At 44.3% G+C, this 72,089-nt stretch overlaps 1 protein-coding gene across 1 annotated transcript; it reads left to right on the forward strand.

Moving 5' to 3' along the window:
* The first annotated feature begins 15,680 nt into the window (after positions 1 to 15,680).
* LOC119907676 (mucin-2-like) lies at positions 15,681 to 44,477 on the forward strand. Its single transcript, XM_038725391.1, has 10 exons — positions 15,681 to 15,857; positions 15,970 to 16,119; positions 16,216 to 16,308; positions 32,862 to 32,999; positions 34,873 to 36,984; positions 40,963 to 41,139; positions 41,350 to 42,046; positions 42,494 to 43,725; positions 43,826 to 43,869; positions 43,967 to 44,477. Exons 1-10 carry the CDS (start codon positions 15,681 to 15,683, stop codon positions 44,475 to 44,477), a joined length of 5,331 nt encoding a protein of 1,776 aa, XP_038581319.1.
* The last annotated feature ends 27,612 nt before the right edge of the window (positions 44,478 to 72,089 follow it).

Raw genomic sequence — 72,089 nt, forward strand, 5'->3', positions numbered from 1 at the left:
CTTTTGTTTCCAGGATGCAGAGTACATACTTGGCCTGTACATAGAAAAGTACTGAGGGGTGAGCCTTTCAGGAGACTCGATAACGCTGTCTTTCTGGTAAGTACATTCAGGGGGGGCGCCTATATAAAAAACATAGAGGCTGAGTTGTGACAGATGTGTCAGCAGGGCAGGACTACTGTAGAGTCACCGAAGCTTCAGGTTAAAAAGCTATGGCCAGAGACCACTGTTGGACAGTTTGAGTCCAGTGGCCTGTACCACGAAGCAGGATTTGAGCTTGTCCAGGTAACTTCAGGAGTAACTTTGTGACGTCGGGTGTAACTTCCCGGTTAACCCGTACTACGAAAGGTGGACAGGTGTTAACCGAGGTCTGTTGCCATGGTAATTCACGCTGCATCTTTAACTGCTCTGGAGCAGGTTATGTTCCAGATGAGAGATCAACTCTATGAAAACGACCAATGACTAATCAGCCTTCGTGGAAAATGACATCACCATCTGTAGGAAATCTCACGAGATGAGAACGGGCTCAAATCCCACAGACTGTTTTAGCCCATAGGCTGCTTTCTGCTGCGGTGATGTGGAGAAACTCTTTGTCTATAGCGATATAGAGACTGATTAAAAGCCTTAGGCTATTGTTGCCTACAGGTTTTTACAGCAGCAATGTGTTTTTATTTGCTCCCAGTCCGTTTCACACACCCAGCCGTTAAAATAAATGGGTTTCATTTGTCTTATGTGAGGCTGAATAGTATTATGAGCAGTTTGGTAGAGATATTGAAATACTAAATTTTAATATGAACGTAGGCTATTTGTTTTAGGTTAGCAGCCTATAGCTTTCTTATAGGCCTACTACAGAGACTGTGGTCATGTTCCGCCCCACCTTTTGCGATGTGGGCTCAAAAGTTTTCAGTGGCCTGAATGTTGACATTCAGTCTTTCAGACAGTATTTGAGCACATTTCATGGCATGATTGTCTTCGTTTCATTGCTTTATGAAGTTAATTTAGAACAATGTTTGATGACTTGTTCATGTCTGTGATTGGTCATCTGCTGCTGACACCGTCTCTTTTATGTGAACGCGCTCCCGGCTGGATCGGGAAACCCTGGGTTGTCTTACCGAGTTGATAACCAGCTTCGTGGTTCCGCTTATTCCGATCGCGATTGTTCGGGTTAGTGAAGCCAGATAACGAAAACATATCCTGGGTAGGTTGAACTCGCTTCGTGGTGCAGGCCCCAGGACTCGTCTAGAGAGAAAGAAGTAAGATCCCGTTTAGAAAAAGAAGTGTGACTGTTTATAAAGTAAACTTAGGCCTATGTGTGTAAGATGCAGATGTGTGACTACGGAACAATCTTGTGAGAAGGAAAAATGGCATCAAGCCAAAGTCAGGGACATGGTGGAGACCATAGAGAGACAACTGACTGATGCTCTGATGCTTACAAACTTGTTAAAGAGATTATAAATGATGTGGGATGATTTATGTGGCCACTCCCTATTCTGAATCTTGCCAGAAACCTCCAGTTTGCCACCAAGTGAACAAAGAGGTTGTTATTTTTGTTTTGTTTTTGATGAAGGGAAGACAAAAGTATAATTCCCTTTTTATTTCTACATTTTTACAATTTACTCCTGACTGTACGTAAAGTGATTCCCTGCAGATTTCAGGGCATACATCAGAAATATTACAATGACCCAATGATTAAAAGTACTGACAAAGAAATGTCAGTAAAGCAAAATAGTGAACCCGGAGTAACAGAGTTACACAGAGTCTGTAACAGTCACAGAGTTAAAATGTAAAATTACATGTCAAAATGTCACAGCCCATGTTTGACATACTGGTTGCGTTGGTTGTACCAGTGGAACAAAAGCCAAGAAAAAGGAGTCATTTATGACGACAGTTAACATTTCTCTAGCATACCTGCACATATTTCTCATACATGCTTATAAAAAGGAGCTGAAGTCAAAGAGATCACAACTTCATTCCCACCCGTGGACGACATTCAAGAAGAGAATATTCACCTGTAAGTACATATTTTTTAAAATATATTTCTCCACTAAGAACGCAATTTGCTTTAGATTTATTTATTTTTTAATATATATATATATATATATATATATATATATATATATATGATAATACTTAAAAAAAAAATTTGTGCATGTAAGTTTTTATTGCCATTGATCCTATTATCCTAATTAGAGTTTTTAATTGGTTATAAAATATATGCTGTATTTTATACAGTATACCTGCAATATATTATTCTACCCTGTTTCATTGTATTCCAGTTGCATTAAATAATATAAAAGTTTTACCACAGTGTATTCAGTCAATACAAAGCCCACAGTTCAACCACCAATGGATGTGTCCTTATCTCAGTTCAAATCTCCACAAGAAAAGACTGAGTTTCAATACAAAGGTTGGCCAACGAAATAAAACCGAGTGACGCCCTCGCGTCTGATGGACACACTTAGAAAAAGAGTTATCTCCCGTGGTCGGGCCGGTGGTGCTGGTACGCAGCGCACTGGCTGTCACTCAGGACGGACTGGCTGTCATGTAATGGGCCTCTTCCGGACTGGAGAGTTTAGTTTCAGACGCCGCCACAGATCATCCCCGAGCAGACTGGGCTGTGTGCGTGTGTTGCGCGTGTGACGCAGGCGCGTGTGCCGATCGCCACAATACTCTAAGTTTTTTCTCTTGTGCATTTTCCCTGTCCGCCAAAGCGACGGATAGCCCTACGAATTCACTCACCACTGCCAAAGTTTACCTTTATTTGGCGGGTGCTAATTTAATTCCCTGGATGTATGGAAAGTGCTGTACAAATAGCCTACAATTTGCCACAACACAACAGTATTGTTGTTTAAACATTAGGCTACTTTTTAATTACAAAGTTGCAAAGTTGTCTGAATGTTGACCGTCTGTAATGACATTTAGCAATAAAATAAATGGTCAATAGTCATTCCTCAGGTATTAAAACAGGGCGGAAGCAGGAGAGGGTGGAGGTATTTCTCCCGTTCCTTTAATTGACCTGTTAAGAAGCTTTAAGTTTTTTATAATTTTTTTTTATTGTATTTGTTCAGTGGCAGACAGATGTGCTGAAAATATGAGCAAACTATTGAAGTTGAGTCAGATGTAATTCCTCTGTTTAAAATGCAAATAAACATTTTCATCTTTTCATTTACTTGTTGAAAATAAACTAATTTATGTTTCAGAGAAGACAAACTATAACTGCATCACCATGATCGCAAAGATTTGTGTTGTCCTTCTTCTGTTTGTTGGTAAGAGAAACCTTTATCCAAATAAAGTTTTATAATCAGTTTCAAAGTTGGGACCAAATGTCAAACTTGTCTGACATTTTCTGCTTTAAACAGCCTCTGGCAACACACAGACCACCACAGTTCCACCCACAACCACAACCACGGCTGCACCAACTACCACGACCACGGCTGCACCAACTACCACGACCACGGCTGCACCAACTACCACGACCACAGCTGCACCAACTACCACAACTACAGCTGCACCAACTACCACAACCACGGCTGCACCAACTACCACGACCACAGCTGCACCAACTACCACAACCACGGCTGCACCAACTACCACAACTACAGCTGCACCAACTACCACAACCACAGCTGCACCAACTACCACAACTACAGCTAAACCCACAACCACAACTACGGCTGCACCAACTACCACAACTACGGCTGCACCAACTACCACAACTACGGCTGCACCAACTACCACAACTACGGCTGCACCAACTACCACAACTACAGCTGCACCAACTACCACAACTACGGCTGCACCAACTACCACAACTACAGCTAAACCCACAACCACAAAAACCACGGCTGCCTCAACCACTGCCACCTCCTCCGCCCTCATCAACAAAATCAGTCTCATTGCAGTTGTTGTGGCTGTGATGACACACGTACTTCACTCAAAGTGTTAAGTGATAAAAAATAAAGGATTTATATAAGTATATACAAAAGTTAAAATTCTAACTTGTAATCATGTTTGTGTATGGATGTTGGGTGGTTTGGTTTTGTACTGTTAATCGCTGACATGCCATGTCCCTCCAGGAGATGTCTTATAATATACATCTGTGATGGGAGGACTCTGTAATGTTCTGGCCAGTGAGTGAATCTGCTTTTTGTCTGTAATTGTGTTAAACATTAAAGGTTTTGCAAAGTCATTCTCTAATGTTTTCACTAATGACTAATATTTGTTAAAGACCTTAGTTAAAACATTGTAAAATCGATACAATTACAATTTAACTTTATTTTTTTATATCATTTACAGTTAATGAACATTTCTTATTAATATTCTAAACCTTAGCTAATCTGCTTCATCCGGGCGTTGTGGGTGTGGCATGATCAATTATCCTTCACTAACATTAGCCACTAGAAATACTGGTCATACAAGGAAAAGAAGCAAAAGTTCAACTTTTTAAATGCAAGTGGACAAAAAAGTTTTTTCTTTTTTCAAGAAGGAAATGGTCTTACTTTAATCATCAATGCTTGACCTTGGAAATAGTTTAACAAAGACTGTGAGCTTCAGTTAGGTAGATTGTCAGTAACTCCCAAAAGTACATATATGACTGTTTGAAAGCACCAGGCAACAGGCGTATCAGACCTTCACGGTGCATTCATGTGGTGTTTGGAAGGTCCTGTTTCCCAAGTTGTGGAGTCGTTCTTCTGACTTCAGTGTGTGTTCAAGTGCTCTTAAGTCGGAATGTGGAATCAACATGGACACTACAAAGATGTGTTGGATTTGCTGAGCATATAAACAACATGCAGACATCTAGTTCACTCTACATTGACAGCAAACTGACCGTTATAACCATATTACAAATTACATGTTTGCAAAATATGTTATGCAATACGTGATTTTGCACAAAAAGTTCTGTAGTTCTGTCCCATCTACACTTAATTTCCCTTTTTGCAATAACGAGTTAAGGAGAGTTATTCTGACACCACATTATGTTTTTCCAAGCATGCAGGAGAAGTGACAGTGGTCGACACACACTGTTGGCTCTTGTGCCAAATAATACATGTGATGCTTCATATGTTCAAATTTCTCTTCTTTTCTTACTTATAATAAACCAGACGACTACTACTACTAATGTTACTTTTTCTTGTTCTTCCTCTTCATATGTATTCAACGTAGTGAAGAAACGCGCACTGCGTTGTCTGTTTTGGCTACTGTAGAAACATGGCAACGTCCATGTAAGAGGACTCGCGGTCTATGTAGTTCGAAATGGCTCATTCTAAGATAATAAAAACATAACGCTTCATGTAAGGTCTTTATACACCACTGAAAACATAGTTATGGATATTTTATTACATTTCTGTCAATAGATCCTCATAAATATTACACACTGAACCTTTAAAGGGAATCTGTGTCTCTAGAGTGTGACTTTGGGTGGGGTCCGTCTTTGTGATCTTGTTGTGGTCATCTACCCTGCTGCTTGATACAAACCTGAAAAGAACAACAGGGTGTGAGAGGGAAGGACTCACAAACACACTGAGTGGAAATTGTCTTAGTCGCCCATGGCAAATCCAACTCACAGGAAGCTTGGAGAATTTATTCCTGGCTGAACCTAGATTCTTCTTTGACCTTTGTGCTCGCACCATTCTTTGAGTCAGATGTTTTGCATGTTTTGCAGAGCATTGACTCCAAGGAGGCAGCGGGGCCAGATGGACTTGATCCTGTTTTGTTAAAAATGGCAGCAGAAACCATAGTGAAGCCAATCACTTACATCTTTCCATTTACACAGATACAGTGCCTATTTCATGGAAACAAGCATACGTCACGCCATTACTGAAAGCTGGGGATCCATTTGACACAAATAATTATAGACCTATCTCAAATCTTTCGGTTTTAGGATTTGAAGATCAATTAAAAACTTTTCTGGCAAAATATCCTTAACGACATGCAATCTGGTTTCAGATCTGGCCACAGTAGTGTTTCTGCCTCTTTAAAAGTGATTGATGACATAAAAGCGGCAATTGAAAAAAAGTTATTCTTTATGGCTGTGTTTGTTGACCTTACAAAGGCATTTGATAGACCATTTCATGTAAATCAAAACCTTGTTGAATATTGGTGTTGGGAATAGAGCTGTAAATTGGTTTCACTACTATCTCTCTGAACGGACGCAAATTGTAAGGCATGGGAATGTAACATCTGACCCTGTTGTCCTAAAAAAGGGTGTCCAACAAGGATCAGTTCTTGGTCCTTTGATTTTTATCATCTATATATACAATGTCAGCAGTAGTTTAAACACTCACGGTATCATTTGTATGCGGATGATACAATTATGTATTCTTGTGCCCCTACACCTGAGACTGCCTGCGCAAATTAGCAGTCAGACTTTGCCTCATTACAATCTGCCCTGTTTGATTTGAAGCTACTTTTAAACGCAAAAAAGACAAAGGCGATGATATTTGCACCTATAAATACTAAAGTCCCAGCTCTTGCTTTTAACATATTGCAAGATGAAGCCATTGAACTTGTTGATACTTATAAATACTTGGGTATTATTATTGGGTATACTGCCTGGACAAAGGTTTTAACTTTAAAAAACATATTGAAGCTCTTGCTACAAAACTTAAATTTGCTCTGGCATTCTTAGATTAAAACACAAATCTGTCAAAATCTGTTAGTGAGCACTTCTCCTTTGCTGAGATAGTCTCTCCACCTTACAGGTGTGGCATATCACAATGCCGATAAGACAGCATGCGTATTGCCAACACATTCTCATCTCAATGCGTCAGAACTTGCGCTTTCAGACAGCGTGACAAAGCGTAAGGATTTTACGCTAAAGGTACCCTTCAGCGTCCATATGAAATGCCCCCATTTGCTATGTTGCAGCAACCCACGGGCGGTTAACCCTACCTGTTAGCACATCGGCCGTGAGGCAACCACCACAGCTGCAACAACAACCACAAACACCACGGCGGCAACCACAACCACTGCGTCGGCACCCACAACAACCACCACAGCTGCACCAACAATAACAACCACAGCTATACCAACAACCACCACTGTTGCAACCACAACAGTTTCACTAACTACAACCACAGCTCCACCAGCAATCACAACCACCACGGCAGCATCCACAACCACAACTACAGCTACACCAGCAACAACAACCACCAAGGCTGCACCCACAACCACAGTAACAACCACCACGGCTGCAAGAACAATCAAAACCACCATGGCTGCACCAACAACCACAACCACCACGGTGGCACCCACAACAACAACCACAGCTGTGCCAACAACCACCACGGTGGCACCCACAACCACAATCACCGCTTCGGCACTCACAACCACGACTAACAGCTGCACCCACAACAACCACGGTGGCACCCACAACAACAACTACCACGGCTGCACAAACAACCACAACCACCACAGCTGCACCCACAACCACAACCAAAATGGCTGTACCCACAACCAGCACAACTGCACCGACAACCACAACTACAGTGGCACCCACAACAAGTACTACCACGGCTGCATCAACAACCACAACAACTACGGCTGGACCAACAACCACCTTGACTGCACCCATAACCACAACTAATTTAAGACTTAAGACTTTCCTCTTTGATAAAGATACTGTATATTTACTTTGTATTCACCTAGAATAGCAACCTTAAGCAAAATAATAAATTTAAATTTTATTGTTTTTATTTTTTTATTTTATAGTGAGTCCTATGACTATGACTATTTTACTACAGGTCCCAGATCCAAAAGAACTGTGCAACAGTAGATCCCAGACCTATAAGAAATCCACCGTCTAAAAGTGATTTCTTGACTATAGTACTTTAACACAAAGCTTTGCTGATTACTTACGCATGTGATCCTGCCGACAACGGCAAATTGCGGTGGGAAAAGCGTGTTCAAATAAACAGCTCAGGCAAACACTTGTCTTTCTGTGAATTTTATTCAAGTCTTCTGCAGAAGGAACTCACTGGGACACATACTCATCAGAGTAGTAGTGAGCTGCAGTGTCTCAGCACATGCAGCTTTTATCTTAGTCTCAGGGTCGGGGGAGCTATCTCATCAAAGGAATATGGTGTCTTTCAGTGTTCCTTAGGGGACACTCAATCTGGATCCATAGAAAGACACCCATGTCCAAGGTACATGTGGTGAACCACTTACAGTCCTGAGCCCTCTGGACGTATGCTAAAGCATCACACACATTTACCTTCCATTTACCCCATACCCAAGAGGCTGAAGGCCCTTAGTGGGATTAGTTACATGGCAGTGTTTTAAAGATGGTTCTCATGAAATTCCCATTAAAATATACAATCACAACCGCTGACTTACATTAGCAGTTCTCCCCATATCCAGTCCAAAAATAGCTTATGCGGTGACAAAAATAATCATGGCCGCCATTTTGGATATTGCCTAATACCTGGGAGCTATGTGCCTGCATTCTCTTGTCTTTTTCTGCAGAGAGGAGAAGTCTTGCTTTTTCACACTATGTTTTTTGTGGTTTAGTAGGCGACTCGTGGGAGCTACATACTAGACACCCATTGTATCAAATGAAAGGTTTGCCCAAACCGATCGATTGAGGTCCCCATCACTGCAGGATGTTCCATTCTCACGCTACATGCCTGTAAAGCATGCAATGTTGATCAATATTCACTGTTTTTATCAATATTTCAATGTTATGTTATTTGGAATAGTGTTTTAAAGATAACGCCCAAAAAAGATAACATTTAAACAGTAAATATTGCATATTGCAATATTTGCATGGTGGGGTTACAACAACGCTTCATGTCCATTCTGTATTATATAAAGACAAAAAAATACAATAAACGAAATTTCAGGCAACATGTTCTCATACCTAAACATCAAAATATGTGCATTGTCAGCGACTCTCAAAACAACATGTGACCTCTGGAAAGCACCAGACGACAGGCGTATCAGACCTCAAGGTCTGGTGCTAAGTACTAAGTCATGTGTCGTGACACGGTTGCCTCATGTTTTAGGATTCTGAATCTCAAACGTGTGACTCTGGGTGGGGTCAGTCTTTGTGATCTTGTTGTGCTCATCTGTCCTTCTGCTTGTTACAAACTTGAAAATAACAACAGGGTGTGAGAGGCATATGCACCCTACTTGTTATGACAGGAGCAAGGGAGGAAGTAAAGTGATTATAAAAAACAAGAAAGTCTGTGTTAGATAGGATGGATAGACAAATACAGGAGATCAAGGTTTTTGTCCCATGTGAAACCAAGCCAACGTTGACTTATTTGAAGTTTTAAATATACTGTATATTCCTCAACCTAATCGAATAGGTTGCCTACACCTATTATAACTGTGACCATTTCACAAAGTTGACTGTAATCTATCATAAACAGGATGTGTTGGGGTTAAATCACTGGATTGCAGAAATTGATGTGAAAAAGCTTCTTAAAAAAGTAAAATGACGAGACCTGAGAAATCACACAACACTGGGATGTGGACTTTTTTTTTTCCAATCTGTCCTCACCCAGAAAATGACAACATAGGTTCATAGTTGGAGGGCTTAAAATGACAGAATTTTACATTATGAAGATTGTAAGTGCATGTGAAAAAACACCAAGTATGGGATGTAAATAACCATTCAATTCAATTCAATTCAATTCAATTTTATTCATATGGCGCCAAATCACAACAACAGTTATCTCACAGCGCTTTTCATAAAAGAGCAGGTCTAGACCGTACTCTGTGATGCTATTTACAGAAGCCCAACAGTTCCCACCAAGAGCAGCACTAGGAGACAGAGGCAAGGAAAAACTTCCTTTAAGAGGCAGAAACCTAGAGCAGAACCATGGCTCAGGGTGGGCGGCCATCTGCCTCGACCGGTTGGGGTGAAGGAGAGAGAGGGAGAGAGAGAGAGAGAGAGAGAGAGAGGGAGAGGGAGGGGTAACCTACACAATATACACACAGAGGTACAGACAGTAAAGGTGATGTTGCTATAGACTGAATGAAAAAATGGTGTAGATATTTGTAGTAGTGTTAATGATAACAATCGTAATGTTAATGATTATATATATAATATATATAATAACAATAATAACAATAGGACTAGTAACAATAGTCGTTGCAGCAGAGGGTGTCGAGCAGGAACACGGGGGCAGCAGGTGACCCGCAGCCACAGATCCAGACTCCACAGCTCCAGAGCCAGAAAACCTGCAGGAAGTGATAGGAGACAGGAGAGGGACGAGAAAGCACAAGACTACCAGAAAGGGGAGAAGTCGAGTTATTAACATGCAATAATGGGATGAGGTTGCGTACAGAGGGAGAGAAAGAAGAGGAGAGAGGAGCTCAGTGCATCATGGGAAGTGCCCCGGTTGTCTAGGCCTATAGCAGCATAACTAAGGGATGGTTCAGGACTCACCTGAGCCGCTGTATCTGATAGTCAATATCAACTGCATTTAAAAAAAGAGATCGCCAAAGCTTCAAATGATAGAAAGGTTAAAAAGAAAATGCACAATTAATGTTTGTAATATCTAGAAAATAGTAAGAAATTGTCAATATTTGCCTTGTTTATATTTGTGAAAGGTGGTGAAAGTGCGTGTTGAAGTTGTGGTGTAAACCTCTCCTAAATGGGAGTACCTTTTTGGTATAACTTTGTACAGATTATGTCTTTGTCATGTTTTCAGTTCAAATGGCTATGGCTTTAATGCTTTATTCAGTTAATGTACTGTATGTATGGAGTTGTAAGTTTTGCAATGTTGCCACTTACAATGAAAAAACAGTGAGTCACTACAAAGACAGTTATGGACGTGAAAGACAGGGCTTGAGCTGCATTTACCCAAACTGACTAACAGTCCTCCAATCCCATGTGGATTTTGCAAAACATATAAAGGAGCACAAAAAAGGATCAAACCCTGTTGCTAAAATACACTGTGAACTTTGTACTTTTTCAGCTCCAACCAACATCAAGCAATATTTTCTTCATCTAAAGAAACATTTGAGAAATCGAGAGACTGTGAATTGCCCATTTGTAGGGTGCTCTTCTAAGTTTAGGATATTCTCAACTTTTACTGCCCATAAAAGTCGGTCTCATCATGCTGCTACTTTTGTCAATTTCAGACCTGAACTTATGGTGAAGTGTCACAGTCAGGCCTTTGTAGACGATGAAGGGGATGATTAAGTGTAACCAGATTTACTGTCGCCAGAACCTGTTTTTCAGCCTGTACATAATACTTAGGCTGCAAGCAGTCCTTCATGTTTCAAAGTCAGCAGTTCAAGAAATTGTGGATGACTTATTTGATATTGGTGAAGGTGCTGTACAAATAACTAGGCAGGCAATTAAAAACTATTCTGACGGTGCATAATTGCACATCTGAGGAATTGACATCACCGTTGACTGAAGCATTACAGAGTTCAAACCCACTCACTTTGCTTGCAAGAGAGGGACCTCTAGGCACAGAATATAAAAGGCAATCATTTTAATAGAAAAAACTTTTCTGTTATTGAACCTGTTGAATATGTTTTGAGTGTAGTAATTAAAGATCTACATGCAGAGAAACTATTTATAAATAACAGTCATGAGGTAGGGGAAAGATAATTAAACAATTTAAGAGAAAAACTGTGCTGATACGGATGTTTCCTGTCGTCCATAGCTAAGGGAGCTACTGCCAAAAAGATATTTTCATTGGTTGTTGTTACCAAAAACCGTGAGCTGTATGGAGATGCAGCTGTGAAAGTGATTACTGAAAAAAGTTTTGTGTATGCATGACGGGAAATGGAAGGTCATTTGACATTATAAACCATAAAACAAGATACAAATAACTTTCGGGAACACTCAGCACATGAGAGAGACAAACTTGAGAGAGGAGTTGGGAAAAATGTACAAAAAAATGTATATCTAAATGAATGTGAAGGTCATTTAGAAATGTTTAAGATAGCCTGTAGAATGAGAAGTCGACCTGTCAACCTACGTTCACACGGGAATGCCTCAGTTGACGCCTTCCTGGAAGTGAGAAAACATTGGGTGTGGAAACTTGAAAGTTTAGAGTGTTTCCTGTAATCACAGTCGTCATAGGATGTTATAGAAATGTATATGTAGAATATTCATGTTAAGAGAACAAACAAATGATACCGCTTTGCCTAAATTTCTGTTTTATCTTTGAATTCTTGTGAAAACCGTGATCAAGAGTTTAAAAAGGTTTGTGTGCTTTAGAGGAATGAAAGTGTTTCTGAGAAACGAGAAGAAAGTGCAGAAAGGGGGATGTCAGATTAATGACTTGTTTTGTTGAACTTTAATAACACGGGAAAGGACCTAGGATACCAGGAGAGAGATGACGCAGTTAGGAATCAACGTGGCTGTAGTTTTGGGGGGTTTATATTGGAGGCAACAAGGAGTGGCCGATAGACTTTTATTCCAGAGAGTGGGAGGGAATGGGTCTCCGACAAAATTGGGTCAGTAATCTCTCTTTAAGAATTAGGAAATTAAGACTTGAATTATTTAATGTTAATAGAATATAAAGTTTAATGTCCAATGATTCTAGTAGGCTAATCTGAATGAAATTGAGGGTCTTTGAGTAATCTTCAGGATTTTTATCTAGGTTCTGAATAGGAGGATAAAACTCCCTAAATTGTCCAAGTAACAAAGTAGATCTTAGCTACAATTCAATTTTTTTCCATTATTTTTATTATTTTATTTTAATTATAACTTTATCTAATCTGTATTATATCATATTCATATATTTTGTACCTTTTTGTATATAAATAAATTATTGAATAATCTAAGATACAGACTAATGATTTTTGGGCCTCTTGTTTATTACACGAGGGAAACCCAGCAAAGAAAAAGATGAGTACACAAAAAAGGTCTCATACTGTCGTTTATGTCCCTATTCTAAAATTACTTTCTGGTCTACTCAAAAGAGAAGAAATACTGCATGTACTGAGAGTAAACAAACCAGTTGGACAGTCTGGTCACTACAGGTCATGTCTTGATGTTGACTACTTAAAAAGTAATCCTGTTCTCTCATGTCAAGATTTTAGTTTATGCATAACCTTGTACATTGATGATTTTGAAATTTGTAATCCCTTGGGGACCTCCGGGAAAAACACAAAGTCTGTGGTGTGTACTGGACTCTTGCCAATTTGCCAAGAAGATACAAGTCATACAAGTCAGACTGAACATATCAAGATTTATGGTTGTAGTAGTGTTTTGAAGCCATAATGATAAAAGACATTGAACATCTAAAAACAGTTGGTGTGTTTGTTGAGAAACTTGTTGTTAATGTTAAAGGGACAATCTTGTATGTGGCTGCAGACAACTTGGCTGCACACGCCTTAGGTGGATTCCAAGAGTCCTTTAATGTGGACAAGTTTTGTAGGTTTTGTCTGAGTAGTCGTGAAGAAATACAGACTTATGATGTCAGAAGTGGAAACTTTGTTTTTTTTACGAACACCCGAGTTATATAGTGAAGCTGTGATTGTGTTGAAGCAGAGTGAACTTGTGTCTGTTGATGGTGTAAAACGAGAATGTCCTCTTAACAGATTGACAGGTTTTCACACAGTTATTGTTGACATATTTCGCTCCAGACTCACTTTGTAATTTACAATCAAAAATATCGGACCACAGACAGTTGCTGCTGACAGTTTTCCCGAATAACAGGTTGCGTTCCAAACATCACTTTATTGAGCTTTACCCATATTTCATTCAGAAGTTTGGACCTCCAGTTGAGTGTTGGACAATCCGGTTTGAAGGCTAAACATTCTTTCTTTTAAAAGGTTGTGCGTGATGCCAACAGTTTTCAAAAACATTCAGCTTACCCTGGCTTCAAGACATCAACTTATATTGGCACATTATCTTGAAATGCCTTTTCAAGCCTGAGACTGAGACTGCAAAGGTGTCTTATGTGTGCCCGGATGTCTTAGACACTGCTGTCAGACAAGCTATCTTGAGTAGATTCATTGATGTTGACAGAGTTGGACTGACCCCTTACATCTTTCTAAATGGAACAAAGTATTCAAAGGCAATGATTCTTTCTGGAGCTCGTGCTGCCTGCTTCATGCTTCATTATTGAACCTTTTACATCGTAAAAGTTTCCATCTTGTGAGGAAAAGTCTTACTACATGTCTGTCAGTGAAACCGGAGGATCTCAATGACTACGTGCCACTCATACTTCATTCAAGGCTGCCTTTTGGTCACTCCCAAGACATTCTTGCTGAAATAAACCCGCTGTAAGTAATTATCCTGTTATTAGGACTGAGCAATATTGAAAAATGTGCAATTGTGATCATTTTGACTGATACAACTGTTACAACTAATTGAATTTGTCTCATTTTCATTGTAAAAAATATAAACTGTCATGTGATTTTTGAGTGGAACTGCAAAAGAATAACAACAACACCTCAATATAATGCAGCTCAGTACAACACTTTCACTCAACTATGACCTAAAACATAATTGAATTAACACCTTTAGTACAAGCTAGCAACAACCCACACGCGCTAAAGACCAATAACAAAAATATCACACATGGTTTATTATTTGTACATAATTAAACATAGAGGCCACTAAAGTCAGTGTTGAAAGTTTCCTTTTTACAAGGATCTGCAGTTGAGCCAGATCATTTGTGAGCACATAATAAAACGGCTAAGGATAAAGAGAGAAAGACAGCAAATTTTTAGTTGAGTTGTGTCTTGTTGTCGAACAATGGCTACTACATATTGTGCGGATTTGGAGTTGTTACCACAGTGATGAGCTTGTGACCTGAATGGCTTTGTAGAAACAAATTGCCTGAAAATGTCTACATATTGAAAGCTACTTTTAACTACAACTGTTAGTGTCTCATGGCAACAGTTTCAGTTCAGGTGACCCATCTCTTTGACTTCAGATTGACTGTTTAGACTGAGGTTGCATTGTGAAAAATCTTGTCAGTATCAGATTTAAGACCAAATATGGAAGTGGCCAAACTCAGAATAGAAAATATCAGATTCCATGTTCTGTTCACTGATACTTAAAAAATGTGGAACAACTTGTTTGAGGATAGATGTGTGTGACTGATATGAAGAGGTTATTGTAAACATTTAAAACTGTATTTTTCTCTTTGTCTTTTCAGGTAAAAGTAGTCTACAATGCTACTGCGTGTCATATCAGAAAAAGAAATTTCTGATTTCTGATTTCAATAATCAGTTGTGCAACCTAATGTGGGACGGGCAACTGTGAAAGTGAGATTCTCACTTGACACTTGCAGCCTCCCTTCTCTTAGTAGTGGAGATTGTGTTGAATGGCCTGACCCCTTCCCGACTCCACAGTTCTCACATGATGTGGAGCTCCAGCTGAAAGAAGCCAGTTGTAGGTATGCTAAGGATGGATCTGTAATGGTGATTCCTAAAGGTTTAAAGACTGATATCCTTGAGACACTGGCCGACAGTATGTCAAAGATTAGTGCTTATCCTGAGAGGCATCATTATGAGAATGTAGCCAAAGCACTTGCAGAGAAGCATCCTAGTCTGAAGGGTCTGAAAATGGATGGTACTCATGGTTTGACAGCCTGAAATTTAAGCTTGGAAACTATTGGCAAAAGTTAAGTGCAGCAGGATGCCCTGAGGTGGTGGTAAACAAAAGAAAAGGAGGAGGTTTAAAGGGAAAAAGTGTGAGGAAGTCAAAGAAGGGTGAGGTCAACTGTCCAGATCCACCTGAAGGACAGAGTCCTGAAAACATGGGGGAGAAGCGCAATATGATGGAGGCTGAAATGCTGAAAAGAGACCCTGATCACCAGCTGGTAGAAGACCTGATGGTTGCTACGTTTTCCCAGCGCAGAAAAGAGATTAGTGGACATCAGCCACTCATCACAGAAGTCATTTCCAGATGGCCAGCTCTGTTCCATGAGAGACAGGTACTCAGTCGAGAGATTGAAGCATGTTTTGTCTGATACTGTATACTGTGTCCAGTTCAGAATTGTGTTGGACTTATATTTTCTATCTGTCTCTTCTCAGATCAGGGCGTAGTTCAAGAGATTCCTCACCAAAGACCTTCTGGAATCTTATCTCGACGGACTTGATGGCCTGGTCCCAAGACTGCTGGAGGTGTACAAAGCAGCAACCAAGACTGGAAAGAAGCAATCACTCAAAGACATTTTGGACTGCCTTCAGAAAGATGTAAGTGGAGAGCAGATGATCATAACATTAGGCAAAATGTATCATCTTTGCTAAAACATTTATTTTCATCTTACTGCATGTTTCTTTGTCTTGTAGGATGCAAATGAGAGGAGAAGGACGGCTGCCTTGCTTGGTCTGCCACACTACATATCAGGCGAAGCTCCATCACCTGTCGTCAGGATGTGTGATGTAAGACCATTGGGATTTCTGTAATGCAAAACTTTCAGTGTGTATGGGTGAGTCTTTTATTTTGGGACTTTCTCTATTCCTAGGGTAGATTTTCAAGAAAAAAAATTACTTCATAAAAAACCACAGTGTCTGTTTGCTAAATTGTCTCAGTGATGACATTTTAATACATTTTTAAAAGTCTGTTGAAAACTCAAATGTGCCAGAATTTTTTGGTGGGGTGTCCCCAACCCAGACTTATTAACATTGCCCGTCTAACAAAGTCATAAAAACAAATTCAATTCATTCAAACTTTACTTTGCATTTTCTCATATTAACTTAAAGGACAGACAGTTTATTAGACGTTCATGTGGTTTATGATTTGTAATTTACACTTTTTTTGTAAAATATGGTTGTTCCTGTCACTCATCTTTTAGTAACATTTGCTAAAGTGCTTCAGTGTCTGAAATTTTAGGCTCACTTCCAAGGGCTGAAATTTTGAATATGAATTAATAGTTGGTGTTACTGATCAGGTCCAGACTATTTTGGGAACCACTAAAGGGTGTGACTTCCCTGCTCTGTATTCGAGGATTATGAGCCTTTTAAAGCCTATATAATTGTAGACTAAAACAGTCACACACTGTCTCTGCTTTTTAATAATAATAATCTTTATTTGTAGAGCACTTTTCAAAAACAAGTTACAAAGAGCTTTAACAAGTGTAAAGACAATAATACCCAAGAGACAATAATACAAAAACAATACAAGATAAAAGCATGAAAACATTGAAAATACTAAAATACAGATTAATATAAAATTAGTAAAATAAAAGGGATAAAATAAAGTCAGGAAAGGCTCTCCTATAAAAGTATGTTTTAAGAAGGGACTTAAAAGAGTTCACTGACTCAGCAGACCTGATTTCCTCGGGCAGGCTGTTCCAGAGCCTCGGGGCCCTGACAGCAAACGCTCTGTCCCCTTTAGTTTTCAGTCGAGACTCTGGAACAGACAACAGACCCCTGCCCGAGGATCTCAAGGTACGTGCTGGTGCGTATGGGACTCAAAGGTCAGAAATATAACAAGGCGAGAGGCCATGAAGAGCTTTAAAAGTGATCAATAGAATTTTAAAGTCAATTCTAAAAGATACTGGGAGCCAGTGTAATGAAGCTAAAATAGGAGTAATGTGGTCATATTTCTTTGTTCTGGTTAAAAGCCTGGCAGCTGAGTTCTGGACAGTCTGGAGTCGATCAATAGATTTTTGGGTTAAACAGGTGAAAAGGCTGTTGCAATAATCCAGGCGTGATGAAATGAAGGCGTGTAAAATGGTCTCGGTGTCCTTAAAAGTTAACATAGATCGAATTTTTGCTATATTTCTAAGTTGATAAAAACATGATTGAAATTTAAATTACTATCAAACCAAACACCAAGGTTCTTTGCAACAGGCTTAATATGATTTACTAGGGAACCAGCAGATGGCAAATCAAATACTGCCATCTGCTGGTTCCCTAGTAAATCATATTAAGCCAGGATTACTGTTTTGTCTGAGTTCAGTTGGAGGAAATTATTTGACATCCATTTTTTAACTTCACAAAGGCAGTTGTTAAGTGAACTCAGCATTCCAGGGTCTGTGGATCTGACGGGCAAGTATATTTGTGTGTCATCAGCATAAATATGAAAAGAAATGCCATGTTTATGGATAATATGTCCAAGGGGAAGCAGATACAAGGAAAACAAAATGGGTCCTAAGACCGACCCCTGAGGCACACCATATTTAACTGGACAGAACGAAGAGACATAGTTGTTTACAGACACGCAAAACTTCCTATTTGACAGGTAGGATGAAAACCATTCTAGGGCAGTACCAGAGATCCCCACCCAGTGCCTCAGTCTGTCTAACATGATGTTGTGATCAATGGTGTCAAAAGCAGCGCTAAGGTCCAGGAGTACAAGGACTGAGCACATGCCTTCATCAGCAGACATTAAAAGGTCATTGGTGACTTTAAGCAGGGCAGTCTCAGTGCTGTGGTACTTCCTAAAACCAGACTGAAACTTTTCAAATAATTTGTTATTTTCCAGTACAGTGAGCAGCTGTTTGGACACAATTCTTTCTAGAATCTTTGCAATAAAAGGCAGGTTTGAAATTGGTCTAAAATTATGTGGGAGGGAGGGATCTAAACCAGGTTTCTTTAAAAGTGGGTTCACGCAAGCTGTTTTAAAATAATCAGGGACACAACCAGTAGATAGGGAGCTGTTGAAAACAGAGATCAAATCGGGCCCAACAGAATCCATTACTTTCAGTAAAAACTTTGTAGGTATTACATCAAGTGGGCTGGAGGACACTCTCATTTGTGATACTGTTTTTAAAAGCTCAGACAAGTTGATGGGATAAAACTGGTTAAAACTCTGTTGTTGCTGGTGAGGAACCTCTGAGTAAGAGGCCACGGGGGTAATAGAGGCTCTGATTGACACCACCTTATTGGTAAAATAAGATAAAAACAATTCACAGTCATCATTACTTCCAGCTGAGGCACAAGGAGGGGTTGGGTTTACCAGCTGATCCACAGCCTTAAACAGAAACCTGGGATTGTGTTTATGTGTAGTAATGAGTTCAGAAAAATAGTGTGTTCTCGCATCCTTAACCATGTTATTGTAGTTAATTAATAAATCCTTCAGACTGAGATAATGGACTTGGAGACTGGATTTTTTCCATCTGCGCTCTGCTTTCCTGCATTCCCTTTTGAGGCTGCGAATGCTGTCATTTATCCAGGGTTGCTTACTAGCTTTAGACGTAGGCCTAACCTTTAGAGGAGCAGTAATATTTAGTGACGACAAGCAGATATGATTGAAGTGATCGACCAGATTGTTGGTGTTGGAATCAGACAGGTGTTGGCTTTGGCTCTGAAAGACTGCGCAAAACTTTGAAACACTTTGTTCATTAAAGATGCGACAACACACGGAGCTTGGTGAGGCGGCATGAGTAACAGGCGAATCGCAGCTAAAAACAACACATCTGTGGTCAGATATGGTCATGTCCACCAATTCCACAGAGGAAATGCTGACACCCAGGGTAAAAACCAAGTCCAGTGTATGACCACGGTTATGTGTTTGCCCTTTGACATGTTGTTTGAAGTTAAAAGAAGTGGCCATATTTAAAAAGTCAGTTGCATTAACATTGTTGGGGTCATCAACATGAATATTAAAATCGCCACAAAGAACAATTCTGTCATAATTTAAAACCAGAGTAGATAAAAATTCAGGAAGTTCTGATAAAAATCCTCCAGGCGGTTTTGGGGGGCGATAAATTATAACAAATATGATGCAGCCCTCCAACTTTAAGAGTGAGAACTTCAAAGGAGTTAAATTCATAACAGCGTACTTGATGACATTTTAAATATTTCCTATACACGCTCACTCGCCCACCACCACGACCACTGACCCTCGGTTGACTAAAACAATCATATTGAGGCGGACACAGTTCAGCTAGCTGGCTATAGTCATTCATTTGCAGCCAGGATTCAGTTAAAAACATAAAATCTAGATTTGCAGACAAGATAAAATCATTTAAGATAAAAGTCTTACTTGAAAGTGATCTCACATTGAAGAGAGCCATTTTAAATGAGTTTGTTCTGGGTGCTGGAGTTGGTGCAGTTGTCCTAATCCTTAAGAGATTACTAATATTTCTGTGTGGGATGTGCACATTTCGGTTTACTGGTCTATGCGTGATGATGACAGGAATAGAAGTCTGTGGAACAGCGCTGGGAGCAGACGGCTTTACATGCCAGCAGGTGGAGACAGTTGTTTGTGGCAGTGAGGCAGAGATCTGTTCAGTGAGCGGTGGTGTGTCCAGGTGTGCTGCATAAGGCTCACACGGAGTCTCTGGATGAAGCCATGAAGGGGATGCAACTTGGCCTGCTGATAGGCTATGAAGGTGCTGAACGGGATTTCCACAGGAGGTCTTCGAGATAGCTGTTGTGGTTGAGGAGACAACATTAAAGATGTGGCATGCCATGCTCATGGGTGTCATCTACTGTGTCAATCTCGAGTACCCAGAAGTCATGAAGTATTCCTTTGAGTTTCTTCAGAGAGTGGTGATGAAGATAAAACCAGACCACAATCTGCCCGAGTACATGGACTAAGAAACAGAATCCTGAGGTACAGACATGTGGATATGGTTCCTGTTAAGACTTCGTGTTTCTTTTTTATATGTGCTGTTCTGTACTGTGAAAAACCAGCGCTGTCTCACAATTTTAGTTCATTTGGAGAATGATAGAGGGGACAAAACACTGATCTTCCCCACTTTATGTTAATGTACGGATTGTGAGAGCTGATAGTCTGGACTTTTTGAAGTCTTGTGACATTAGAAGTGGAGAACTTAAGGCAACTCAAACCAGCCTCAAAGTTCCTTAAATAAGACAAGATAAATATTGGAGGAGACGAAGGCTGTAATTATTGTTATTTTTGAATACATGAATTGTAAGTTCATTCATTGTACCCTTTTAGGAAACTGGTGAACTTGCTATTCTGCGATGGACTGGAGACCTGTCCAGGATGTACCCCGATGTCAGCTGGGATTGGCTCCAGCCCCCAACCCTGTACGCAGGATGAGCTGTTGACGATGGATGGATGAACTTGCTATTATTAGTTGAGATAAGGGATGGAAATTAAAAACATAAGTCTACTTAATTTGAAATTATAAGTTCAATTGCTGCCTTAAAAACACGAGTTAACCTAACTTGAAAAGGCAATTGGTATGAATATAGTCACTTATATCTTAACTTAAAAATGTGAGTTGAAAGGGTGTAGACTTTGTTTGACAAGAAAAAGTAAGTTTCATTGAATAGACTAGACAATGTAATACGGATAGTTGTTTTAACTCACAGAATCAAGTTGAAACAATAAATAATCATTCATTAAACAACTTCTATAACTTAACTTGCAGAGTTGAAATAGCTTAGATTTGTATGTTTGACAAAAGAATGCAGGTTTGTTTGAATGAACAATGTAATATAGGTAGTTGTTTTAACTCACAGTATCAAGTTGAAACAATAAATGATCTTTAATTAAACAACTTGTGTAATGTAACAATGTAAAGTTGAGTTTACTCACATTTTCAAGGCAGCAATTGAACTTAAGTTTTTAAGTTAAACCAACTTGATCATTTTTACATACTGCAGTACAGTTTTTTCCATCAACAGTACCTGTCAATCATAATGTTCAAGGAAAATATCAACCGTAATGTTCAGTTTACAGGCGTGTCTAAATGTTAAAGACCATTATAATTGAGCAGAAGAGATGACCTTAGATGTGACATCTTCTGGAGCCACCCTAGCTGAAAATGTTATTGTGAAACATTTGGCTGCAGGCGATCATCAGTTCACATTCTACTCATTCTTACCATCCCTGGACCAGTTCTTTAAAAGTGTAAAGTCGAGTTATCCAGATGAGAATGTTGACAATTAAACTTGCTTCTGTTTTTTTTTGTCCGTCTCTGATTTAAAAAAAAAACAAATCGCCTGGGAATTTGTCCCTGGTCAGCCCACACCCCGAACAAAGCATTTGTCGGAGGGTTTCGGTCTGGAGAACTTCATTCCTGCAGTCTTGATCATTTTATGCAAGTGGGCTAAATTACATCACAACATTTTAAATTAATTTTCAAAACTAGAAACACCGATCTAGCTCAAGTAGTTGCCTTGTGTTGCTTTTTAGCACCATGGGTACCCTTTATCGTCGTTTTTTGGTTAAGGAAAACTTGATGGTTTGGGTTGAAATTACTATGTTACTTACACAAACAATTATGCAACTTATGAACACCAGTCTTCTGGGTGAAAAGTCCGGTTTCTTGCCCACCTGTCAACCCCAACCCCCTCCTTACTCAGACTTTTCTTTTAAATATGATTTCTTCAGTTTTCTAGCATTTTTTTTTTGTATGTACTACTGCAGTTATACTGGTGTTCCCATTGCTGCATCCACCTACAGTATATGTTAAAGCACAACGGAGGTTGTCAGTAGGCCTACCTGAAAACAAAGCCAGGGGCACAAATAGACTACAGTTTGGAAAAACACATCCAGTTTGGAAAGTCATCTTAAATTTGTTTTGAACAAATATCGTTTTACATGACTAAATCATCATGTTTGTCAAAGTTAAATGAAAGCTGGAGTGCGGAACTTTTACATAAAACTGTTACATTCAAGCCCCAAAGCCAAACAGGTTCACACAGTGCTCATTGAGCGTATATTCCCGCCATTTAAATGCATTCACAGTACAGGGGCCTGCACCACGAAGCGAGTTCAACATACCCAGGATATATTTCAGTTTTCTGGCTTTATTAATCCTAAAAATCGCGGTACCACGAAGCTGGATATTAACTCGGTAAATCAACCCAGGGTTTCCCAATCCCGCCGTGAGCGCGTTCACATAAATGACCAATCACAGACATGAACAAGTCCACAGTCAGAGTGTCATATTTTACAAACGAAAAGCAAACTGTTACACTAGAGAAATACGACATAGTCGGAGTGAGGAACACAGCTGCTGACACATGAGAGACAGGAATTCGCCGACAGTGTGATTGTCTAAATGAACAGGCGTAGTCTATAATAATTTGTAGATTTGATGTGTTCTTATGAGCTGTATGAAAAAATCCTTAGTCTTATTCGTTCAGCTCGGCTGTGTGTCGGGGGTTTCTACATTAAAAGAAACGGGCCGTTCCCCCTCAATTTAAAACAAACTTGTCGTCACTTCAAAAATGAGATTAATTTATTTAACACACTCAGAAGTTTTCCAAACATTGTTCTAAATTAACTCCACAAAGCAATGAAACGAAAAATCCCTTCATGCCGTGAAATGTGCTCAAATAAGACTGAATCTCAAGATGTAGTCTGCTGAGAACTCACTTCATTACCTGCGCCCACATCGCAAAAGGTGGGGCGGGACATGTTGCTGCAGTAGGCCTATAAGATAGCTAGCTACTAACCTAAAATAAATAGCCAGCGTTCATATTAAAATTCAATATCCATACGAAGCTACTCATAATATTCAGCTTCACATAAGAGAAATTAAACCCATTTATTTTAACGGCTGCGACAGGCTGTGTGAAACGGACTGGGCGCAAATAAAAAATAACACATTTCAAAGCAGTTACTATACTGTGAGAAACTGTAGGCAACAATTAGCCTAAGGCTTTTAATCAGTCTCTGTAGGGTGACATTGCTGTAGCCTACAAGAGTTTCTCCACATCACCGCAGCAAACATAAAGCAGCTTGTAAGAGTCTGTGGGGTTTCCTGCAGATGGTGATGTCATTTTCCAAGAGAGCTGATCAGACATTAGGCAGCGTTTTCACAGAGTTGATCTCTTATCTGGAACATAACCTGCTCCGGAGCAGGGACCTGCACTACGAAGCGCGGGAGGCCTAACTGGCTTATCCAGGTCATTTCAGGACTTCCCGGTTAACCCGTAGGCTGCTACTACAGGTGGATAGGGGTTAACCGAGGTCTGTTGCCATGGCAATTTACGCTGCATAAACAGCTCCGAGCAGGTTTTGTTCATGGTTAACTGGAGGTTACCCTGCACGTGGAATACACACCACATCTGTAGCTACTCAGTGTTGATGATGAGAAGTAGGATATTAATACACACCGCTTCATAAAATGTTTAGATTTCATCCTGATTTGTTCCACTGCGGCTGCAATGAAGGTCTGAACACAACAGCATCGTTCAGACAGCGAGCCCTGCAGCCGAGCTGTGATTTTAGAGAGGAGTCTTAATTAATTAACGGGATAGTTCCTTAGATGTAGTCTATAATTGAATTCTCCTAAGTGGTTTCACATATTTAGATAGGCTAGATTATTTTACGTGTCCAAACATGGGGAGCCAGAGAGAGGGGTTAATAACCCGAGAAAAAAATCCTAGATGAAAGTGTGAAATTTACAAGAAGAAAAATCTGAAATTCCCTGAAATTAATGTCACTAAAATCACTCTGTTTGCTTCTGAATATACCCAGTCAAAGGCAAAGTCTCTAAGGTGCATGGTAGTGACTGTGGGCTAAACTCAGGAGTATTTCCTCACTGATAAATCCGATTGCGTTTAATTCCAGTGCAGCATACTGCACGGCAGACGTGTGTGTGTGTGTGTGTGTGTGTGTTATGTTGCAGCCTCGCATTGTGAAGTTTCTCTCATAAATGTGGGACTATAATGTCAGAGAATATTCAAGTTTTTTACTTGTAGATTAATCTTGGAAATTAAATTCTGTCTCGGATTATTGGCCTGCCCCTCTCTGCTGGCTCCTGCAGTTGTACCTTTGGGCTACATCTTAATCATATTACTCATAAAAGAAGAGCCCATAAAATACATAATAGAGATCTGAACTACAATAAGAACACTGGGAAGATAATGAGGCTACAAATTTACTCCATGCGATGCCAACAAGCCGCCCTGGTTTTGTCGGCCGCCATATTAGATTTAGCGGTTAACGCATTCTTCTGGAGAAATACGGAGCATGCGCCGTTGCGAAAAACTACCCCGGTGAGAAGTGAACCACCTTCGTGGTACTGAAAACTCAGGGTTAACCCCGAAGTTGTATAAGCTTAAATCCTGCTTCGTGGTACAGGCCCCAGGTGCATCTCAAAAACTTTAGCCTATTATTTAAAACTTTCATATAGATTCATTACACAAAATCAAAAACAATCTTGATGATTACGGCGTACAGCTCATGGAAATGAAAAACCCAGTAGACTAGCCTATTACAAAATGTTGGAGTTTTAGAATAAATAATTTAGGCAGTAATATAGCCTATAGTCTAAATGTCCACCTGAGAGAAGAAGAAGAGCTCTTATCCGCTAATTAACACAAAACACGTGCAAAGGTTTCCTGAGCCTTTAATCTTAGTCTGGTTTAGTGAATATTTTCCACAATATTCAGATGTTTTAATCATAAGCAGTCTCACTGTCAGAGGGGGGACACAAAGTTTTGGAAACCAGGGGCGAGTTCAGCGCAGACAAAACGCTTTCTTCAACAGAAACGGTGGTGCCTTGAACACCCTGTTGTGTCTGCAAGTGCGATGCATTTTCCTTCCTTTTTAACACCGTTGTGTTTACAAACGTATCGCAGCTGATTGTGTAACACCTGTGACACGCCCACCAAACAGAACAAATACCTTGAAACCCGTTGCAGAACTTTGCACAGCATTGCAAGTAAACATGTCTTCAATCCGAAAAGGTTGAAAACCGCTGCAAAACGTTTCGAGATCGAACTCGCCCCACATGTCTACATACACTGACTTCTTGGGGTCAAGCTGAAAGATATTCATAGATCCTGGAATTTTGAGTGAGAGAATGAGGGCTTTACAAATCTAATTAATAATAATCATCATCTTCAAAGCAAATTACACTAAAGGGGTCCCCACTGCGTTAAAAAGGGATGCCAAGGGGTCTTGACAAAGCATCCATATGTGAAGAGTTGGGGGTGAGAACTATGTGTTTTTATGCTTCAAAGAATTACTTTCATGACCAGAGAGGCTGCTGTCAGTCCATCCTGACCGATCCTGTCAGAGTGTCGGGAGATTCAAATACTTAATGAAGTTTTGCTGCTGTACCTCGCGCGTAAATGCGCACAGACCTATTAAGAGCACAGGGCCCAAAATGCCAGGGCGGCTTGTTGGCATCGCATGGAGTAAATTTGTAGCCTCATTATCTTCCCAGTGTTCTTATTGTAGTTCAGATCTCTATTATGTATTTTATGGGCTCATCTTTTATGAGTAATATGATTAAGATGTAGCCCAAAGGTACAACTGCAGGTAAGGTCCATTGTAATAGAAAACAGGAGCCAGCAGAGAGGAGTAGGCTAATAATCCGAGACAGAATTTAATTTCCAAGATTAATCTACAAGTAAAAAACTTGAATATTCTCTGACATTATAGTCCCACATTTATGAGAGAAACTTCACAATGCGAGGCTGCAACATAACACACACACACACACACACACACACGTCTGCCGTGCAGTATGCTGCACTGGAATTAAACGCAATCGGATTTATCAGTGAGGAAATACTCCTTAGCCCACAGTCACTACCATGCACCTTAGAGACTTTGCCTTTGACCGGGTATATTCAGAAGCAAACAGAGTGATTTTAGTGACATTAATTACAGGGAATTTCTGATTATTCTTCTTGTAAATTTCACACTTTCATCTAGGATTTTTTTCTCGGTTATTAACCCCTCTCTCTGGCTCCCCATGTTTGGCACGTAAAATAATCTAGCCTATCTAAATATGTGAAACCACTTAGGAGAATTCAATTATAGACTACATCTAAGGAACTATCCCGTTAATTAATTAAGACTCCTCTCTAACATCACAGCTCGGCTGCAGGGCTCGCTGTCTGAACGTGATGCTGTTGTGTTCAGACCTTCATTGCAGCCGCAGTGGAACAAATCAGGATGAAATCTAAACATTTTATGAAGCGGTGTGTATAAATATCCTACTTCTCATCATCAACACTGAGTAGCTACAGATGTGGTGTGTAGTCCACGTGCAGGGTAACCTCCAGTTAACCATGAACAAAACCTGCTCGGAGCTGTTTATGCAGCGTAAATTGCCATGGCAACAGACCTCGGTTAACCCCTATCCAGCTTTAGTATTCGGGTTAATTAAGCAATAGCTGACGACAGGCCGTGGTAGATGCTTATTATATCACATTTAAGGGGCGTTGTTGTCTCTCCTTGAGCAATAGTCTTTTGAACAGGCGATTGAAACTTAAACTTTGTTGCAATATCGGTGACATCTGGGGCAAGTGGTGGACTGCTGTGTGTGTGTTTGTGTGTGTGAGAGAGGGAAATGTAGAATCACATAACAGCAATGATTTCTCCCTCTCTCTCTCTATTTATTTATCTGTATCAGATCGCATTTTACCATGTAGTCTGTAAAATAAATCTGTTTATGTGCAATGGATTTATAATCCTTAGCTTCTGACCTTTCAAAGGAGACCAGACCATTATGCATCTTGGCCAAATGGTTGAGGAGATATTACTGATTTATTTTGGGTATGTTATTGTAGGCATTTTTTCTGGAAATAGGTGCCAGGTACCATTTTTTTTGCTCATATGTGAATCAGATCAGATTTTGTTATGACAGTGTGAACAGCCCAAGTCACATGGCACTCTATGATGTGCATGCTAATGAGAGAGAGTTGTGGGACATATGTGTTGTGCCAGAAACACTAAGGAATGTCATGGAAAGGATAGAAAGTTGTGAACTTTTGTCATAATTTGGAAAAGTGACCCCGGGTGGAAACCGTGAGAGGGAAATGAAAAACAGGAATCTCCCATGAAAATCGGGAGGGTTAGCAAGTATGATCTAACCGGAGTTAACCTCTGGCTCCTTGCTTAATTCTGTACAACAGTGTGCTGCGCACGACATTGATGAATTCTTCTGTGCATGTGGATCACTTGCAGGCCACAGTTGACGATAGAGTCAGATATGAGCCACATATTAACTTAGTCCACATGTCTTTGCACCCGGAGAGAACCCACGCAGACACGGGGAGAACATGCAAACTTCACACTGAAAGGCCGAGACAACCGGGGTTCAAACCCATGACCTTCTTGATGTGAGGGGACAGTGATAACCACTGTATCATCGTGCCGCCCCCAATAATGTGAACAGTCAATAAAAAAAAAATTGGATCTGGGAAAACAATCAGAATTGAGCATTAAGATCCGCCGTGTGAACGTATCATAAATAACTGATTTTGCCTGCCTGTCTGCATGACTAAATTTGTCAATCTCCGTCTGCAGACCTACAAGCATACCTACCTCATGTGTGCCTGCCAGACCTGCAAAACACAAAGAAAAAACAACCCGGAGGATAAAAGGAATCTGGAGAAAGAATCTGGAGAGTATCCCCCCAAAATCCTGAGTCATTACATTGTCTTTATTCAAAATGAATAAATCAATTGTTAAAACTCACTGCCTGTTTCTGTCTGATTTTGGTTTCTGGTCTAAATCCCAGACAAATACAGTTCATATACACAGCAAAACAGACACAGACAAAAAGGAAAGCATGAATTTATTCAAAGAAACCTGAGCAACATCACTTCACTGAACTGGATCTGACTAAAACGCTGTGTCCACATCACAGGCCATGTCCTCTCTAACAAGACAGTGAGGGAAGAATTTTCTTGAATAGCAAATCCATCCTTGCACAGACTCTGTATCAACTTGGTTGCAGATCTCCTCCATGGCTTGAATGAGGAGTATCCTGACATAGGGCTGGAGATCATAAACCTACCACCGCCATGCAGACAAAAACTCCTCAAATGAGTTAAGGAAGGTAGAGTAAACTGGAGTGAAAATCATGGATGCAGATGAAGCCAGTTTTGGACCAGAGCAGATTGGTAGAATAATTATAATAATTTATATAGCACCTTTACCCAAGCTTAACAAAGAAAAGGAGAGTTATGTTCAGGGCCTGAAGGCGTTGCTGAAGAGGTGTGTTTTGAGACGCTCTTTGAACGTGCCGAAAGAAGGGGTAGTGCGCAATACATTGACGTGTTTGATCAGTTGCTTCATAGGTGTGGTATTTTGAAAGGCTGTGCCTTGAAATAGCAAATATGTGACATCATGTTAGATGTCTAATGAGATACGTGCGTACAGCAAAAAATGTGAGGCTGAGAATGTGTTCATAGTTGAGCAGATCTGAGGTTTTCCTCGAGAGTCTACTAACAATAACTGTGTTTTATTATTTTATTTATTATTTTAGTGTTTAAGCAATTGTAAAAACCTATAAAATATCCATTTTGTTACTGTTGCATGCTTCTGGTTTTAGAGCTATAACTACTGGATCTAAAAGTGATTTCAAACCTTAAAGCCAATCTTTCAGTATTAACAAAATAATTTGGGATTAGTGGTCGACCAATTTTTCAATGGCCAATGCTGATATTTATAGAGCAGGGGGCTAATGGCTGCTATATTATGCCGATATCAAAACAAAGAAAAATCATGTGTAATTTCATAATTCAATGCAGAGAACAATCTAATATTCATGGTTATTTTAGCCAATAATTTCTTGTTTTAGGTGGATCTTTTATTAATAAATTAAATAGAAAAATAAATTTGGTTACGCTGTAGATTTCAGATCGTGGCTGGTGTTTAAGGGAAAGCTGGGTGCATTTGTGTCAGAAGTGATGTCACTCAGCTGCATTATTCTCTACAGAATATCAATATATGATAGCCAGTAATGGTTTAAGATTAGATTAGCTGTAATATATGAAATGATATATTAACCTTGTGAGTGCAGGTAATCCGTCAAACTCTATCTCTATATATCATTCTCTTTCAACAAGGGTTGAAGTTCATGTATAACTTCTGTTTGGGTTTTTGACATCCAGAGACTACTGTTGGACAATGAATTAGGACTTGAGATTTCCCATAAAGCAAGTGCGTGTGAGAGATTGTGTGAGATTACTGATTGTTGGGCTGCTTGCAGTTCCCTTCACAAGACCAAAATATGTAGAAGTAGCTGTCTATGTTAAACTCCCAAAACACCTGAGATTGTCTTGCACCTTACAATCCTTTAAGTCATGTCTTAAAACATTCTTGCTCTCTGAGGCTTTTTAAACCTTTACAGTTGTATTTATCACAATTTATCTGACAAAGTTTTGTGGCTTAGTCTAATCCATTTTTCTTTTAATCTCATTGTTTTAACTGTTTAATATAACTTTATTATTATTTTATTTATTTTATTGTATTTCAATGTCTCTCTTTTTTTTGTTTTATTTGTATTCACTTTCTCACATTTTTTTAATCTTTAATTTTAATATCTATCGCTCATTAATTATCTACCTTCATACTATGAAGTACCTTTGTATCTGGTTTTGTATCATTGCGTCTGTAAAGCAATGACTCTAGTGTTTGGAAGGTGCTATATACAGTAAATAGACTTGCCTTGCCTTGTTGAATATTTATTTATACAGTGAACGGATGAAGGAATTTTGACGACAGCAAGTGGGGTGGAGGACCAATTAGGAAAAACACATGAGGCAGTGGAGCATTTAAACACAAGCAGGCAGGCTGACGCACAGGTGACCAAGATGGGGAAATCAGACAGAGAGGTCACAGGGCTTGAACTAACGCCAGAAAAGTCTGAAATAAACAGGGGTGTGTTTCCCGCACAACCACGGAAGGTAGCATTGAACTATGTTGGTACGATGCATCATAAACTAACAAACATCTGAAGTACGACAGTTCGTCAGTTGTGAATGATGTTAAGTAACATTATTATGCTAACTTATTATTTAGGCTTTTCATATTATAGTCGTACAAATCAACAATTGTATAAATGAAATCGACAATATAAATAATATATAACCTAATAATTTTATGTAGACTAAATATAGGCTATAACTTAGAAGAAAAAATGAAGAACTATTAGCGATTACAAGACAGTTAGTAAAATAGGTTTAATCTGCAAGTATCTTCATTCAACACTATTATGAATCCTTTGGCCGCAAATGCATTCAAGCTCTTGAGAATAGTCCAGTGTGATAAGTAGCTGAGCTTGTGAAAGTTCTCTGGTCAGACAGACGTGGGTTTGAATCCCATGAGTTCTATTATCTTTGTTATGATGGCAACCAAAGTTGTCAGGGATTTATTCATTACAGTAGTTTCATGAATTTTATGCTATCTTTTTTTGTATTTATGTTTGTAATGAAGACTAGAGAACACCCATCATCCTTAGGCCTAGAAATGGATAATGACTAATATTAAATTAATTTATTGTGAACAGATGGGTAATCGGTGAGAAAAACATCTGCTGTTTGTAGAGGGTCCACACTAAGATACTAAGTACTGAATTAATGCAACCTTACCCATGACCCGACAAATACATTTAAAAGTATTTTACAACTACATAAAAAAAACAACTTCACCTTAAATAGTTTGGAGAGCAGGATTATCTAACACTCCCTGCTCACATTTATTACATCCACCTCCTAACACTGCATTTTCTGCTATCTGTGACGTAGTCACCGTGAACTAGACTTCTAACCACAGGTCAGGAGCTTTAGTTCGAACTGTGCAACTTAACGACAGTACTCACAAACGTTCGTCAGAACTATGGTTTCGGGGAACACCTGTCAAATTGTGACACAAATCTTGTGAACAGGAAAAAGACATTTCTTCTCTAACCAGTAAAAGATCATAACAGAATTACGGAACAGTCTTTTCCAAGCAGGTGGCTTCAAAGTCCTTTTAATTGTGAGACAAAACAAATTCAGCAAAAATTCAAAAGATGAATCTCCACTAATGTCATCATTGTTGACCTCCACAAGATCCAATATATGATCACCAATTAGGGTTAACACTTTACTGACCAACTTGACATTTAGATTCCCAATCACCGGCCGCTTTAGCATCAGGCAATTAGGAATCCTGAAAACCAAATTAGAAGAGAACAGGATGCAAACATCAGGGACAGAGTCACTAAACACTTCATTAGCACCAGCACCACAGCTACCACCCACGCAGCCCACAGGGAGAATTCCCCCAGACCCCCAGACCCTGGGTGAAGGCATGGGAGAGGCAATGGGGGGACAACCCCATTCTCCCCCACCGTAAAGATCTTTACTGTCTTTCAAAACTGTCTTCTGTATTTTCTGGTACTTAGAAATTCTGCTTTACAAGCACAGTCAACACCGATCACAGATAGGGCAGCGGAAGTCCATTACATTCAATCAGGTTTTACAACGAAGGCTTTGTCATTTTCTGTCACAGATTTTTGAAACTCGTCATCAGTTTAAAATCTTTAAATTTAAGTCTATTAGCAAGCATGTATGTGCAAGTGATGAATTACATTTTGGCTGAGGCTGCTTTCATATAAGTTTTTTTTAATCAAACTACGATTTCTAAGGTCAACAATTAACCCTCAACTTTGCACGCACTGATCTGCGTTTGATGTTGTTCAAGAGATTATACTATACTATACTGATCTGAGATGTTTTGTGGCCACTCCCTATTCCCAAAAACTTCAAGTCAGTTTTTCAGCCAAGTGAACAGGTTGGGTTTTTATTTGATGAAGGGAAGACAAAACTAGCATTCTCTTTTTGGCTGTACATGAAGTGATTACCTGCAGATTTTAAGGCATACATCAAAAATATTACAATGACTCATGATTTGGGTCATTGTGATAGAACAGTAGTAACAAAGAAAGGTCAGTGAAGCTAATAAACCCAAACTAACAGTCACTCAGTTAAAATGTCCTGTCAGCAATGTTATGACCTGGCTCAAAAGGCCACAACAAAAGGGAGACACACTGCAGTAAATGTTTCAGAAAACATATTTACGTACCTTGAAATAAGCCGAATTAAGAATTAGGCAAATTCAAATGATTAAAGTATGGGATATGGATATCAGTGGTTTTCAGTGGTGTCCACACAGGATTATGGCTGTATGACTAAGTGTGTGTAAAGGTGTCATAATGTGCGAGAAACAAGGTAAACACAACAAACCACAAACACCACAAACCAAAACAAAGGTGAAGCCTGCGGAGAGAAACAGAGATATCAGTTTGCAGGAATGTCTGTGTCCTCAGCCCAACTACAGCTTTCTAATGAATGAGAACAAGGAGTTCCACATACGCTACAGGGCAATGGGCCAGGGGGTTAATGAAATCCGCCTCTTTACCTGCAACGAAAAGACAGAGAGCGCCACACCCACACATAACCCTGCAGTAAAATCTCACAATACATATTAAGCCATTGCTAAATTCATATTGGTTGCGTTTGTGGAATCAGTGAAACAAAAGCATAGAAAGAGGGAGGAATTAGAATGTTCACAGCAGCTACCATTACTCATGCTGTAGCATACCTGCACATATTTACTGCCTTTGTTTTCAGTCTGATGTCATTTCAGACATGCTATAAATCAGGAGCTGAAACGATAGAGATCACAACTTCATGAACAGCAGTGGATGACATTTAACAAGCAAATTTTAAACTGTAAGTACTTTTTTTATGTTATTATATTACTCTGCTATGAAGCGATGCCAATCTTGATAGAGGTTTTAATTCACAATATAGTATTTTATAAAGTATACTATGAAACAGAAAATCTATTATTCTATCATTTCATTGCATTCCAGTTACTTTTGACAGCTTTTAATCATTTAAAAAATATTTTTCATACAGTTTGATATGAAGCACTTTGATTTGCATTTACTGATCAGAAACTACCCTGAAAAGGTACCCAGTGTATTAAAAAAGATCTTGACCAAGTGTCCATATGTGACGAGTTCAGAGTGAGAATTTGTAGGCTGCAGTATTCTAGATCGCATGGAAAGGCTTAAAAGATTTATTTAAACAGCCTGACAATAAGGAACTGCAATAATCTGCTATAAGTAACACAGGTGTAAACTCTTTTTTCTGCATCATTTTGAGACGTTAGCAGGTGACAAAATGCAGTCCTTGAAGTTTATTTTATGAGGGAGTGAAGGGATGAAAGAATATTCCAAGGTTCTTTACGGTGGTGCTGGAGGCCAAGGAATCTCTGAGGTGTTTGGGGCCAAGTATAATAAATTTAGTTTAACTGTTGAAAACTTACAGCTCGTCGGGGTTATTATCTCCTTTAGGCATGCTTGAAGTTTAAATAGTTTAGAAGTTTTAATACAAATTGATATGAAGATCTTTGAGCTGTATTGGATGTATGAAAAGTGCAATACAAATACAGTTTGTTATTATACTACAGTATTATTTAAAGATTACTTTTAATTACACATGTATATTATATATATTGATATATATCAATATTGCATATATATGTATAATATGTTTATATATATATATATTAATTTATATATTTATATTTATACATTATGTTATGTATACATAATAACATGAACACATCTCAGAAATCTGTCGGGATAGTAAGAGATTAAGGAGAAGCCTGGGTTGAGAAACTTATTTTGATTAATATATATAAAGCTGATATAGAAATATTTACGAATGACATTGAGTAATAAATCAAATTAACAGTCAAAGAATTATAAGAGTCAATAGTCATTCCTAACCTATTATCTTGAAGGGCAGAACCAGGAGAGGTTGGAGGTATTTTAATTGTTGTGTTTAATTAAAAAACCGTTTCAGAAGCTTTGAGTTCTAAAGTGAAAATTGTGTGAAAGACAGATGTGCTGAAAATATGACCAAAAATGTGACAAAATTAAAGTTGAGTCAGCTTTATCTCCTCTGTTTAAAATGTAAATAACCATTTTCAGTGTTTCATTTACTTTTTGAAAATAAACTATTTTATATTTCAGTGAAGAAGAAGAAGAAGAAGAAGAAGTGAGCAGAGGAGAGAAATTATAACGGCATCACCATGTTCACAAAGATTTGTGTACTCCTTCTGCTGTTTGTTGGTAAGAGTAACTTTCGTTCAAAATAAAGTTTTTAAATTTAGGATAAAATCTGAAAGTGATCGGAAAATTTTTGCTTTAAGCAGCCTCAGGCAACGCACAGGACATAACCGCCACGACTACAGCTCCACCAACGACTACTGCTGAACCAGCCATAACAACCACCACGTCTGAAACAACAACAACAGAAACAACTACAACCACCACGGCTGCACCCATAACAACTACAACTGAAGCCACAACCACCACGGCTGCACCCACAACAACAACAACTGAAGCTACAACCACCACGGCTGAACCCACAACAACAACAACTGAACCCACAACCACCACGGCTGCACCCACAACAACAACAACTGAACCCACAACCACCACGGCTGCACCCACAACAACAACAACTGAATCCACAACCACCACGGATGCACTCACAACAACAACCACCACGGCTGCACCCACAACAACAACTGAATCCACAACCACCACGGCTGCACCCACAACAACAACAACTGAACCCACAACCACCACGGCTGCACCCACAACAACAACAACTGAACCCACAACCACCACGGCTACACCCACAACAACAACAACTGAACCCACAACCACCACGGATGCACCCACAACAACAACAACTGAACCCACAACCACCACGGCTGCACCAACAACAACAACAACTGAACCCACAACCACCACAACTGAACCCACAACCACCACGGCTGCACCAACAACAACAACAACTGAACCCACAACCACCACGGCTGCACCCACAACAACAACAACTGAACCCACAACCACCACGGCTGCACCCACAACAACAACAACTGAACCCACAACCACCACGGCTGCACCCACAACAACAACAAATGAACCCACAACCACCACGGCTGCACCAACAACAACAACAACTGAATCCACAACCACCACGGATGCACCCACAACAACAACAACTGAAGCCACAACCACCACGGCTGTACCCACAACAACAACAACTGAATCCACAACCACCACGGCTGAACCTACAACAACAACAACTGAACCCACAACCACCACGGCTGTACCCACAACAACAACAACTGAATCCACAACCACCACGGCTGCACCCACAACAACAACAACTGAACCCACAACCACCACGGCTGTACCCACAACAACAACTGAATCCACAATCACCACGGCTGCACCCACAACAACAACAACTGAACCCACAACAACTACAACTGAAGCCACAACCACCACGGCTGCACCCACAACAACAAACACTGAAGCTACAACCACCACGGCTGAACCCACAACAACAACAACTGAACCCACAACCACCACGGCTGCACCCACAACAACAACAACTGAACCCACAACCACCACGGCTGCATCCACAACAACAACAACTGAACCCACAACAACTACAACTGAAGCCACAACCACCACGGCTGCACCCACAACAACAACAACTGAAGCTACAACCACCACGGCTGAACCCACAACAACAACAACTGAACCCACAACCACCACGGCTGCACCCACAACAACAACAACTGAACCCACAACCACCACGGCTGCATCCACAACAACAACAACTGAACCCACAACCACCACGGCTGCACCCACAACAACAACAACTGAACCCACAACCACCACGGCTGCACCCACAACAACAACAACTGAACCCACAACCACCACGGCTGCACCCACAACAACAACAACTGAACCCACAACCACCACGGCTACACCCACAACAACAACAACTGAACCCACAACCACCACGGATGCACCCACAACAACAACCACCACGGATGCACCCACAACAACAACAACTGAACCCACAACCACCACGGCTGCACCAACAACAACAACAACTGAACCCACAACCACCACGGCTGCACCCACAACAACAACAACTGAAGCCACAACCACCACGGCTGCACCCACAACAACAACAACTGAAGCCACAACCACCACGGCTGCACCCACAACAACAACAACTGAAGCCACAACCACCACGGCTGCACCCACAACAACAACAACTGAACCCACAACCACCACGGCTGCACCCACAACAACAACAAATGAACCCACAACCACCACGGCTGCACCAACAACAACAACAACTGAATCCACAACCACCACGGATGCACCCACAACAACAACAACTGAAGCCACAACCACCATGGCTGTACCCACAACAACAACAACTGAATCCACAACCACCACGGCTGAACCTACAACAACAACAACTGAACCCACAACCACCACGGCTGTACCCACAACAACAACAACTGAATCCACAATCACCACGGCTGCACCCACAACAACAACAACTGAACCCACAACAACAACAGCTGAACCCACAACCACCACGTCTGCACCCACAACAACAACAACTGAACCCACAACCACCACGTCTGCACCCACAACAACAACAACTGAACCCACAACCACCACGGCTGCACCCACAACAACAACCACCACGGCTGCAACCACAACAACAACTGAACCCACAACCACCACGGATGCACCCACAACAACAACCACCACGGCTGCACCCACAACAACAACTGAACCCACAACCACCACGGCTGCACCCACAACAACAACAACTGAACCCGCAACCACCACGGATGCACTCACAACAACCACCACGGCTGCACCCACAACAACAACAACTGAACCAACAACCACGGCTGCACCCACAACAACAACAGCTGAACCCACAACCACCGCGGCTGCACCCACAACAACAACAACTGAACCCACAACCACCACGGCTGCACCAACAACAACAACAACTGAACCCACAACCACCACGGCTGCACCCACAACAACAACAACTGAACCCACAACAACAACAAGCGAACCCACAACCACCACGGCTGCACCCACAACAACAACAACTGAACCCACAACAACAACAACTGAACCCACAACCACCACGGCTGCACCCACAACAACAACAACTGAACCCACAACCACCACGGATGCACCCACAACAACAACAACTGAATCCACAACCACCACGGCTGCACCCACAACAACAACAACTGAACCCACAACCACCACTGCTGCACCAACAACAACAACAACTGAACCCACAACCACCACGGCTGTACCCACAACAACAACAACTGAATCCACAATCACCACGGCTGCACCCACAACCACCATGGCTGCACCCACAACAACAACAACTGAACCCACAACCACCACGGCTGTACCCACAACAACAACAACTGAATCCACAATCACCACGGCTGCACCCACAACAACAACAACTGAACCCACAACAACAACAACTGAACCCACAACCACCACATCTGCACCCACAACAACAACAACTGAACCCACAACCACCACGTCTGCACCCACAACAACAACAACTGAACCCACAACCACCACGGCTGCACCCACAACAACAACCACCACGGCTGCAACCACAACAACAACTGAACCCACAACCACCACGGATGCACCCACAACAACAACCACCACGGCTGCACCCACAACAACAACTGAACCCACAACCACCACGGCTGCACCCACAACAACAACAACTGAATCCACAACCACCACGGCTGCACCCACAACAACAACAACTGAACCCACAACAACAACAAGCGAACCCATAACCACCACGGCTGCACCCACAACAACAACAACTGAACCCACAACCACCACGGCTGCACCCACAACAACAACAACTGAATCCACAACCACCACGGCTGCACCCACAACAACAACAACTGAACCCACAACAACAACAAGCGAACCCATAACCACCACGGCTGCACCCACAACAACAACAACTGAACCCATAACCACCACGGCTGCACCCACAACAACAACAACTGAACCCACAACCACCACGGCTTCACCCACAACAACAACAACTGAACCCACAACCACCACGGCTGCACCCACAACAACAACAACTGAACCCACAACCACCACGGCTGCACCCACAACAACAACAACAACTGAACCCACAACCACCACGGCTGCACCAACAACAACAACAACTGAACCCACAACCACCACGGCTGTACCCACAACAACAACAACTGAATCCACAATCACCACGGCTGCACCCACAACCACCATGGCTGCACCCACAACAACAACAACTGACTCCACAATCACCACGGCTGCACCCACAACAACAACAACTGAACCCACAACAACAACAACTGAACCCACAACCACCACGTCTGCACCCACAACAACAACAACTGAACCCACAACCACCACGGCTGCACCCACAACAACAACAGCTGAACCCACAACCACCGCGGCTGCACCCACAACAACAACAACTGAACCCACAACCACCACGGCTGCACCAACAACAACAACAACTGAACCCACAACCACCACGGATGCACCCACAACAACAACAACTGAACCCACAACCACCACGGCTGCACCCACAACAACAACAACTGAACCCACAACCACCACGGCTGCATCGACAACAACTACAACTGAACCCACAACCACCACGGCTGCACCCACAACAACTGAACCCACAACCACCACGGCTGCACCCACAACAACAACAACTGAACCCACAACCACCACGGATGCACCCACAACAACAACAACTGAACGCACAACCACCACGGCTGCACCCACAACAACAACAACTGAACCCACAACCACCACGGCTGCACCCACAACAACAACCACCACAGTTGCACCAACAACAACAACAGCTGCGCCCACAACCACTACGGCTGCACCAACAACAACAACAACTGAACCCACAACCACCACGGCTGCACCCACAACCACAACGGCTGAGCCCACAACAACAACAACTGAACCCACAACCACCACGGCTGCATCCACAACAACCACAACTGAACCCACAACCACCACGGCTGCACCCACGACAACAACAACTGAACCCACAACCACCACGGCTGCACCCACAACAACAACCACCACAGTTGCACCAACAACAACAACAGCTGCGCCCACAACCACTACGGCTGCACCAACAACAACAACAACTGAACCCACAATCATCATGGCTGCACCCACAACCACAACGGCTGAGCCCACAACAACAACAACTGAACCCACAACCACCACGGCTGCATCCACAACAACCACAACTGAACCCACAACCACCACGGCTGCACCCACGACAACAACAACTGAACCCACAACCACCACGGCTGCACCCACAACAACAACCACCACAGTTGCACCAACAACAACAACAGCTGCGCCCACAACCACAACGGCTGAGCCCACAACAACAACAACTGAACCCACAACCACCACGGCTGCACCCACAACAACAACAGCTGCGCCCACAACCACTACGGCTGCACCAACAACAACAACTACTGAACCCACAACCACCAAGGCTGCACCCACAACCACAACGGCTGAGCCCACAACAACAACAACTGAACCCACAACCACCACGGCTGCATCGACAACAACAACAACTGAACCCACAACCACCACGGCTGCACCTACAACCACAACGGCTGAGCCCACAACAACAACAACTGAACCCACAACCACCACGGCTGCATCGACAACAACTACAACTGAACCCACAACCACCACGGCTGCACCCACAACAACTGAACCCACAACCACCACGGCTGCACCCACAACAACAACAACTGAACCCACAACCACCACGGCTGCACCCACAACAACAACAACAACTGAACCCACAACCACCACGGATGCACCCACAACAACAACAACTGAACGCACAACCACCACGGCTGCACCCACAACAACAACAACTGAACCCACAACCACCACTGCTGTACCCACAACCACCACAACTGAACCCACAACCACCACGGCTGCACCCACAACAACAACCACCACGGCTGCAACAACCACAACAACTGAACCCACAATCATCATGGCTGCACCCACAACCACAACGGCTGAGCCCACAACAACAACAACTGAACCCACAACCACCACGGCTGCACCCACAACAACAACTGAAGCTACAACCACCACGGCTGAACCCACAACAACAACAACTGAACCCACAACCACCACGGCTGCACCCACAACAACAACCACCACAGTTGCACCAACAACAACAACAGCTGCGCCCACAACCACTACGGCTGCACCAACAACCACAACCACCACGGTTGCACCTACATCCATGACAACTGAACCCACAACCACCACCTCTGCACCCACAACAACAACCACCACAGTTGCACCAACAACAACAACAACAACTGAACCCACAACCACCACGGATGCACTCACAACAACAACAACCACGGCTGGACCCACAACAACAACAGCTGCGCCCACAACCACTACGGCTGCACCAACAACCACAACCACCACGGTTGCACCTACATCCATGACAACTGAACCCACAACCACCACGGCTGCACCCACAACAACAACAACTGAACCCACAACCACCACGGATGCAACCACAAAAACAACCACCACGGCTGCACCCACAACAACAACAACTGAACCCACAACCACCACGGCTGCACCCACAACAACAACAACTGAACCCACAACCACTACGGCTGCACCAACAACCACAACCACCACGGCTGCACCCACAACAACAACAACTGAACCCACAACCACCACGGCTGCACCCACAACAACTGAACCCACAACCACCACGGATGCACCCACACCAACAATAACTGAATCCACAACAACCACGGCTGCACCCACAACAACAACAACTGAACCCACAACCACCACGGATGCACCCACAACAACAACCACCACATCTGCACCCACAACAACAACAACTGAAGCCACAACCACCAAGGCTGCACCAACAACAACAACAACTGAACCCACAACCACCACGGATGCACCCACAACAACAACAAGTGAACCCACAACCACCACGGCTGCACCCACAACAACAACAACTGAACCCACAACCACCACGGCTGCACCCACAACAACAACCACCACGGCTGCACCCACAACAACAACAACTGAATCCACAACCACCACGACTGCACCCACAACAACAACAACTGAACCCACAACCACCACGGCTGCACCCACAACAACAACAACTGAACCCACAACCACCACGGCTGAGCCCACAACAACAACAACTGAAGCCACAACCACCACGGCTGCATCCACAACAACTACAACTGAACCCACAACCACCACGGATGCACCCACAACAACAACAACTGAACCCACAACCACCACGGATGCACCCACAACAACAACAACTGAACCCACAACCACCACGGCTGCACCCACAACAACAACAACTGAACCCACAACCACCACTGCTGTACCCACAACAACAACAACTGAACCCACAACCACCACGGCTGCACCCACAACAACAACCACCACGGCTGCAACAACCACAACAACTGAACCCACAATCATCATGGCTGCACCCACAACCACAACGGCTGAGCCCACAACAACAACAACTGAACCCACAACCACCACGGCTGCACCCACAACAACAACAACTGAACCCACAACCACCACGGCTGCACCCACAACAACTGAACCCACAACCACCACGGATGCACCCACACCAACAATAACTGAATCCACAACAACCACGGCTGCACCCACAACAACAACAACTGAACCCACAACCACCACGGATGCACCCACAACAACAACCACCACATCTGCACCCACAACAACAACAACTGAAGCCACAACCACCAAGGCTGCACCAACAACAACAACAACTGAACCCACAACCACCACGGATGCACCCACAACAACAACAAGTGAACCCACATCCACCACGGCTGCACCCACAACAACAACAACTGAACCCACAACCACCACGGATGCACCCACAACAACAACCACCACGGCTGCACCCACAACAACAACAACTGAATCCACAACCACCACGACTGCACCCACAACAACAACAACTGAACCCACAACCACCACGGCTGCACCCACAACAACAACAACTGAACCCACAACCACCACGGCTGAGCCCACAACAACAACAACTGAAGCCACAACCACCACGGCTGCATCCACAACAACAACAACTGAACCCACAACCACCACGGATGCACCCACAACAACAACAACTGAACCCACAACCACCACGGCTGCACCCACAACAACAACAACTGAACCCACAACCACCACGGCTGTACCCACAACAACAACAACTGAACCCACAACCACCACGGCTGCACCCACAACAACAACCACCACGGCTGCAACAACCACAACAACTGAACCCACAATCATTATGGCTGCACCCACAACCACAACGGCTGAGCCCACAACAACAACAACTGAACCCACAACCACCACGGCTGCATCCACAACAACCACAACTGAACCCACAACCACCACAGTTGCACCAACAACAACAACAGCTGCGCCCACAACCACTAAGGCTGCACCAACAACCACAACCACCACGGTTGCACCTACATCCATGACAACTGAACCCACAACCACCACGGCTGAGCCCACAACAACAACAACTGAAGCCACAACCACCACGGCTGCATCCACAACAACAACAACTGAACCCACAACCACCACGGATGCACCCACAACAACAACAACTGAACCCACAACCACCACTGCTGTACCCACAACAACAACAACTGAACCCACAACCACCACGGCTGCACCCACAACAACAACCACCACGGCTGCAACAACCACAACAACTGAACCCACAATCATCATGGCTGCACCCACAACCACAACGGCTGAGCCCACAACAACAACAACTGAACCCACAACCACCACGGCTGCACCCACAACAACAACAACTGAACCCACAACCACCACGGCTGCACCCACAACAACAACCACCACAGTTGCACCAACAACAACAACAGCTGCGCCCACAACCACTACGGCTGCACCAACAACCACAACCACCACGGCTGCACCTCCATCCATGACAACTGAACCCACAACCACCACGGCTGCACCCACAACAACAACCACCACGGCTGCACCCACAACATCAATCACCACGGCAGCACCAACAACATCAACAACTGAATCCACAACCACCACGGCTGCACCCACAACAACAACCACCACAGCTGCACCACCAACAACAACAACGACATCTGAACCCACAAACACCACGGCTGCACCCACAACAACAACAACTGAATCCACAACCACCACGGCAGCACCCACAACAACAACCACCACGTCTGCACCCACAACCACTACGGTTGCACCAACAACCACAGCCACCACGGCTGCACCCACATCCATAACAACTGAACCCATAACCACCACGTCTGCACCCACAACAACAACCACCACAGCTGCACTTACAACTACCACAGCTGCACCAGCAATTACAACAACCACAGCTGCACCCATAACCACAACAACCACTACCGCACCCACAGCCACAACAACCACTTCTGCACCCACAGTCACAAAAACCGCGACGACCCCCACAGTCACAACAACCACTACTGCACCCACAGTCACAAAACCCACGGCTGCACCCACAGCCACAACTACCACTACTGCACCCACAGTCACAAAACCCATGGTTGCACCCACAGCCACAACTACCACTACTGCACCCACAGTCACAAAACCCATGGCTGCACCCACAGCCACAACTACCACTACTGCACCCACAGTCACAAAAACCACGGCGACCCCCACAGTCACAACAACCACTACTGCACCCACAGTCACAAAACCCACGGCTGCACCCACAGCTACAACTACCACTGCTGCACCCGCAGCCACCAAACCTACGGCTGCATCCACATCTACCACGACAGCACACACAGCTACCACCTCTTCCGCCCTCATTAACAATATAAGCTTCTTTTCAGTTGTTGTGGTTGTGATGACACATGTACTTCAATGATATTTTTAAGTGTGTTTCTTATCCTGTAAATTATGTTATTTAAACTAAAGTATGAAAAAATTGTATATGCCATGAAGATAACATGCTAATTTATATTCTTGTTTGTGTGTTGATGTTGGGTGGTGTGTGTTTGTACTAAACATCTGTGATGGAAGGACTCTGTAATGTTCTGGCCAATGAGTGAATCTGTTTTTTGTCTGTAATTGCATAATTAATAAATTAAAGGTTTTGCAAAGTAATTCTCTGTTTTTACTTATTACTTTAATATTTGCAAAATGCGCACAGCGTCTCTCTTAAGTGTTAGGTCACACCAATAATATGAGGCCTTAAATGTCCCCACCACTTTTCAACACAAAGTGAGGCCCCCCTGTGTAATCAGCTGCATACACATGGTCCTTAAGCCTTTATTTAAGTTTAGCTTGTTATCAATGGTTTTTATTCAAATGGGCCATGGACTAAATATAATAATACTTACAATACTAATAATATACTGTTGCTAGGTGGTTTATTAGAGGCTGGTCCTGTTTGTACACGCATTAGCAGGGCGCCCGTGATAGAGTATACAGTGGACTGTTACGAAGGGCCGGTCTGGATCCAAGTCCAGGGCCATTTTTTACTCCCAGTCCATGAGGAAATTCCAGTGTGGTAAAAGATGAATGAGCAACGCTGTATAGTAGCCTAATAATGTTAAAGTATTGATCGTTCCTGCACTCCTGTGTTTTAGAGTCTATCATGGTCAGCGTTGGCACGCATTCATATTTCTGGCTCCACCCAATTAAAATGGAGGCTCTGCCTTTATTTACCCATTGCCATGGTGAATCGTAGTATTGGAGCTCCATTGTCGCGCTTCCATCAGGCTCGACATACTCAGAGTTGATTTAACTAATTCTGATCAGCTGTTCTGAAACCAAAAACTCAGAGTTTCCCACCTCAGACTCAATCAACCCACAGCTCAGCGCTAAGCTCAGAGTTTGTTAAGCCTGCTATCTGAAACAGGGCCCTGGTTGGACTCTCCGAAACGGCACATGGCTAATGTTGTCAAATGTTGCAAACTTCGCAATTTGGTGAAGTTTGGACACCAAAACTAGCTTGTTAGCTTTAGGAAAATATGATGGTTTGCGTTGAATATAACATAACTTTTACGTATAAATGAACATCTATTATATTCAAGCCCTTGCCTGTATGCCCTGTATTAGCAGGTACATCTCAAAAGTGGAAAAGTAATTTTTATAAAATTTAATTCAAAAAGTGAAACTTTCATATATTCTAGATTTATTACACGTAAAGTTAAATATTTAAAGGCTTATTTGTATTAATCTTGAGGATTACGGCATACAGCTCATGAAAATCCGAAACTGAGTATTTATAAATATGATTTTATAGATTATAGAATTTATGATACATGAACTTCAGGTGAACTTTTCCACAGTATTGTCACAACACTGTCAGAGGGGGGAGACACAGATTTGGAAACCAGTCGTGTACAGACACTGAGACATCTTGGGGTCAAACTGAAAAATATTCATAGATTCTGGAATATTCAATGAGAGAGAATGAGTAGATCTTTCTTTTTAAATTTCTAACAAGGAAATTGAACAGTTTTGTTTTTTTTTAAACCCCAAAAAACCAAAGCAAAAAACAAAACTGTGTCATACAACAAATTGCATTCAAAGAAGATCTTAAAACATCGGAAGGGGATTTTTAACTTACAGCCACGACAACAATGTAACAATGTGAAAGGGGTCCCTCACAATGATGACCTTATAGAGCACATTATCACCGGAATCTGCACCTTGGCTTTACAGATTTTTATCCAAACGTGCTGTGTTCTAATACACTTCTAATAAAATAATGAATGAGAATTCCTGCTTGTTGTTAAAGTGATGTCATTAATGTGTTTCAATGTAAATGAAGAGTCAAAGGTCACATTCGAATTATTGATACTGCCATCAAGGATGAGGGTGGACAAATTTGATGTGTGTGCACAGGTTGTTTCTGCAAAATAAGAGGGAATAAAATCCAAGTATCACAGGATTTCTCTGAACTTGTCATGTTGCTATTTTAAGAACACACCAGTTTCAACATTCCAGTGTCCTCTCTATGTTCTGTAAAGTGATGTTAAACATGTGGTCAATGTTGTGAAATAGTCACAGTTTGGTTAGATTAAGGCAACACAAAATTACTTAGTTAGGTTTCCTTGGTCTCCTGGGTGAAATTCCTGTGTTTGTTCATCCATACCACAACTTCTAATACAGAATTTCTTGCTGTTTTCTAATCACCTGACCTCCTCCTTTGCTCCTCTCATAAAAACTATGGCAACAAGACACCTAACAATAAAGATAAAAAAGCTGCTTCCATAGTCAAACAATTAGGCACAAAAAGATCACAAAGACTGACCCCACCCAAAGTCACTCTTTAGACACAGATTCCCTAAAAATATGACTAGTATGTGCGATGCCACCACTTGATACACCACGTGACTTAGTACTTGGCACCAGACCGGTTTTGGCAGTCGCTGACTATCGACATATTTTGATGTTTAGGTATGAGAACATGTTGCCTGAAGATGAACTAATTTTATTTAATTGTAATTTGTAGTTAGACAAATTGCCCAATTAGCATTTTGTCTTCAGTGATAGAAAAAGTAATTGCAGCTGTGGTCGTTGTGCATGTAGGTGTGGCCTTGGTTGTTTTGGCTGTGGCGCCAGCCGTAGCGGTTTTGGTTGTTGGTGCAGCCATGAATGGTTTGAATGGAAGTGCGACAATGGTATTTGTGGCTATGTGTGCTATGGAGGTTGCGGCTGTGGGTGAAGCCGTGGTGTGTGTGGCTGTAGTGATGGAAGCTGTGGTGTTTTTGGTTGTGGGTGCACCTGTGGTGGTAATGGCTTTGGCTGAAGCTGTGGCTGTAGTGGCTGAAGCTGTGGGAATTTTGGTTGTGGGTGCAGCTGTGGTTGTCAGTGAAGTAGTGGTGGTTGTTATGGATGCAGATGTGGATGTTGAGGTTGTGCGTGTAGCCGTGGTTGTTAGTTCAGCTGTTGTGGTTGTAGTTGTGGATTCAGTGGTGGTGGTTGTGGTTGTTGGTGTAGCTTTTGTGGTTGTAGTTGGAGGTGTAGCTGTAGTGGTTGTAGTTTGAGCCATGGTGGTTGTTGCGGTTGCTGTTGCAGCTGTGGTAGTAGCAGTTGTTGGTGCATCTGTGGTTTCTGTGGTTGTTGGAGCAGCCTTTGGGGTTGCGCTTCTTGGTGCAGCCCTGGTGGTTGAGGCTGCAGCCGTGGTGGTTACAGTTGTAGCTGCAACTGTGGTTGTCTGTGCAGACTTTCTTGCTGATTTATAATTACCTGACTTCCTCCTGTGCTCCCCTCATAATAACTACGGCAACAAGACACCTAACAATAAAGATAAAAAAGCTGCTTCCATAGTCAAACAATTACGCACAAAAAGATCGCAAAGACTGACCCCACCCAAAGCCAATCTTAATACACAGATTCCCTTTAAAATATGACTAGTATGTGCGAAGTCACCACTTGAAACAACACGTGACTTAATACTTGGCACCAGACCAGGTGCTTTCCAACAGTCATATGTGGTTTTGGCAGTCGCTGACAATTGATCTATTTTGATGTTTAGGTATGAGAACAGAAGAAATTACCCAGTTAGCATTTTGTCTTCAATGATAGAAAAAGTACTTATAGGTTGGGGCTGTGTAGGACAGGATAAGATAGAGGAAGAGGAGTTTTTGTAACCCCCCATGCTACACTAAAAGAAACTGTATAAAAATGGCAAGCAAAATAAATTATAGAACAAATTTATAAACAGAACAATATACAATGACAACACTTGATTAATAATACAACTTGAATCAGATTCAATGTTAAAAATAGTTAATATTGGAACAGCGAATGGTCTAAAATAATAGCCACATTATGGTAGTCAGGGGTGTAAAATATGACTGATGATTTCCCTCTCTTTTTATTATCCTGGTAGTTTTTTCTTGGTTTTTTTTTACCTTCTCGCTCTGTTTACTTTCCCCTCAAATCAGTTCCTGTGTAGCACACAGTCTTTGCTAAACTAGTATTTCCAAGGTCAAGCATTGATGATTACAGCATGTCACTCCTGAAAGAACATATAAATTTCTTGTCCTCTTACAAAAGAAAAGTTGAATGAAAAGTCCTGCTCAATTCAACACACTCAGAGGCTTTGCTGCCTTACTTTGCCCTGTATGACTAGGTGCCATGACCTGTTAACAAATATTATTAGTGAAAACTTAAATAAAAAATAACTTGCAAAACCTTTAATGCAGATTTTTTTTTTTAAATAATGCAAATAACAGACAAAAAGCATATTCACTCACTTCCCAGAACATTACAGAGTCCTCCCATCACAGATGATGTTCAATTAAAGACACCTCCTATAGGGACACATGTGATTACATATAAGAGATTAACAATACATGTACACACTACCCTACATCCACACACAGCCAAGAAAATAAATATAGATAAGCAATTTACCATATTTACAACGGAACTGATAAAATCTTCAAATTTTAAATTGTATCACTTGATTTACAGGATAAGAAGTGCACTTAACACCTTCAGTGAAGTACATGTGTCATCACAGCCACAACAACTAAAATGAGACTGATATTGTTAATAAAGGCGGAGGAGGTGACAGTGGTTGTGGCTTTAGTCGGGGTGGTTTTGGTTGTTGGTGCAGCCGTGGTTATTGTGCATGTAGGTGTGGCCTTGGTTGTTGTGGCTGTGGCGCCAGCCGTAGTGGTTTTGGTTTTTGGTGCAGCCGTGGATGGTTTGAATGTAAGTACGGCAATAGTTTTTGTGGCTATGGGTGCTATGGAGGTTGCGGCTGTGGGTGCAGCCGTGGTTGTTGTGGCTGTGGGTGCAACAGTGGCGGTTGTTGTGATTGTGGGTACAGCGGTAGTGGTTGTTATGGCTGCAGCAGTAGTTGTTCTGGTTGTGGGTTTAACTGTGGTTGTTGTCGCTGTAGGTGCAACCATGGTGGTAATGGCTGCGGCTACAGCCTTGGCTGTTGAGGCTATGGGTGCTGCAATGGTGTATGTGGCTGTAGTGACAGAAGCTGTGGTGGTTTTGGTTGTGGGTGCAGTTGTGGTGGTAATGGCTGTGGCTGAAGTGGCTGTAGTGACAGAAGCTGTGGTGGTTTTGGTTGTGGGTGCAGCTGTGGTTGTTTTGGTTGCTGGTGCAGTAGTGGTGCTTGTTATGGCTGCAGCTGTGGTTGTAGTTGCTGGTGCAGCGGCGGTGGTTGTGGTTATTGGTGTAGCTTTTGTGGTTTTAGTTGGAGGTGTAGCTGTAGTGGTTGAGGTTTCAGCCTTTGCGGTTGTTGTGGTTGTTAGTGCAGTTATGGTAGTTGTTGTTGTTGAAGCAGCCATCATGGTTGTGGTTGTTAGTGCAGCCGTGGTTGTTGTGATTGATAGTGCTGCTGTGGTGCTTGGAGTTGTTGGTGCAGCCGTGAATTTTGGCGTAGCCGTGGTTGTTGGTGCAGCTATGATGGTTGTTTGTGCAACTAGGGTGGATGGAGTTGTTGGTACAGGCGTGGTGCTTGCAGTTGTTAGTGTAGCCATGGTTGATGTGGTGGTAGTTGCGTTTGTTGGTGCTGAACTAGTGGTTGTGGTTGTTGGTGGTGCTATGCTGTTTGCAGTTGTTGGCGTAGCCTTGTTTGTTGGTGCAGCCATAGTGGTTGTTTGTGCAGCTATAGAGGTAAGTGTTGTTGGTATGGGTGTGGTGCCTGCAGTTGTTGGTGCAGCCATTGTGTTTGCAGTTGTTGGCAAAGCCATGGTCGTTGTGGGTGCAGCCTTGGTGGTTGTGGATGCAGCCGCGGCCATTGGAGATTTGGTAGCAACCATGATGGTTGGAGTTGTTGGTACAGACATGGCGGATGGTGTTGTTGGTGCAGCCGTAGTCGTTTTGGTTGTCTCTGCATCCGTTTTGGTTGCAGTTGTTGGTGAAGTCATGGTTGTTGGTTCAGCCGTTGTCATTGCGGTTGTTGGTGTAGACTTAGTTTTTGAGGCTGTTGTCTCAACTGGTGTTATTGGGGTTGTGGTTGGTGCTGCCATCATAGTTGTAGTTGTCGGTGCAGTCATAGTGATTGTGGTTGTTGGTGTAGCCATGGTGGTTGAGGTTGTTGGTGCAGCCATGGTTGTTGGTACTGCTGTGGTTGTTTTGGTTGTGTGTGGATCTGTGGTAGTTGGAGTTTTTGGAGCAACTGTGGTGGTTGGAGTTGTTGGTGAAGCCGTTGTGCTTGCGCTTGTTGATGTAGCAGTGGTGCTTGTAGTTGTTGGTGAAGTCATAGTTGTTGGTGCAGCTATGGTTTTTGTGGTTGTTGGTGCAACCGTGGTGGTTGCAGCCATTCTTTTTAGTGCAGCTGTGGTTGTTAGTGCAGCCGTGCTGGTTGCACTTGTTGGTTCAGTCTTGGTTGTTTTGATCTTCTGTGCATACCTGGAACTGGTTGCAGTTGGTGGTGAAGTAGTTGTTGTGGTTTGTGGTGCTGCTGTGGTGGTTGCGATTGTTGGTGCAGCTGTAGTTGTTGTCGGTATAGCCATGGTGGTTACTGTGGTTGTTGGTGCAGCTGTAGTGATTGTAGTTGTTGGTGCATCTGTGGTGATTTTAGTTGTTGCTGCTGCCGTGGTTGTTGGTGCAACCATCATGGTTTCCTTTGTAGGTGTAGCTGTAGTGATTGTGGTTGCTGCCGTGGATGATGGAGGAGCTCTGGTTCTCGTGGTTGTTCGTGCATTGGTTGCAGATGTTGGTGCACCCATGGTATTTGCAGTTGTTGGTGCAGTCGTGGTTGCAGTGATCGGTGCAGCCATAGTTGTTTTGGTTGTCTGTGCATCCGTGGTACTTTGCGTTGTTGGTGCAGACGTGATGGTTGCAGTTATAGGTGCAGCAGAGGTTGTGTGTGAATCTGTCATAGTTGGAGTTTCTGGTACAGCCATGTTGGTTGAGGTTGTTGGTGCTGCCGTGGTGGTTGTGGTTATTGATGCCACCGTGGTGGTTGCGGTTGTGGGTTCAGCCGTCAGTGTGGTAGATGTTTGGGTACTTGTGGTGCTTGTGGTTGTTTGTGCAGTTGTGCTGGTTGCAATTGTGCTGGTTACAGTTGTTGTTGCGGCCGTTGTTGGTTCAGTAGTGGTTGTAGTTTTTAGTGCAGCCATGCTGGGTGCAGATGCTGGTACAGCTGTGGTGGTTGCAGTTGTTGGTGCAGCAGGGGTTGTGTGCGAATCTGTCATAGTTGGAGTTTCTGGTGCAGCCATGTTGGTTGAGGTTGTTGGTGCTGCCGTGGTGGTTGTGGTTGTGGGCTCACCCATGGGTGTGGTAGATTTTTGTTCCCCTGTGATGCTTGTGGTTGTAGGTGCAGCTATGCTTTTTGAAGTTGTTGTTGCAGCCACTGTTGTTGGTTCAGTAGTGGTTGTTGATGCAGCCGTATTGATTATAGTTTTTAGTGCAGCCGTGGTGGTTGCAGTTGGTCCAGCTGTGGTGGTTGAAGTTGTTGCTGATACCGTGGTTGTTGGTGAAGCCATACTGGTTGACTTTGATTGGGCTGCCGTGAATTTTGGAGAAGCTACGATAGTTGTTGTTGGTGGTGCAGCTGTGCTGGTTGCAGATGTTTGTGCAGCAGTGGTAGATTCAGTTGTTGGTGCTGCTTTGGTTGTTAGTGCAGTCGTGCTGGTTGCGGTTCTTGGTGCAGTCATAGTGGTTGACTTTATAGTTGCAGCCATGGTTGTTGTGGGTGTTGATGCAGCAGTGGTGGTTGCAGTTGTTTGTGCAACTGTAGTGGTTGTGGTTGTTGGTGCAGCCATGGTTCTTTTGGTCGTGTGTACATTTGTAGTTAGTGGAGTTGTTGGTGCAGCTTTGGCAGCTGGAGTTATTAGTGAAGCGGTGGTGATTGTGATTGATGGTGCATCCATGGTAGTTGGAGTTGTTGGTGCAGCCATAGTGGTTGCGGTTGCTGCTGCTGCTATGGTTGTCGGTGTATCCATAGTAGTTGCCATTGTTGGTATAGCTATGGTTGTTGCAGTCGTTGGCGCAGCTGTGGCGGTTGGTGCAGCTGTGGTTGTTAGTGTTGTCTGTGCATCTCTTGTGGTTGCAGTTGTTGGTGCTGCCGCGATGGTTGCAGATGTTGGTGCACTCGTGCTATCTGTGTTGGTTGGTGCTGCTGTGGTGGTTGCAGTTTTTCGTGCAGCCATAGTGATTTTAGATTTTGGTGAAGCGGTGGTAGATTCAGTTGTTGGTGCTGCTTTGGTTGTTAGTGCAGTCATGCTGGTTGCGGTTCTTGGTGCAGCTGTAGTGGTTGCGGTTGCTGCTGCTGCCATGGTTGTTGGTTCAGCCATAGTGGTTGACTTTATAGTTGCAGCCATGGTTGTTGTGGGTGGTGATGCAGCAGTGGTAGATGCAGTTGTTTGTGCAGCTGTGGTGGTTGTGGTTTTTGGTGCAGCCGTGGTTCTTTTGGTTGTGTGTGCATCTGTAGTTGTTGGACTACTTGGTGCAGCTTTGGCAGCTGGAGTTATTAGTGAAGCGGTGGTGATTGTGATTGAAGGTGCATCCATGGTTGTTTGGGTTGTTTGTGCATCCATGGTAGTTGGAGTTGTTGGTGCTGCCGCGATGGTTGCAGATGTTTGTGTAGCAGTGGTAGATTCAGTTGTTGGTGCTGCTTTGGTTCTTGATTCAATCATGCTGGTTGTGGTTATTGGTGTGTCCATAGTAGTTGCCGTTGTAGGTGCAGCCATGGTCGTTGTAGTTGTTGGTGTAGCTATGGCTTTTGCGGTTGTTGGCGCAGCCGTGGCGATTGATGCAGCAGTGGTTGTTAGTGTTGTCTGTGCATCTGTTGTGGTTGCAGTTGTTGGTGCTGCCGTGATGGTTGCAGATGTTGGTGCACTCGTGCTGTCTGTGGTTGTTGGTGCTGCTGTGGTGGTTGGAGTTGTTGCTGCTGCCATGGTTGTTGGTTCAGCCATAGTGGTTGACTTTATAGTTGCATTCATGGTTGTTGGTGCAGCCGTAGTGGTTGCGGTTGTTGGTGCAGCCATGGTTGTTGGTTCAGCCATAGTGGTTGACTTTATAGTTGCAGCCATGGTTGTTGTGGCTGTTGGTGCAGCCGTAGTGTTTGCGGTTTCTGCTGCTTCTATGGTTGTTGGTGTATCCATAGTAGTTGCCATTGTAGGTGCAGCCATGGTCGTTGTGGTTATTGGTGCAGCTATGGTTGATGCGGTCGTTGGCGCAGCCGTGGCGGTTGTTGCAGCAGTGGTTTTTAGTGTTGTCTGTGCATCTGTTGTGGTTGCAGTTGCTGGTGCTGCCGCGATGGTTGCAGATGTTTGTGCAGCAGTGGCAGATTCAGTTGTTGGTGCTTCTTTGGTTGTTGGTGAAGCTGTAGTTTTTGCGGTTGTTGCTTCTGCCATGGTTGTTGGTTCAGCCATAGTGGTTGACTTTATAGTTGCAGCCATGGTTGTTGTGGGTGTAAGTGCAGCCGTAGTGGTTGTGGTTGCTGCTGCTGACATGGTTGCTGGTGTGTCCATAGTAGTTGCCGTTGTAGGTGCAGCCATGGTCGTTGTGGTTATTGGTGCAGCTATGGTTGTTGCGGTCGTTGGCGCAGCCGTGGCGGTTGTTGCAGCAGTGGTTGTTAGTGTTGTCTGTGCATCTTTTGTGGTTGCAGTTGTTGGTGCTGCCGCGATGGTTGCAGATGTTTGTGCAGCAGTGGCAGATTCAGTTGTTGGTGCTGCCGCGATGGTTGTTGGTGCAGCTGTAGTGGTTGCGGTTGTTGCTGTTTCCATGGTTGTTGGTTCAGCCATAGTGGTTGACTTTATAGTTGCAGCCATGGTTGTGGGTGTATGTGCAGCCGTAGTGGTTACGGTTGCTGCTGCTGACATGGTTGTTGGTGTGTCCATAGTAGTTGCTGTTGTAGGTGCAGCCATGGTCGTTGTGGTTGTTGGTGTAGCTATGGCTGTTGCGGTCGTTGGCGCAGCCATGGCGGTTGGTGCAGCTGTGGTTGTTGCAGTCGTTGGCGCAGCCGTGGCGGTTGTTGCAGCAGTGGTTGTTAGTTTTCTCTGTGCATCTTTTGTGGTTGCAGTTGTTGGTGCTGCCGCGATGGTTGCAGATGTTTGTGCAGCAGTGGCAGATTCAGTTGTTGGTGCTGCCGCGATGGTTGTTGGTGCAGCTGTAGTGGTTGCGGTTGTTGCTGCTTCCATGGTTGTTGGTTCAGCCATAGTGGTTGACTTTATAGTTGCAGTCATGCTGGTTGCGGTTCTTGGTGCAGCTGTAGTGGTTGCGGTTGTTGCTGCTGACATGGTTATTGGTGTGTCCATAGTAGTTGCCGTTGTAGGTGCAGCCATGGTCGTTGTAGTTGTTGGTGTAGCTATGGCTTTTGCGGTTGTTGGCGCAGCCGTGGCGATTGATGCAGCAGTGGTTGTTAGTGTTGTCTGTGCATCTGTTGTGGTTGCAGTTGTTGGTGCTGCCGTGATGGTTGCAGATGTTGGTGCACTCGTGCTGTCTGTGGTTGTTGGTGCTGCTGTGGTGGTTGCAGTTTTTCGTGCAGCCGGCATTGTTGGTTCAGTTGTTGTTGTCGGTGCAGCCATAGTGATTTTAGATTTTGGTGAAGCGTTGGTAGATTCAGTTGTTGGTGCTGCTTTGGTTGTTAGTGCAGTCATGCTGGTTGCGGTTCTTGGTGCAGCTGTAGTGGTTGCGGTTGTTGCTGCTGCCATGGTTTTTGGTTCAGCCACAGTGGATGACTTTATAGTTGCAGCCATGGTTGTTGCGGTCGTTGGCGCAGCCATTGCGGTTGGTTCAGCAGTGGTTGTTATTGTTGTCTGTGCATCTGTTGTGGTTGCAGTTGTTGGTGCTGCCGCAATAGTTGCAGATGTTTGTGCAGCAGTGGTAGATTCAGTTGTTGGTGCTGCTTTGGTTGTTGGTTCAATCATGCTGGTTGTGGTTCTTGGTGCAGCTGAAGTGGTTACGGTTGTTGCTGCTGCCATGGTTGTTGGTTCAGCCATAGTGGTTGACTTTATAGTTGCCGCCATGGTTGTTGTGGGTGTTGGTGCAGCCATAGTGATTTTAGATTTTGGTGAAGCAGTGGTAGATTCAGTTGTTGGTGCTGCTTTGGTTGTTAGTGCAGTCATGGTTGTTGTGGTTTTTGGTGTAGCTATGGTTGTTGTGGTCGTTGGCGCAGCCATTGCGGTTGGTTCAGCAGTGGTTGTTAGTGTTGTCTGTGCATCTCTTGTGGTTGCAGTTGTTGGTGCTGCCGCGATGGTTGCAGATGTTGGTGCACTCGTGCTATCTGTGGTTGTTGGTGCAGCTGTGGTGGTTGGAGTTGTTGGTGCTGCCATGGTTGTTGGTTCAGCCATAGTGGTTGACTTTATAGTTGCATTCATGGTTGTTGGTGCAGCCGTAGTGGTTGCGGTTGTTGGTGCAGTCATGGTTGTTGGTTCAGCCATAGTGGTTGACTTTATAGTTGCAGCCATGGTTGTTGTGGCTGTTGGTGCAGCCGTAGTGTTTGCGGTTTCTGCTGCTGCTATGGTTGTTGGTGTATCCATAGTAGTTGCCATTGTAGGTGCAGCCATGGTCGTTGTGGTTATTGGTGCGGCTATGGTTGTTGCGGTCGTTGGCGCAGCCGTGGCGGTTGTTGCAGCAGTGGTTGTTAGTGTTGTCTGTGCATCTGTTGTGGTTGCAGTTGCTGGTGCTGCCGCGATGGTTGCAGATGTTTGTGCAGCAGTGGCAGATTCAGTTGTTGGTGCTTCTTTGGTTGTTGGTGAAGCTGTAGTTTTTGCGGTTGTTGCTTCTGCCATGGTTGTTGGTTCAGCCATAGTGGTTGACTTTATAGTTGCAGCCATGGTTGTTGTGGGTGTATGTGCAGCCGTAGTGGTTGTGGTTGCTGCTGCTGACATGGTTGCTGGTGTGTCCATAGTAGTTGCCGTTGTAGGTGCAGCCATGGTCGTTGTGGTTATTGGTGCAGCTATGGTTGTTGCGGTCGTTGGCGCAGCCGTGGCGGTTGTTGCAGCAGTGGTTGTTAGTGTTGTCTGTGCATCTTTTGTGGTTGCAGTTGTTGGTGCTGCCGCGATGGTTGCAGATGTTTGTGCAGCAGTGGCAGATTCAGTTGTTGGTGCTGCCGCGATTGTTGTTGGTGCAGCTGTAGTGGTTGCGGTTGTTGCTGTTTCCATGGTTGTTGGTTCAGCCATAGTGGTTGACTTTATAGTTGCAGCCATGGTTGTGGGTGTATGTGCAGCCGTAGTGGTTACGGTTGCTGCTGCTGACATGGTTGTTGGTGTGTCCATAGTAGTTGCTGTTGTAGGTGCAGCCATGGTCGTTGTGGTTGTTGGTGTAGCTATGGCTGTTGCGGTCGTTGGCGCAGCCATGGCGGTTGGTGCAGCTGTGGTTGTTGCAGTCGTTGGCGCAGCCGTGGCGGTTGTTGCAGCAGTGGTTGTTAGTTTTCTCTGTGCATCTTTTGTGGTTGCAGTTGTTGGTGCTGCCGCGATGGTTGCAGATGTTTGTGCAGCAGTGGCAGATTCAGTTGTTGGTGCTGCCGCGATGGTTGTTGGTGCAGCTGTAGTGGTTGCGGTTGTTGCTGCTTCCATGGTTGTTGGTTCAGCCATAGTGGTTGACTTTATAGTTGCAGTCATGCTGGTTGCGGTTCTTGGTGCAGCTGTAGTGGTTGCGGTTGTTGCTGCTGACATGGTTATTGGTGTGTCCATAGTAGTTGCCGTTGTAGGTGCAGCCATGGTCGTTGTAGTTGTTGGTGTAGCTATGGCTTTTGCGGTTGTTGGCGCAGCCGTGGCGATTGATGCAGCAGTGGTTGTTAGTGTTGTCTGTGCATCTGTTGTGGTTGCAGTTGTTGGTGCTGCCGTGATGGTTGCAGATGTTGGTGCACTCGTGCTGTCTGTGGTTGTTGGTGCTGCTGTGGTGGTTGCAGTTTTTCGTGCAGCCGGCATTGTTGGTTCAGTTGTTGTTGTCGGTGCAGCCATAGTGATTTTAGATTTTGGTGAAGCGTTGGTAGATTCAGTTGTTGGTCCTGCTTTGGTTGTTAGTGCAGTCATGCTGGTTGCGGTTCTTGGTGCAGCTGTAGTGGTTGCGGTTGTTGCTGCTGCCATGGTTTTTGGTTCAGCCACAGTGGATGACTTTATAGTTGCAGCCATGGTTGTTGCGGTCGTTGGCGCAGCCATTGCGGTTGGTTCAGCAGTGGTTGTTAGTGTTGTCTGTGCATCTGTTGTGGTTGCAGTTGTTGGTGCTGCCGCAATAGTTGCAGATGTTTGTGCAGCAGTGGTAGATTCAGTTGTTGGTGCTGCTTTGGTTGTTGGTTCAATCATGCTGGTTGTGGTTCTTGGTGCAGCTGAAGTGGTTACGGTTGTTGCTGCTGCCATGGTTGTTGGTTCAGCCATAGTGGTTGACTTTATAGTTGCCGCCATGGTTGTTGTGGGTGTTGGTGCAGCCATAGTGATTTTAGATTTTGGTGAAGCAGTGGTAGATTCAGTTGTTGGTGCTGCTTTGGTTGTTAGTGCAGTCATGGTTGTTGTGGTTTTTGGTGTAGCTATGGTTGTTGTGGTCGTTGGCGCAGCCATTGCGGTTGGTTCAGCAGTGGTTGTTAGTGTTGTCTGTGCATCTGTTGTGGTTGCAGTTGTTGGTGCACTCGTGCTATCTGTGGTTGTTGGTGCAGCTGTGGTGGTTGGAGTTGTTGGTGCTGCCATGGTTGTTGGTTCAGCCATAGTGGTTGACTTTATAGTTGCAGCCATGGTTGTTGTGGGTGTTGGTGCAGCCGTAATGGTTGTGGTTGTTGCTGCTGCCATGGTTGTTGGTGTATCCATAGTAGTTGCCGTTGTAGATGCAGCCATGGTCGTTGTGGTTTTTGGTGTAGCTATGGTTGTTGCGGTCGTTGGCGCAGCCATTGCGGTTGGTTCAGCAGTGGTTGTTAGTGTTGTCTGTGCATCTGTTGTGGTTGCAGTTATTGGTGCTGCCGCAATAGTTGCAGATGTTTGTGCAGCAGTGGTAGATTCATTTGTTGGTGCTGCTTTGGTTGTTGGTTCAATCATGCTGGTTGTGGTTCTTGGTGCAGCTGTAGTGGTTACGGTTGTTGCTGCTGCCATGGTTGTTGTGGGTGTTGGTGCAGCCATAGTGATTTTAGTTTTTGGTGAAGCAGTGGTAGATTCAGTTGTTGGTGCTGCTTTGGTTGTTAGTGCAGTCATGGTCATTGTGGTTTTTGGTGTAGCTATGGTTGTTGCAGTCGTTGGCGCAGCCATTGCGGTTGGTTCAGCAGTGGTTGTTAGTGTTGTCTGTGCATCTGTTGTGGTTGCAGTTGTTGGTGCTGCCGCGATGGTTGCAGATGTTGGTGCACTCGTGCTATCTGTGGTTGTTGGTGCAGCTGTGGTGGTTGGAGTTGTTGCTGCTGCCATGGTTGTTGGTTTAGCCATAGTGGTTGACTTTATAGTTGCATTCATGGTTGTTGGTGCAGCCGTAGTGGTTGCGGTTGTTGGTGCAGTCATGGTTGTTGGTTCAGCCATAGTGGTTGACTTTATAGTTGCAGCCATGGTTGTTGTGGCTGTTGGTGCAGCCGTAGTGTTTGCGGTTTCTGCTGCTGCTATGGTTGTTGGTGTATCCATAGTAGTTGCCATTGTAGGTGCAGCCATGGTCGTTGTGGTTATTGGTGCGGCTATGGTTGTTGCGGTCGTTGGCGCAGCCGTGGCGGTTGTTGCAGCAGTGGTTGTTAGTGTTGTCTGTGCATCTGTTGTGGTTGCAGTTGCTGGTGCTGCCGCGATGGTTGCAGATGTTTGTGCAGCAGTGTCAGATTCAGTTGTTGGTGCTTCTTTGGTTGTTGGTGAAGCTGTAGTTGTTGCGGTTGTTGCTGCTGCCATGGTTGTTGGTACAGCCATAGTGGTTGACTTTATAGTTGCAGCCATGGTTGTTGTGGGTGTATGTGCAGCGGTAGTGGTTGTGGTTGCTGCTGCTGACATGGTTGCTGGTGTGTCCATAATAGTTGCCGTTGTAGGTGCAGCCATGGTCATTGTGATTTTGGGTGCAGCTATGGTTTTTGGGGTCGTTGGCGCAGCCGTGGCGGTTGATGCAGCAGTGGTTGTTAGTGTTGTCTGTGCATCTGTTGTGGTTGCAGTTGTTGGTGCTGCCGTGATGGTTGCAGATGTTGGTGCACTCGTGCTATCTGTGGTTGTTGGTGCAGCTGTGGTGGTTGGAGTTGTTGCTGCTGCCATGGTTGTTGGTTCAGCCATAGTGGTTGACTTTATAGTTGCATTCATGGTTGTTGGTGCAGCTGTAGTGGTTGCGGTTGTTGGTGCTGCCATGGTTGTTGGTTCAGCCATAGTGGTTGACTTTATAGTTGCAGCCATGGTTGTTGTGGGTGTTGGTGCAGCCGTAATGGTTGTGGTTGTTGCTGCTGCCATGGTTGTTGGTGTATCCATAGTAGTTGCCGTTGTAGATGCAGCCATGGTCGTTGTGGTTTTTGGTGTAGCTATGGTTGTTGCGGTCGTTGGCGCAGCCATTGCGGTTGGTTCAGCAGTGGTTGTTAGTGTTGTCTGTGCATCTGTTGTGGTTGCAGTTATTGGTGCTGCCGCAATAGTTGCAGATGTTTGTGCAGCAGTGGTAGATTCATTTGTTGGTGCTGCTTTGGTTGTTGGTTCAATCATGCTGGTTGTGGTTCTTGGTGCAGCTGTAGTGGTTACGGTTGTTGCTGCTGCCATGGTTGTTGTGGGTGTTGGTGCAGCCATAGTGATTTTAGTTTTTGGTGAAGCAGTGGTAGATTCAGTTGTTGGTGCTGCTTTGGTTGTTAGTGCAGTCATGGTCATTGTGGTTTTTGGTGTAGCTATGGTTGTTGCAGTCGTTGGCGCAGCCATTGCGGTTGGTTCAGCAGTGGTTGTTAGTGTTGTCTGTGCATCTCTTGTGGTTGCAGTTGTTGGTGCTGCCGCAATGGTTGCAGATGTTGGTGCACTCGTGCTATCTGTGGTTGTTGGTGCAGCTGTGGTGGTTGGAGTTGTTGCTGCTGCCATGGTTGTTGGTTCAGCCATAGTGGTTGACTTTATAGTTGCATTCATGGTTGTTGGTGCAGCCGTAGTGGTTGCGGTTGTTGGTGCAGTCATGGTTGTTGGTTCAGCCATAGTGGTTGACTTTATAGTTGCAGCCATGGTTGTTGTGGCTGTTGGTGCAGCCGTAGTGTTTGCGGTTTCTGCTGCTGCTATGGTTGTTGGTGTATCCATAGTAGTTGCCATTGTAGGTGCAGCCATGGTCGTTGTGGTTATTGGTGCGGCTATGGTTGTTGCGGTCGTTGGCGCAGCCGTGGCGGTTGTTGCAGCAGTGGTTGTTAGTGTTGTCTGTGCATCTGTTGTGGTTGCAGTTGCTGGTGCTGCCGCGATGGTTGCAGATGTTTGTGCAGCAGTGTCAGATTCAGTTGTTGGTGCTTCTTTGGTTGTTGGTGAAGCTGTAGTTGTTGCGGTTGTTGCTGCTGCCATGGTTGTTGGTACAGCCATAGTGGTTGACTTTATAGTTGCAGCCATGGTTGTTGTGGGTGTATGTGCAGCGGTAGTGGTTGTGGTTGCTGCTGCTGACATGGTTGCTGGTGTGTCCATAATAGTTGCCGTTGTAGGTGCAGCCATGGTCATTGTGATTTTGGGTGCAGCTATGGTTTTTGGGGTCGTTGGCGCAGCCGTGGCGGTTGATGCAGCAGTGGTTGTTAGTGTTGTCTGTGCATCTGTTGTGGTTGCAGTTGTTGGTGCTGCCGTGATGGTTGCAGATGTTGGTGCACTCGTGCTATCTGTGGTTGTTGGTGCAGCTGTGGTGGTTGGAGTTGTTGCTGCTGCCATGGTTGTTGGTTCAGCCATAGTGGTTGACTTTATAGTTGCATTCATGGTTGTTGGTGCAGCTGTAGTGGTTGCGGTTGTTGGTGCTGCCATGGTTGTTGGTTCAGCCATAGTGGTTGACTTTATAGTTGCAGCCATGGTTGTTGTGGGTGTTGGTGCAGCCGTAATGGTTGTGGTTGTTGCTGCTGCCATGGTTGTTGGTGTACCCATAGTAGTTGCCGTTGTAGATGCAGCCATGGTCGTTGTGGTTTTTGGTGTAGCTATGGTTGTTGCGGTCGTTGGCGCAGCCATTGCGGTTGGTTCAGCAGTGGTTGTTAGTGTTGTCTGTGCATCTGTTGTGGTTGCAGTTATTGGTGCTGCCGCAATAGTTGCAGATGTTTGTGCAGCAGTGGTAGATTCATTTGTTGGTGCTGCTTTGGTTGTTGGTTCAATCATGCTGGTTGTGGTTCTTGGTGCAGCTGTAGTGGTTACGGTTGTTGCTGCTGCCATGGTTGTTGTGGGTGTTGGTGCAGCCATAGTGATTTTAGTTTTTGGTGAAGCAGTGGTAGATTCAGTTGTTGGTGCTGCTTTGGTTGTTAGTGCAGTCATGGTCATTGTGGTTTTTGGTGTAGCTATGGTTGTTGCAGTCGTTGGCGCAGCCATTGCGGTTGGTTCAGCAGTGGTTGTTAGTGTTGTCTGTGCATCTGTTGTGGTTGCAGTTGTTGGTGCTGCCGCGATGGTTGCAGATGTTGGTGCACTCGTGCTATCTGTGGTTGTTGGTGCAGCTGTGGTGGTTGGAGTTGTTGCTGCTGCCATGGTTGTTGGTTTAGCCATAGTGGTTGACTTTATAGTTGCATTCATGGTTGTTGGTGCAGCCGTAGTGGTTGCGGTTGTTGGTGCAGTCATGGTTGTTGGTTCAGCCATAGTGGTTGACTTTATAGTTGCAGCCATGGTTGTTGTGGCTGTTGGTGCAGCCGTAGTGTTTGCGGTTTCTGCTGCTGCTATGGTTGTTGGTGTATCCATAGTAGTTGCCATTGTAGGTGCAGCCATGGTCGTTGTGGTTATTGGTGCGGCTATGGTTGTTGCGGTCGTTGGCGCAGCCGTGGCGGTTGTTGCAGCAGTGGTTGTTAGTGTTGTCTGTGCATCTGTTGTGGTTGCAGTTGCTGGTGCTGCCGCGATGGTTGCAGATGTTTGTGCAGCAGTGTCAGATTCAGTTGTTGGTGCTTCTTTGGTTGTTGGTGAAGCTGTAGTTGTTGCGGTTGTTGCTGCTGCCATGGTTGTTGGTACAGCCATAGTGGTTGACTTTATAGTTGCAGCCATGGTTGTTGTGGGTGTATGTGCAGCCGTAGTGGTTGTGGTTGCTGCTGCTGACATGGTTGCTGGTGTGTCCATAATAGTTGCCGTTGTAGGTGCAGCCATGGTCATTGTGATTTTGGGTGCAGCTATGGTTTTTGGGGTCGTTGGCGCAGCCGTGGCGGTTGATGCAGCAGTGGTTGTTAGTGTTGTCTGTGCATCTGTTGTGGTTGCAGTTGTTGGTGCTGCCGTGATGGTTGCAGATGTTGGTGCACTCGTGCTGTCTGTGGTTGTTGGTGCTGCTGTGTTGGTTGCAGTTTTTCGTGCAGCCATAGTGATTTTAGATTTTGGTGAAGCGGTGGTAGATTCAGTTGTTGGTGCTGCTTTGGTTGTTAGTGCAATCATGCTGGTTGCGGTTCTTGGTGCAGCTGTAGTGGTTGCGGTTGTTGCTGCTGCCATGGTTGTTGGTTCAGCCATAGTGGTTGACTTTATAGTTGCAGCCATGGTTGTTGTGGGTGGTGATGCAGCAGTGGTGGTTGTGGTTGTTGGTGCAGCCGTGGTTCTTTTGGTTGTGTGTGCATCTGTAGTTGTTGGAGTACTTGGTGCAGCTTTGGCAGCTGGAGTTATTAGTGAAGCGGTGGTGATTGTGATTGATGGTGCATCCATGGTAGTTGCCATTGTTGGTGCAGCTATAGTAGTTGCGGACGTTGGCGCCGTCGTGGCGGTTTTTGCAGCAGTGGTTGTTAGGGTTGTCTGTGCATCTGTTGTGGTTGCAGTTGTTGGTGCAGCTGCGATGGTTGCAGATGTTTGTGCAGCAGTGGCAGATTCAGTTGTTGGTGCTGCCGCGATGGTTGTTGGTGCAGCTGTAGTGGTTGCGATTGTTGTTGTTGCCATGGTTGTTGGTTCAGCCATAGTGGTTGACTTTATAGTTGCAGCCATGGTTGTTGTGGGTGTTGGTGTAGCTATGGTTGTTGCGGTCGCTGGCGCAGCCGTGGCGGTTGGTGCAGCTTTTGTTGTTAGTGTTGTCTGTGCATCTGTTGTGGTTGCAGTTGTTGGTGCAGCTGCGATGGTTGCAGATGTTTGTGCAGCAGTGGTAGATTCAGTTGTTGGTGCTGCTTTGGTTCTTGGTTCAATCATGCTGGTTGTGGTTCTTGGTGCAGCTGTAGTGGTTACGGTTGTTGCTGCTGCCATGGTTGTTGGTTCAGCCACAGTGGTTGACTTTATAGTTGCAGCCATGGTTGTTGTGGGTGTTGGTGCAGCCGTAGTGGTTGCGGTTTCTGCTGCTGCCATGGTTGTTGGTGTATCCACAGTAGTTGCCGTTGTAGGTGCAGCCATAATCGTTGTGGTTTTGGGTATAGCTATGGTTGTTGCAGTTGTTGGCGCAGCCGTTGCGGTTGGTGCAGCAGTGGTTGTTAGTGTTGTCTGTGCATCTGTTGTGGTTGCAGTTGTTGGTGCTGCCGCGATGGTTGCAGATGTTTGTGCAGCAGTGGCAGATTCAGTTGTTGGTGCTGCCGTGATGGTTGTTGGTGCAGCTGTAGTGGTTGCGATTGTTGTTGTTGCCATGGTTGTTGGTACAGCCATAGTGGTTGACTTTATAGTTGCAGCCATGGTTGTTGTGGGTGTTGGTGCAGCCGTAGTGGTTGCGGTTGTTGCAGCTTCCATGGTTGTTGGTTCAGCCATAGTGGTTGACTTTATAGTTGCAGCCATGGTTGTTGTGGGTGTTGGTGTAGCTATGGTTGTTGCGGTCGCTGGCGCAGCCGTGGCGGTTGGTGCAGCTTTTGTTGTTAGTGTTGTCTGTGCATCTGTTGTGGTTGCAGTTGTTGGTGCTGCCGCGATGGTTGCAGATGTTTGTGCAGCAGTGGTAGATTCAGTTGTTGGTGCTGCTTTGGTTCTTGGTTCAATCATGCTGGTTGTGGTTCTTGGTGCAGCTGTAGTGGTTACGGTTGTTGCTGCTGCCATGGTTGTTGGTTCAGCCATAGTGGTTGCGGTTGTTGCTGCTACCATGGTTGTTGTGGGTGTTGGTGCAGCCATAGTGATTTTAGTTTTTGGTGAAGCAGTGGTAGATTCAGTTGTTGGTGCTGCTTTGGTTGTTAGTGCAGTCATGGTCGTTGTGGTTTTTGGTGTAGCTATGGTTGTTGTGGTCGTTGGCGCAGCCATTGCGGTTGGTTCAGCAGTGGTTGTTAGTGTTGTCTGTGAATCTCTTGTGGTTGCAGTTGTTGGTGCTGCCGCGATGGTTGCAGATGTTGGTTCACTCATGTTATCTGTGGTTGTTGGTGCAGCTGTGGTGGTTGGAGTTGTTGCTGCTGCCATGGTTGTTGGATCAGCCATAGTGGTTGACTTTATAGTTGCATTCATGGTTGTTGGTGCAGCCGTAGTGGTTGCGGTTGTTGCTGCTGCCATGGTTGTTGGTTCAGCCACAGTGGTTGACTTTATAGTTGCAGCCATGGTTGTTGTGGGTGTTGGTGCAGCCGTAGTGTTTGCGGTTTCTGCTGCTTCTATGGTTGTTGGTGTATCCATAGTAGTTGCCGTTGTAGGTGCAGCCATGGTCGTTGTGGTTTTTGGTGTAGCTATGGTTGTTGCGGTCGTTGGCGCAGCCATTGCGGTTGGTTCAGCAGTGGTTGTTAGTGTTGTCTGTGCATCTGTTGTGGTTGCAGTTATTGGTGCTGCCGCAATAGTTGCAGATGTTTGTGCAGCAGTGGTAGATTCATTTGTTGGTGCTGCTTTGGTTGTTGGTTCAATCATGCTGGTTGTGGTTCTTGGTGCAGCTGTAGTGGTTACGGTTGTTGCTGCTGCCATGGTTGTTGTGGGTGTTGGTGCAGCCATAGTGATTTTAGTTTTTGGTGAAGCAGTGGTAGATTCAGTTGTTGGTGCTGCTTTGGTTGTTAGTGCAGTCATGGTCATTGTGGTTTTTGGTGTAGCTATGGTTGTTGCGGTCGTTGGCGCAGCCATTGCGGTTGGTTCAGCAGTGGTTGTTAGTGTTGTCTGTGCATCTCTTGTGGTTGCAGTTGTTGGTGCTGCCGCGATGGTTGCAGATGTTTGTGCAGCAGTGGCAGATTCAGTTGTTGGTTCAGCCGTGATGGTTGTTGGTGCAGCTGTAGTGGTTGCGATTGTTGTTGTTGCCATGGTTGTTGGTACAGCCATAGTGGTTGACTTTATAGTTGCAGCCATGGTTGTTGTGGGTGTTGGTGTAGCTATGGTTGTTGCGGTCGCTGGCGCAGCCGTGGCGGTTGTTGCAGCTTTTGTTGTTAGTGTTGTCTGTGCATCTGTTGTGGTTGCAGTTGTTGGTGCTGCCGCGATGGTTGCAGATGTTTGTGCAGCAGTGGTAGATTCAGTTGTTGGTGCTGCTTTGGTTCTTGGTTCAATCATGCTGGTTGTGGTTCTTGGTGCAGCTGTAGTTGTTACGGTTGTTGCTGCTGCCATGGTTGTTGGTTCAGCCATAGTGGTTGCGGTTGTTGCTGCTACCATGGTTGTTGTGGGTGTTGGTGCAGCCATAGTGATTTTAGTTTTTGGTGAAGCAGTGGTAGATTCAGTTGTTGGTGCTGCTTTGGTTGTTCGTGCAGTCATGGTCGTTGTGGTTTTTGGTGTAGCTATGGTTGTTGTGGTCGTTGGCGCAGCCATTGCGGTTGGTTCAGCAGTGGTTGTTAGTTTTGTCTGTGCATCTGTTGTGGTTGTAGTTGTAGGTGCAGCCGCAATAGTTTCAGATGTTTGTGCAGCAGTGGTAGATTCAGTTGTTGGTGCTGCTTTGATTGTTGGTTCAATCATGCTGGTTGTGGTTCTTGGTGCAGCTGTAGTGCTTACGGTTGTTGCTGCTGCCATAGTGGTTTCGGTTGTTGCTGTTACCATGGTTATTGTAGATATTGGTGCAGCCATAGTTATTTTAGTTTTTGGTGAAGCAGTGGTAGATTCAGTTGTTGGTGCTGCTTTGGTTGTTAGTGCAGTCATGGTCGTTGTGGTTTTTGGTGTAGCTATGGTTGTTGTGGTCGTTGGCGCAGCCATTGCAGTTGGTTCAGCAGTGGTTGTTAGTGTTGGTGCACTCGTGCTATCTGTGGTTGTTGGTGCAGCTGTGGTGGTTGGAGTTGTTGCTGCTGCCATGGTTGTTGGTTCAGCCACAGTGGTTGACTTTATAGTTGCAGCCATGGTTGTTGGTGCAGCCGTAGTGGTTGCGGTTGTTGCTGCTGCCATGGTTGTTGGCTCAGCCACAGTGGTTGACTTTATAGTTGCAGCCATGGTTGTTGGTGCAGCCGTAGTGGTTGCGGTTGTTGCTGCTGCCATGGTTGTTGGTTCAGCCACAGTGGTTGACTTTATAGTTGCAGCCATGGTTGTTGTGGGTGTTGGTGCAGCCGTAGTGTTTGCGGTTTTTGCTGCTTCTGTGGTTGTTGGTGTATCCATAGTAGTTGCCATTGTAGGTGCAGCCATGGTCGTTGTGGTTATTGTTGCAGCTATGGTTTTTGCAGTCGTTGGCGCAGCCGTGGCAGTTGTTGCAGCAGTGGTTTTTAGTTTTGTCTGTGCATCTGTTGTGGTTGCAGTTGCTGGTGCTGCCGCGATGGTTGCAGATGTTTGTGCAGCAGTGGTAGATTCAGTTGTTGGTGCTGCTATTGTTCTTGCTTCAATCATGCTGGTTGTGGTTCTTGGTGTAGCTGTAGTGGTTGCAGTTGTTGCTGCTGCCATGGTTGTTGGTTCAGCCATAGTGGTTGATTTTATAGTGGCAGCAGTGTTTTTTTTGGTTGTGTTTGCATCTGTAGTTGTTGGAGTACTTTGTGCAGCTTTGGCAGCTGGAGTTATTAGTGAAGCAGTGGTGATTTTAATTGATGGTGCATCCATGGTTGTTTGGGTTTTTTGTGCATCCATGGTAGTTGGAGTTGTTGGTGCAGCCGTAGTGGTTGCGGTTACTGCTACTGCTGCCATGGTTGTTGGTGTATCCATAGTAGTTGCCATTGTAGGTGCAGCCATGGTCGTTGTTGTTATTGGTGCAGCTATGGTTGTTGCGGACGTTGGCGCAGCCGTGGTGGTTGTTGCAGCAATGGTTGTTATTGTTGTCTGTGCATCTGTTGTGGTTGCAGTTGTTGGTGCTGCCGCGATGGTTGTAGATGTTTGTGCAGCAGTGGCAGATTCAGTTGTTGGTGCTGCTATCGTTCTTGGTTCAATCATGCTGGTTGTGGTTCTTGGTGTAGCTGTAGTGGTTGCAGTTGTTGTTGCTGCCATGGTTGTTGGTTCAGCCATAGTGGTTGACTTTATAGTTGCAGCCATGGTTGTTATGTGTGTTGGTGCAGCTGTAGTGGTTGCGGTTGTTGCTGCTGCCATGGTTGTTGGTTCAGCCATAGTGTTTGACTTTATAGTTGCAGCAGTGGTTGTTGTGGGTGTTGGTGTAGCTATGGTTGTTGCCGTCATTAGCGCAGCCATGGCGATTGGTGCAGCAGTGGTTTTTAGTGTTGTCTGTGCATCTCTTGTGGTTGCAGTTGTTGGTGCTGCCGCAATGGTTGCAGATGTTTGTGCGGCAGTGGTAGATTCAGTTGTTGGTGCCGCCGCGATGGTTGTTAGTGTAGTCATGCTGGTTGCGGTTCTTGGTGTAGCTGTAGTGGTTGCGGTTGTTGTTGCTGACATGGTTGTTGGATCTGCACTAGTGGTTGACTTTATAGTTGCAGTCATGGTTTTTGTGGGTGTTGATGCAGCAGTGGTGGTTGCAGATGTTTGTGCAGCTGTGGTGGTTGTGGTCGTTGGTGCAGCTGTGGTTCTTTTGGTCGTGTGTACATCTGTAGTTAGTGGAGTTGTTGGTGCAGCTGTGGCAGCTGGAGTTATTAGTGAAGTGGTGGTGATTGTGATTGATGGTGCATCCATGTTTGTTTGGGTTGTTTGTGCATCCATGGTAGTTGGAGTTGTTGGTGCAGCCATAGGGGTTGTGGGTGTTGGTGCAGCCGTAGTGGTTGCGGTTGCTGCTGCTGCCATGGTTGTTGGTGTATCCATAGTAGTGGCCATTGTAGGTGCAGCCATGGTTGTTGTGGTTGTTGGTGTTGCTATAGTTGTTGCAGTCGTTGGTGCAGCCGTGGTGGTTGGTGCAGCTGTGGTTGTTAGTGTTGTCTGTGCATCTGTTGTGGTTGCAGTTGTTGGTGATGCCGCGATGGTTGCAGATGTTGGTGCACTCGTGCTATCTGTGGTTGGTGGTTCTGCTGTGGTGGTTGCAGTTTTTCGTGCAGCCGGCATTGTTGGTTCAGTTGTTGTTGTCGGTGCAGCCATAGTGATTTTCGTTTTTGGTGAAGCAGTGGTAGATTCAATTGTTGGTGCTGCTTTGGTTGTTAGTGCAATCATGCTGGTTGCGGTTCTTGGTGCAGCTGTAGTGGTTGCGGTTGTTGTTGCTGCCATGGTTGTTGGTTCAGCCATAGTGGTTGACTTTATAGTTGCAGCCATGGTTGTTGTGGGTGTTGATGCAGCAGTGGTGGTTGCAGTTGTTTGTGCAGCCGTGGTTCTTTTGGTCGTTTGTACATCTGTAGTTAGTGGAGTTGTTGGTGCAGCTGTGGCAGCTGGAGTCATTAGTGAAGACGTGGTGATTGTGATTGATGGTGCAGCCATAGTTGTTTTGGTTGTTTCTGCATCCATGGTAGTTGGAGTTTTTAGTGCAGCTGTTGTGGTTGCTGCTGCTGCTATGGTTGTTGGTTCAGCCACAGTGGTTGACTTTATAGTTGCAGCCATGGTTGTTGTGGGTGTTTGTGCAGCTCTAGTGGTCGCGGTTGTTGGTGGAGTTGTGTTTTTTTTGGTTGTGTGTGCATCTGTTGTTGTTGGAGTATTTGGTGCAGCTGTGGCGGCTGGAGTTATTAGTGAAGCCGTGGTGATTGTGATTGATGGTCCAGCCATGGTTGTTTTGGTTGTTTGTGCATCCATGGTACTTGGAAAATTTGGTGTATCTGTGGTGGTTGCGTTTGCTGCTGCTGCTATGGTTGTTGGTGTGTCCATCGTAGTTGCCATTGTAGGTGCAGCCATGGTCGTTGTGGTTGTTGGTGTAGCTATGGTTTTTGCGGTCGTTGGCGCAGCCGTGATGGTTGGTGCAGGCGTGGTGGTTGGAGTTGTTTGTGCAGATGCCATGGTTTCAGTTGTTGGTGCTGCTGCGATGTATTCTGGTGGAGCCGTAGTGGTTGCCTTTGTTGGTGCAGCTGTGGTTGTTGGTGCTGTTGTGGTTGTTGGAGTTTTTGGTGCATTTTTGGTGGATGCAGTTTTTGGTGCAGCCATCGTTGTTGTTGGTTCAGCCATGGTGGTTGTGGGGACCGCTGTGGTGTTTTGAGTTGTTGGTGAAGCCGTTGTGCTTGTAGTTGTTGGTGCCGCCGGGGTTGTTGGTGCAACTATGGTGGTTGCGGTTGTTTGTGCAGCTGTAGTTGTTTTGGTTGTCTGTGCATCTGTGGTAGTTGTTGTTGTTGGTGCAGCCTTGGTGGTTGCAGATGTTATTACAGCTGTGGTTGTTGGTGTAGCCAATGTTGTTGTGGTTGTTATTGGGACAGCCATGGTGGTGGTGGTTGTGGGTGCAGCCGTGTCGGTTGGAGTTCTTGAACCCATTGTGCTTGCAGCTGTTGATGCACCAGTGCTTGTTACAGTTGTTAGTGCAGCCGTGGTCGTTGTGTGTGCATCCGTAGTTCTTGGAGATGTTTGTATAGCTGTGGTGGTTGGAGTTGTTGGTGCAGCCAAGGATGTTTTGGTTGTGTGTGCATCCATGGTAGTTGCAGCCGTAGTGGTTGCGGTTGTTGCTGTTGCCGCGGTTGTTGGTTCAGCCATAGTGGTTGACTTTGTAGTTGCAGCCATGGTTGTTGTGGGTGTTGCTGCAGTAGTGGTGGTTGCAGTTGTTTGTGCAGCTACAGTGGTCGCGGTTGTTGGTGGAGTCATGGTTCTTTTGGTTGTGTGTGCATCTGTAGTTGTTGGAGTACTTGGTGCAGCTGTGGCGGCTGGAGTTATTAGTGTAGCCGTGGTGATTGTGATTGATGGTGCTGCCGTGGTTGTTTTGGTTGTGTGTGCACCTGTGGTAGTTGGAGTTTTTGCTGCTGCCGTGGTTGTGGTTGCAGCCATAGTGGTTGCCTTTATAGGTGCAGCTGTGTCGGTTCTCATTGTCGGTGTCGCCTTGGTTGTTGTTGATGTAGCCGTAGTTGTGCTTGGAGCCATGGTGGTTGTGGTTGCAGCCATCATGGATGTAGTTGTGGCTGCAACCATGTTGGTCTGAGTTGTTTGTGCAGCAGTGCTGCTTGTGGTTTTTGGTGCTGCAGTGGTCTTTAGTGGAACTATGATCGTTGTGTTTTTGGGTTCAGCTGTCATGGTTGGCGTTTTTAGTGAACCCGTGATGCTTGCGGTTGTGGATTCAGCTGTCATTTTTGTGGTTGCTGGTGGAACCGTCATTGTTGTGGTTGTGGGTTCAGCCGTGGTGGTTTTAGTTGTTGGTGCAGCCATAGTGGTTGTGGTTGTTAGTGCTGCCCTGGTTGTCTGTTCATCTTTTTTGGTTGTTGTTGTTGTTGATGCAGCTGTATTTGTGCGTGCAGCCATAGTGATTGTAGTTGTGGCTGCATCCGTGGCAGTTGTTCTTATAACCGTGGTGCTTTCGGTTTTTGATGTTGTCGATGAGGTTGTGTGTTCAGCTGTGGTGGTGTTGGTTGTTGGTGCAACTGTGGATGTTGTGGATGTTTCTGCAGCCGTGGTTGTTGTGGGCTTGGGTGCAGTGGTGACCATGATCTTTCCGTTGCCAGAGGCTGTTTTTAGTAGAAAATGACCTTATCAGTTTCACACTTAGTTCAATATTTTAAACGCATTTTAAAACTTAATTTTAAAGAAAAGTTACCCTTACCAACAATCAGAAGAAGGACGACAGAAATCTTTACATTCATGGCGATGGAGTCATAGTTTGCCTTGTCTGCTCACTGACAAATGAAATTGGTCATTTCCAACAATTAAGTGAGAAGCTGAAAATAGTTATTAGCATTTTCACTTTAAAGCTGACTGTAAAACCCAACTTAAAGTGAAACAATTCAAACACCTCCAACCTACTCTGGTTCTCTGCCCTACTAGATAATAGGTAAGGAATAACTTCTGACTACTATTTCTTCTTCTGTGGCTGACTATTAATTTTATTGCTAAATGACACTAGAAAAGGTATCCACATCAGCTTTCAGAGAACTTCACAATACTTTGAATGCTCTGAACACAAACTGAATTTGTTTACAAGATTAATTTAAGTGAGAATAACTGTGAACACCTGTTCTTGTATGACAGTTCAAGAGTTCGTTGAAACTTACAATTCACAATAGTATAAAGATTAAATTTTTTTTTATTTAAAATTAAAAGTTTCTCAACCTAGGAAAGGTTCTCTTATCATCACGACAGATTTCTCAGACTTAATTACATTATTTGATGAATGTGTAATTTAAAAGTAATCTTTAAATAACAATACTGTAGTATTATGGCAAACTCGATTTGTATTGCACCTTTCATACATCCAATGCAGCTCAAAGTGCTTCATATC

This window comes from Micropterus salmoides, unplaced genomic scaffold (genome assembly GCF_014851395.1).
Source record: "Micropterus salmoides isolate LMB-PRFRI ecotype aquatic unplaced genomic scaffold, ASM1485139v1 Ms_hic_scaffold_17, whole genome shotgun sequence".
Classification (NCBI taxonomy): Eukaryota; Metazoa; Chordata; class Actinopteri; order Centrarchiformes; family Centrarchidae; genus Micropterus; species Micropterus salmoides.

Bases quoted from the DNA above. Each gene is read 5' to 3' on its own strand.
- LOC119907676 (XM_038725391.1), top strand. From the start codon at position 15,681: ATGGGGGAGAAGCGCAATATGATGGAGGCTGAAATGCTGAAAAGAGAC. The intron at 15,858-15,969 runs GTACTCAGTCGA...ATCAGGGCGTAG, and splicing joins CTCTGTTCCATGAGAGACAG to TTCAAGAGATTCCTCACCAA. The intron at 33,000-34,872 runs GTAAAATCTCAC...ACAGAAACAACT, and splicing joins CACCCACACATAACCCTGCA to ACAACCACCACGGCTGCACC.